Here is a 72,089-nt window from a genome sequence, read left to right as displayed (position 1 = left end):
CAGGTCCACTCACAGGTGCCGAAGCTCGATGTGTCCCAACACACTCGAATGCAACAATAGTAAGAAGAGCCGGCAAAACTGTAATCCTTGAAGTGTCGTTTATTGGTACATCAGAGTGACAATAAAACAATAATGCTGACACATTTCGGCAATAGCCTTAGTCGTAGCTAGATGTTTCAATACGTATGTAATATATTTGGTAAATAGAGAGTGGCTAGACCACCAGATAATTACCATTTTTGCTTTTTCAATGAATTTACTTTAATGTCATATCACATTTTTTGCAATGGTTACTGCAGGAATGACTCATTTGCACTTTTTGCCACAAATGCAGTATTTACTGGTAGTGAATTGACACATATCACATATCACAAAAGATAGGGGCCTGGATTCAGATAGGAGATACGACGGCGTATCTCCTGATACGCTGTCGTATCTCTGAGTGCCGGCCGTCGTATCTATGCGCCTGATTCAGAGAATCAGTTACGTATAGATTTCCCTAAGATCCGACTGGTGTAAGTGTCTTACATCGTCGTATCTTAGGCTGCATATTCACGCTGGCCGCTAGGTGGTGCTTCCGTATAGTTACGCGAGGAATATGCTAATTAGGTATTTACGCCGATTCAGAAACATACGTCCCGCCGGCGCATTTTTTTACGCCGTTTACGTTAGGCTTTTTTCGTTGTATAGTTACCCCTGCTATATGAGGCGTAGCTAATGTTAAGTATGGCCGTCGTTCCCACGCCGAGTTTTGAAAATTTTATGTCGTTTGCGTAAGTCGTTCGTGAATAGGGCTGTACGTCATTTACGTTCACGTCGAATCCAATACGTCCTTGCGGCGTACTTTGGAGCAATGCACACTGGGATATTTTACGGACGGCGCATGCGCCGTTAAAAAAAGAACCCGTCAAAAACGCGGGGTCAAGTGAAATTTAGATTAAACAAGCCCCCAACATCCCCATTTGAATTAGGCGGGCTTACGCCGCCACACATACGTTACGCCGCCGTAACTAAGGGCGCAAGTTCTTTCTGAATACAGAACTTGCGCCCAAAGTTACAGCGGCGTAACGTATCGGAGATACGTTACGCCCGCAGAAAGATGCGATCATCTTTCTGAATCCGGGCCACAGTACTTTCTATAATCCTTTCAAGCCTAATGCCACGTACACACGATCGGAATTTCTGATGGAAAAAGTCTGACTGACTTTTTTCATCGGATATTCGGATCGTGTGTAGCCCCATCAGAGTTTTTTCATCGGAAATTCCAGTGAATTCCATCGGAGTTTAGATATAAAACATGTTCTATTTTTCTCCGATGGAATTCCGTCAGAATTCCAGATGTGATTTGGCCGGGCAAAAGCCTGATCGTGTGTACGTGGCATAAGCCTATTTCTTACAAGTTAAAATCAGTATTTTTTGCTATGCTAGAACATTACTTAGAACCCCCAAACGTTATATATATATATATTTTAGCAGAGAATCTAGAGGCTTTTAGCCACGTAATTTTGTATCCCTGTAGAGCCAACTGCCCGCTCTTAAAAACGGTACCAGGATGATGAATGCAGCTGCATGCATCACCCTGGTATAACCTCTGAAAGCCGAGGCTGCATATGTGAGTATGCGTGGCGGGAAGGATACTGCCTGCAATAGGATTAGCTGCAGCCCTTGGAAGTCTGGAGAAAAAACGGATACACTACTGGATCAGTGTCTGGCTACCGTGGATTCCCTCAAGTGACCCCTGGTTTGCTGAGCCTCTAAGATCTCCGTAATAGAGGTCCATCTGATCTGGTAAGCGGCCCCTCTGTTTAAATGTGTTCCAACGGCTGAAATATTGGATGAAAATATTGGATGAAGTTTTGCCTTTTTCAGCTGCTTTTCGATTTGGACACCAATTTGTTGTTGTTTTTGGCACCAGTTGTATTTATTTATTCATTAATTAGGTCAACCCCCTGCCACACAGCACTGCATCCCAAAATGGACAGCTAGCCATTCACTAAACTGATCCAGTTTAGTGTGAGGGCAAGTGTCTATAGTGCAGGAGTCAGGAGTGCATGACACCAGCCACTTTTCAGAGTACACCCAAAATGACCCCCTCCTCCTACCTGTACAAATACCCCCCCCCCCCCCCAATTCCCTCACAGTACACAAGTCCCCTAACATCCCTAAACCCCCCTCCCAGCCTACCCTTTAGTACAGATTTCCCCAGGACAAACACTTCCGTACAGTCTCCCCTTCCAGCACAGACCTACTTCCCCAACATAGACCCCTCTGTACAGATGGAACCCCCAGCACAAACCCCTCAGTACAGACACCCCCCACCACAGATCTCTATACTCAGACCGACCCTCTCCAGGAAAAAAACCCTGGGACAGATCAATTTCTGCCAACATAGACCCCTCAGCACAGACTTACCTCCCCCCTAGAACAGATAACCCTCCAGCACAGACCTCTCAACACACGCTCCCTCTGGAGAAAAAAAACGCCCCCAGCACAGACCCCTCTCATAAATACACCCTTTCCAGCAGTGCAGACCCCTCAGTACAGAATCCCCACCCCCCCAATACAGACCCCTCAATAAAGACCCCCCCCACCACCAGTTCAGACCCCTCGATACAGACAACCCCCCTCCCGGTATAGATCCCTCATTAATATAACCCCGTTAGCACAGATTTAGTGCAAGTGAACTGTTGTGTCCTCCTCCAGCACAATCTCATGCTATGGCATCCTAAGCCCAGCAGTGCCCACAACCCGGGCAAAGTGTGCACCCAGTTGCAGGTACAATGTGAGTGGGGCAGTGAAATGGGCAGGGTCTGAAAGAATGGGACAGAAGTAGGGGGTGAACTCAGCAGCTTTCAGAGATTGAGCACAGAGTTGGAAGATGGGAGGAGCCTTGTTCTAAACAAAGTGGGGAGGAGTCTGGGCACTGTACCGACAGAGCCCTGATGCCGGGACACAGACATCTCAGGTCTGAATATCAGGACTGTCCCTGCAAATCCGGGACTGTTGGTAAGTATGGAACAGCGATCAGAACAATAGTGGTATCAGCAAATTTCAATTCAGTTCCCCAGAAACTAGCAGTCAGAGGCAACAGTGTCTTAGACATTATAGTAAAGATCTAAGAACAGGAATGCTTATAGGCACACTCATATGTCAGACAGTGCTCTGCTATGTTTCAGGAATTCATGAAGAAGGGTAAAACTTTTGGTGTACTACTTAGGCATAATTACCACTTCTAGATGTTGCCTATAAAACACTAAATAATTCACCGCCTATTCCTTAAACTGCCTCTTGGAGCCACGGGCTCATAGTATAAACCAGTGATGGCGAACCTTGGCACCCCAGATGTTTTGGAACTACATTTCCCATGATGCTCAGCTACTCTGAAGAGTGCATGAGCATCATGGGAAATGTAGTTCAAAAACATCTGGGGTGCCAAGGTTCGCCATCACTGGTATAAACATTTCTGTACCACTGTGTGTCAATATGCAAAATGGAAATGTCGCTTATTATCAGTGGAGCATAGATAAACTTTATTGCTTGGCAACAGAAAACTGTAAGAAAGACAATCCAACATATCTAATCTTTTCAATTTCCTCCATTAAATGGATTGAGTTCTGAGATAAAAATGAAGGCAGCAATTGTTAATCTCCTTCTAAAATACTAGTCGCCTTGTCGTACTGCTAAAATACATCACTGACCTTAAAGGCACATTTATTGTTGTGCTGTGTTGGTGTGCTAAAGGCAAATCCACTTTGCACTACAAGTGCACTTGGAAGTGCAGTCGCTGTAGATCTGAGGGAGACATGCAAGGAAAATAAAAAACAGCATTTTAGCTTGCACATGATTGGATGATAAAATCAGCAGAGCTTCCCCTCATTTCAGCTCTATCCCTCAGATTTACAGCGACTACACCTCCAAGTGCACTTTCAGTGCAATTTTAAGTGCACTTTTCACTTGTAGTGCAAGTGGATTTGCCTTTTGTAAATAACCCCCATTGTGATTTTATCATCCAATCATGTGCAAGCTGAAATGCTGTTTTTTTATTTTCATGGCATGCCCCCCTCAGATCTACAGTGACTGCACTTGAAAGTGCACTTGTAGTGCAAAGTGGATTTGCCTTTCATAAATAACCCCCGATTGCGTCAGCATAACAGTCTAAAGAGAATGCAAGCAATGGAAGTCTCCCTATTTCTCACAGTATGAATGCTCTTTCATAGGTCTTATCCTTTCCCTATCTTAGGCTTTGTAGGCCCCCTTGTGAGAAATCTATTTCTGTAAAAATGCTCAACATAAAAAAGTATTAATGCATACATATATATATACTCTTGTAGTTAAGTGTGGATAAATGAATTTGTACAGGAGCTAACATTCATATATTTCTGTAATATAAATTTTGCCCACTAGGTGGCATCTAAAACTTAAAAATAAATGACATATGCTGACTTTAGCACACATTGGATCAGAATGTAGCCTGGATGATGTATGAAGAAATCAGTTCAATATTTTGTTACGTAGTATGAATTATAGATATGACACATTGCTCATAAATATTATACTGAATAATTATGTAAAGAATGATGATGCATTGCATATGGTTTGACAGAGCTGTGTTTAAATGTTGCTTAGTAAGCACTAAGCTATTCCTGTAAAATACCGCATCTCAGTGATTTGTCCTAACTTTCAGTAATCAGCATGTGGTCTGCTTACCAACAGTGCACTCACCTGCTGAGATATAGGCCTGGTTCACACCTATGCATTTTTTAGTGCATTTTCAGTTTTGCAGAAGAACAGTGAAGTACATTTAACATGGTTGTCTATGGATGTAGTTCACATCTGTGCATTTTATGTAAAGGCAGGGTTTTTTTTCTGTTTTTTTGTTCCATAAACTTCAATGGTTTAAAGATGTGTATTGAAAAATGCAAAATGCACCTGGAATATGCAAACTGCAACCTGCATAGGTGTGAATCCGGCCTTAAGACTTGATTCATACCTTTGTGTTTCTCTATGTATTTTTTACATTATTTCATTTCCATTGAGGCTGGATTCACACCTCTGCATTTTAAGTGCTTTTTGAATTTTGCAGATTAGCAATACAGTCTATTTACAATGGCTTCCTATGGATCATGTTCTGTAGTACAAATCTTCAAAATGCAAAAAGCACTAAAAATGCATAGGTGTGAATCCAGCCCTTTGCACATTTGGAAATGTGTATTTGCTCGCAGGAAAACTGCCGTGTTTATGTTGCCCAGTTAAAAACGTACGCTTAGTACATGGGGCTAAAAAAACATGTAAAACATCATATGTGCGTTTCATTATTTACAATTGACCTCTATAGGCCTCAAAATGCATAACAACTGACTAAAAAACAGACCTCAGCTTTTTTTTTTTTTAAATGCTGCAGCACAGCATACAGAAATGAAGAGCAAGAGGAATATATCAAAACTGAAGCAGGAACAATCTGGAGCAGCTGTGTATTGCAACCAATCAGAATCTATCTTCAGCTTGTTCTGTTTGAAAGTGAAAGCTAGAAGCTGATTGGTTGACATGCATAATTTCCCCAGAATATGTCTGCTCCAGTACTACTAAATTGCCCTTTCTATCTATAACATTGCCTTTGTTTATATGTGCATTTTACTACATTCCCATGCATGCTATACAGCGCAAATGTGTGAACAGGATTTAAAACTTTTCGTGTTTGTAGATCAGTGTGTTAAAAGAACACATTGGTTATACAGACATCTATTACACTATTTGTTTTCTGACTCCAATTGTTGTAATAGTGACTTATCCTTTTTGCCTGACCTAAATATAGCAAAGACAATCATTGTGGACAATTTCCATCAGATAGCGGAACTCACCAAACACTTGGCATCCACAAATATCTTTATTGCATGTAAAAGGGTTGTGGCAAACAATGTCATGCAGTGGTAGATGTTGGAATGGCAATAGTTTAAAGGTCAAAAATAATATTTTATTCAAAGCCTCAATGTGCATTTTGCAGGAACAACACTGGAACTCACAATGGGGATGACAGGAAGTGACATCATCTAAGAGGGCGTATAAAAAGAAAATTAAATGCAATTAAACAATGACCACAGGGTGGCAGCAGAAGCTGTGAGTTTTTTATGCAGTTTAGGTGTCTGTTTAATACGCTAAAATAAGCCGCAATGGTGACTATGGCGGCTTATCTCAACTGTACATTAGTTTAATAAGCCACGACGAAAAGTGAAGATGTTCTCTGCTTTTCATTGTAACTAAGTGAGAATTTGTCAGTAGAGTCAATGCAAACGGCCAGTTTAATAGGGTGTTCCCAGTAAGGGAAGCACCTCATTGGCTGTTTGTGTAATTTACCTCGCTTCCTGCTTCACCACCTCAGCGGTGGTAGGGAGAGAAGAGGGAAATTGCTGTATTGTGATAATGTATACTGTATATACAGGGCCACCCTCAAAAATCATCACGCCCCCCTATGGCCTTTAATAGCTCTTTAACCTCTAAAAAAAAAAAAAAATTCTATGGGGATCCTGTGGTCTAGTACATTCCCACACTATGCCCTCATTACATTCACTTATTATAAAGTTAGAGGGACCATGTGTATTTATCGCTGTACAAGTGTCACAGAGAGGTCTATAAATATATAAAAACACAATTATTTATAAATGGTCCCACTCACATAGGCCTATAATTACCTTTGGACACAGCGGGAGCCAATCAACAGGTCCAGCGGCCGCGATGACTGCCGGGACCTGACGTTTGTTCAGAGGAGAGACAGAACAACATTCTGCCTATGTAAACAAGGCAGACTGCCATTCTATGAGGGAGGAAGATGGAGATCTTGTGTTTCAGAAACATGGATCTCTGTTTTCCTCCAGTGTCAGCATTCCCCCCACAGTTAGAAAGCACTCCCTAGGAGCACACTTAACTTTTGATCGCCCCTGATGTTGACCCCTTCCCTGTCAGTGTCATTTATACAGTGAGTGATATATAGTGATACTTTTTTTAGCACTATGAAAAAGAGGGGTGTACTGCGCTAATTCGATAAATAGTAAAGTGGCAACTAAAATGTTATGCAACACTAATAATAATGGTCAAAGGAAGAGCTGCTAAAATGTGACACTAGTAATGAAATGCTAGATAAATATTAATTAAAATTATGAAACACAGACTGAGTGAAAAGAATTATATCTGTAAATAGGTCTGTGAGACCTCAATAGGATAACAAGAAGGGGTTAATTCCTAAATTAGGTAGAAAGCTGAGAATTATCAAGTGAATAAATAGCAGTCCGTGTGAACAAACCAAAAAAAAAACCTTAGGAATACCATTAACAAAGCTTCAAAGGTAAAAAATGTATATAAAATAAAAATTTATGCAGAGTGTCCATATAAACTTAAATATTCCCAGTGTTCAACAAATCCAATAGTCCAGGAAAAAGTGCTGACAGGATAGTGCCTCCACCAAACAATAACACTGCCGCTTACCAGATGGACGTGATCTCTAATTATAGGAGATCAATATGCGCATATGGTTGATATCCCAGCCTGGGGTCTCTATTGGTAGCATAAATCCCTCAGTATGGTTCAATATTGCATAGAAGATGTCTCAAACAACGTAGCAATCCAGGATGCACCACATAAAAAAGGGAAGAGACTAGCATAGCGTAAAACCCTTAAAAATGTAATAAGTAACATAAAAATGCACACTTACATTGAAGAAGTGAGACAAGGCATATAAAATACAATCAAGCCGGCCGGCTCTTCGATTCAGAAACCCGTATCTTTCGGGTCTGGCGCACAACGCGGTGACGTCAGAACGTCGTTCCTCCCAACGTTTCGTCACTAGAGGGGCGTGGTGACGACATGGATGACATCACGGAGCTGATGGATGTTAGAGACATGACTGAAAAAGGTCTGCTTATTGGCACCTGATCAGCGCTCTCAGCCAACGGCGGGGGGGGGGGGGCAGGTCCCCTGTCAGACTACAATAACTCAGCGGGGGAGATCACTGTACTTTGGATTGTTAGTACAGTGGCTTCTCCTGAACGCTTCCGTTTGTTTTTTTTCTTTCGGCCCGCTGAGCATAGCGTCTTTGAGTGTTTTTACGGCATTGTTTTCATATTTTTATGTGCAATTCTGGCACGTTTTTCTGCACATTTTTTATAGAGTTTTTGTGTTTTGCCGTTTTTTTTATTAGCCAATAGAAAAAATTATCATCTGTTGCATCATTTGTTGCTAGGTATTTCATCTTTTTTAGCTTTTCCATTATCCTTTATTTCTCTTTATATTATTATCGGTATTCATTTATTAATGTGTTTTTTTTTTAGGTAAGAGTAATGCCGCGTACACACCATCACTTTATGTGATGAAAAAAAACGACATTTTTTGTGAAGTAAAAAACGACGTTTTTGAAACTTCAAATTTTCAAAAACGACGTTGCCTACACACCATCGTTTTTTCACAATGCTCTAGCAAAGCGAGGTTACTTTCACCACTCTTTTCCATTGAAGCTCGCTTCATAACTAGCTTCTGGGCATGCGCGGGTTTAAAAACGTTGTTTTAAATGTAGTTTTTTGCTACACACTGTGATTTTTTGTGAAACAAAAAACGACGTTTTGAAAAACGACACAAAAAATTGAAGCATGCTTCAATTTTTTTTTGTCGTTTTTCACAAGACATAAAACGATGTTTTCCCCCACACACGGTCATTTAAATTGACGTTTTTAAAAACTTTGGATTGTTAGTACAGTGGCTTCTCCTGAACGCTTCCGTTTGTTTTTTTTCTTTCGGCCCGCTGAGCATAGCGTCTTTGAGTGTTTTTACGGCATTGTTTTCAGGGGGGGGGGGGGGGGGGCGAGCACGACACTCCACACCAGGGACAAAGCCTTGCATTACTGTGTGGAGTTACAGACAGAAGAACAGGAAGTGAGGATTTCTCAGAAGAAATAAGGACATTTAAAAGCAAAATGGAAGGATGAGGTAAGTGAAGGAAGACTGCACTAAGGTAAAGGAAGCTTTTTAGGAAAAAAAATTGTACCTTTACAACCCCTTTAATTGGCACTTTTGACCAGCCGTGCCATCTGTCAAACTCTGAAAGTTGAGTTTAAATGGTCATGGCCCCAAAGCAAAGCATTGCAACTGTGGCATGTGTACAACTCTTTCAAGCTGCAATGGTAGAATTTAGCTGTGCAGATGGGGTGGCAGTAAAACCGCAGCTCAACCGCCTGTTTTTACTGCCCTCTGGCTGCCCATGTAAAAGAAGTCTTAAGCACAAAATATGTAGGCAAAGGACACATCTCTGCCACATTGTTGGCTATAGCACAGGAGGTGAGGCTGGGTTCACCCTTATGCTAACTGGATGTGGGTTTCCCCACATCAAATTCGAATGACAGGGGTGTGACGAGCTCTCAATGGAGCCAGTTCACACATCATCTGGGTGGCTGCGGAGTGCATAGCAGAAGGGTCCTGTTTCAGGTCCGATTTCATGCAAAAATTCAGACCTAATTCAGACCTGAAACGATGAACCAGGACGAACTGATCCTCCTGCTGTGCCCCGCGCCAAACATAGCGTGAACTCAGCTTGGAGGAAAGTCTCAAAGAGACTCTGTCTCAAGGAGACAGAAGACAAAAAAAACTGACAGGGGTTGTAACCCTCCTTTTGGCTATCCAAAATTAAAAAAGATGTTTCCTTTATTTTTATTTTAAGTTGAAAACTGTTATCTTGAATTTAAAGAATAATTAGAGGTTGAAAACCAATCTTGAATCTCCCAGGGGACCCAGTGCACATAGCACTTGGTGATGTTCAGGTCCATGCAGTGATTTGCAAATTAAAGCACATTTATTTTCTGTTTTTGATGTGCTGTAGCTCCACCCCAGGCTGAAGCCCAATTTATTATTCTACTCTCTGCTTTGTACATGAAGGAAAAACTAGAGAGTAGAGTCCAGACCTTTCCACCAGCCACCATCTATTCTATGGAGAAAGACTAGAGTAGTAGCTGCCAACTTGTGTTCTTGTGAATAACGGCACACTGGAGCCGAGAACCATCACCCATTAAAACACAAGACTACATAAACACAGCTACTACTCTACTAATCAACTGATTTCCCCATCCATGCCAGCAGCAAGAGTGAAGGATTCTCCACTGCCCGCTATGGTATTCAGGCAACCGCAGCACATGCAGCCACTTGAATACAATTGTGCTACCGAGTGGTTGCCTCTCTTTGGACAAAGTCATCATTTAGCCAATAATTTTCATACATCTCAGTCAAGTTTTAAATCAACTTTAGTCGATTGAGTCAGGTGGTGCCTGCAGGGCCACCCACAGCTTAAATTCTTGAAATTAACCGGTTAAGACCCGGATCATTATGCAGGTTAAGGACCTTGCCCCTTTTTGCGATTCGGCACTGCGTTGCTTTAACTGACAATTGCGCGGTCATGCAACGTGGCTCCCAAACAAAATTTACATCCTTTTTTCCCACAAATAGAGCTTTATTTTGGTGGTATTTGATCACCTCTGCGTTTTTATTTTTTGCGCTATAAACAAAAATAGAGCGACAATTTTGAAAAAAATATAATATATAATATATAATAAATATCCCCCCAAAAAATATATAAAAAAAAATGTTTCCTCAGTTTAGGCCAATATGTATTCTTCTACCTATTTTTGGTGGTAAAAAAAAAAAATCGCAATTAGCGTTTATCGATTGGTTTGCGCAAAATTTCTAGCGTTACAAAATAGGGGATAGTTTTATGGCATTTTTATTAATAATTTATTTTTAATACTATTGGCGGTTTTCGTGACTGCGACATTATGGCGGACACTAGGGGAAAGAGACCGCCGCTCCAGATGAGTGCACTTCGGTGGTGAGTCTGAACTCAGAGAGATCCAATGGGTGCAGGAAATGCACAAAGCATAAATGGAAGCAAAAAGGTATGGACAGCCGCACTCCGATAAATGTAAAAAACAATAAAAGCCTTTAATCCAGTAAAAAGACACTGCACAAACAGAGAAACAGCAAAAGGTGGGATAATATAGCTGACGCGTTTCACATTGTTATACAATGCTTAGTCATAGCTAAGTCGTAGCTACGTTATACAATGCTATGACTAAGCATTGTATAACAATGTGAAACGCGTCAGCTATATTATCTCACCGTTTGCTGTTTCTCTGTTTGTGCAGTGGCTTTTTACTGGATTAAAGGCTTTTATTGTTTTTTACATTTATCGGAGTGCGGCTGTCCATACCTTTTTGCTTCCATTTATTATGGCGGACACATCGGACACTTTTGACACATTTTTGGGACTTTTGTCATTTTCACAGCGAAAAGTGCTAAAAAAAATGCACTAATACTGTGAAAATGACAATGGCAGTGAAGGGGTTAACCACTAGGGGACGCTGTAGGGGTTAAGTGTGACCTCATGTGTGTTTTTTACTGTAGGGGAACAGACGATCACTGACACTGCCACAGAGAAGAACGGGGAAGGATGGTTTACACTCACCTCTCCCCGTTCTTCAGCTCCTGTGACCCGATCGCGGGACACCGGCGGCAATCTGGTCCACGGGTCCCGTGGGCGCGGTTCATGAAGCTTCGGACTGGGTCGCGAGCGCCCCCCAGGGGCGCACTCGCGACCCACGGCTGGGCTCTTAAAGAGGACGTATATATACGTCCATGTGCCCAGCTATGCCATTCTGTCAACGTATATAGTCGTGCGGCGGTCCTTATGTGGTAAAAGCAGTTTGTGGGGTCTTTAGAAGTACCCTGTGGAACTGTCTGAGAAACAGTAATCAGGTGTTTAAAGATAAGAGACTTCTAGGCAATGGATGGATTAATGGATTAAGCCCTGCATTCAGGGCTGCTGATAGGGGGGGCCACCAGTGCTCCTGTAGGGGGCCCAGGCACACAGGGGGGACCAAACACCAGAGGGAAGGAAGGGCAATTACAGGATGCCCTGTGCGGCTCTCTGCAGCAGTGGAAAACCCTCCTGCTGACTTTTAGCTGTTGCAGGGAGCAGGGCCGGACTGGGAATAGAATCCAGCCCTGGAAAATAATTCATACCAGCCCCATAGCATTTTTATACCAGCCCAACAGCACAGCGTCATTATTTTCTTGTTCATGAAAGGGAAAACCATAAATTTTAAAGCACATTTGAAGAATGTATTATATATATAGAAGACAGATATGAAAGCACATATATAGATATAAAAGGAAATTTCAGTTAAAAGTGCTAAAAGTGGTCAAGCATCAGGGGGGACCCCAGGAACTCTGGGAACGTGGGGGGGGGGGGACTCTGTTGACCAGAGACCACCTTCCACAGAAAGAATACACATTCGGGTTACTAATATTGGGGGAAACCTTTATATCAGAACCCCCCCTTTTATTGTTGTATCCACTCCCCCCTTACATCAGTGACCCCCCCCCCCAGCCTGGCCTTGCGGCACTGTCACTGACCTCCTCTCAGGTGCACCTTGCAGGGATCAGTCAGTCGGCTCCAGCTTGGTTTGGTGGCTCTGGTTTTATCCTATAGTCTTCTCTCCACTGTCCACACGTCTGACTTCTCCCATGACCCCCATCTCAGCAGCACTCCATTGCTTGACTCCTCTCCAGACTCCCTCAGAGCCTGCAGACATGATATAAGACAAGAGATGGTTAGAGGTTGTGGACATGATACAAAAGATGGTCAGAGACTGCAGACATGGTACAAGAGATGGTCAGAGAACGCAGACATGATACAAGAGATGGTCAGAGAATGCAGTCATGGAACAAGAGATGGTCAGAGACTGCAGACATGGTACAAGAGATTAATACAGCCTCACTGTGCCCATCAATGCAGCCCCACTGTGCCCATCAATGCAGCCTCACTATGCCCATCAATGCAGCCTTACTGAGCATATGAATGCAGCCTTACTGTCCATGAATGCAGCCCAGCCTTACTGTCCATGAGAATGCAGCCCAGCCTTACTGTCCATAAGAATGCAGCCCAGCCTTACTGTCCATGAGAATGCAGCCCAGCCTTACTGTCCATGAAAGCAGCCTTACTGTCCATGAAAGGAGCCCAGCCTTACTGTCCATGAATGCAGCCCAGCCTTACTGTCCATGAAAGCAGCCTTACTGTCCATGAATGCAGCCCAGCTTTAGCCTTGCAGGTTTCTACACAGATGTCAATCTAAATCGCAGGCAGAAATCGCAAAAAGTAGTACAGAAACTACTTTTTGAAATCGGTGCAGTGCCGCAAATGCGGTGTTGCACCAATTAGGACGGTGTCATTGCCGGGAAATCGCAAGTCAAAACGCACCAGTGTGAACCAGGGCGTACTGTCCATGAAAGCAGCCCAGCCTTATGTCCATGAAAGCAGCCCAGCCTTATGTCCATAAATGCAGCCCAGCCTTACTGTCCATAAATGCAGCCCAGCCTTACTGTCCATAAATGCAGCCCAGCCTTACTGTCCATGAACGCAGCCCAGCCTTACTGTCCATGAACGCAGCCCAGCCCAGCCTTACTGTCCATAAATGCAGCCCAGCCTTACTGTCCATAAATGCAGCCCAGCCTTACTGTCCATGAAAGCAGCCCAACCTTACTGTCCATGAATGCAGCCCAATGCAGCCCAGCCTAAGGGCTCTTTCACACGTCCGTTCCGCTCGTCCGTTTTTTGGACGTCCGTTAACGAACCGCAATGCTTTCCTATGGGTTAGCGTCCGTTAGTGGATGAGCATCCGCTAACGTCCGTTAACATCCGTCTCCGTTAAGCTCCGTTTTTTTGAACAGAAGAAAACCCTATATTTCTTCCGTCAAAAAAACGGAACGGACGAAAAACGGACGTTAGCGGACGATCCGTTTTCCAATCCGATCCGCTAACATCCGTTTTTCATCAAAATATGTAAAAAAAATAAATAAAAAAAAAACGGATAAAAAAACGGACGAAAAACGGATCGGAAACGGATGTAAACGGACGGAAAACGGACGAAAAAGGATGAAAAAACGGATCAACTGATGATCTAAAAAACTGAGCGGATGTGTGAAAGAGCCCTTACTGTCCATGCATGCAGCCCAGCCTTACTGTCCATGCATGCAGCCTTACTGAGCCCATCAATACATATTTGCCTGGTTTACATACCGTATTTATCGGCGTATACCGCGCACTTTTTTGCCCTGAAAATCAGGGCAAAATTGTGTGTGCGCGGTATACGCCGATACCCGCTTTCCCGCGCCGAGTTTGAATACTGCGCCGTATACCGAGCGCAGTACACTCGTGTATTGTCGGGCAGTCTCGGGTCCTCTCGCACTGACGTCCTGGACCTACAGGACGTCAGCGCGAGAGTTGCCGAGCCTGCCCGACGATACACGAGTGTACTGCGCTCTGTATATGTCGGCGCAGTATTCATACTCGGCGCAGGAAACGAGCGGGAAGGACGCGAGGACGCCGCAGAAGGACGCCGGACCCGAAGAAGAGGACACCCGAAGCCGCAGACGGACGCCGGACCCGACGAGGCTGCCGATGGACGCCGCGCAAGACACCAAAACTGTAAGTACAAAAAATCTTTTTTCCACAGGAATTCGGGGCAACTTTAGGGGTGCGCGCTATACGCGGGAGCGTGCTATACCCCGATAAATACGGTATACACCGGATATCTCCTGCGCTGTGTGTGAGAGCTGGGTCTGTGTTTGGCTGCCTGTAGGAAGGTCCAATCAGTGTTCCATGATCCATCTACTATCACACAAGCAGGTCTAGAGGGGCGGGACCTTCTTACAGGCAGCACAGCTGAACATCGACCCAGCTCTCACACACAGTGTGTGAGATGCCCGATGTATGACACATAGGAGAGAGAGAGAGGGAGTGCTGCATTCAGCTGCAGCTCAAAGCAGCCCCAGGACAGGCAGCCTACCGGGAATTATCCCGCTATCCCAGTGGGCCAGTCCGGCCCTGGCAGGGAGAGACACAGACACAACTGCCGGCTTCCTTGTCCTGTTAAAAAAAAAGAACACATTTTAACCCTGTATTGTTTTAATCCCTTGTAAAAAAAATAAAATTGTAAAAAAAAATTTTTTTAAAAATTATAAAATAATTTTAAAACATTTCAACTTTTTTAAAAAATTTAATTTTTTGTTTTAAAAATTTTAGAAAATATTTAAAAAAGGACTAATTCACACAGCTTATCTGTCCGCTAAAAATGATTTTAGTATATTTATTGTGAAAATGATTTTTTTATATATATATATATACAGTATTTGAGGGAGGGGGGGTAGGGGCCCTGCAGGTTGGCTGTATGGGGCCCCATGATTTCTAACAGCAGCCCTGCCTGCTATTATCATATACATTAGATTGATATATTACAGACCTCTTCCATTAGAGATTCCTCACTTTGTTACTGCACAATTGAAAACCACAGACTTTAAAAGTAAATTGATGGGATTCTTTTAGAGCTGGTTTGCATCAGAAAAGAATGCACATGCAAGAGAAAATCCATTATTTTTTAAATGGATCTGTTCAGAGCACTGTGTTTCAAAAAATTCCTGAATGCTGAATATTGGGTGGTTTACCTGTATCTTGCCACTCACACATAGGCATTTTAATGCACTTCCAAGCAAGTACAGGGGTTTGCCATTGTTTTTAAATGATGCTAATTTACATGTGTACATGTGTGTGATGTGCTGACCTCTATTGTCCAATATTTCATCCGCGGCTTATTGATTACAGTGGAAAGGCATCACAATTCGTGATTATTTATAACACACATGAGAGGGTGTGATTCCAGCAATAGATGGTTGGATCGCTCTACAGTAACTTAACCCCTTTACTGACCCTGATGTAAGAGTTATGGTAATAACTACCATAGCTACTAAAAAGGTTAGGCCCATCTGCTGGCTTTCTTATAATAGTGATTCGGATAGCTGCTGGAAAAGGGACACTTCATTCTCTACCTTGTGTCTCAGGCTCACCTACCCCTTCTGATGGTTTAGGACCTCTATGGAGGATGTCCGCAGAAAAAAAAAGGGGAAGATAAGTAACCATTCATTTGCTGATCTCCCCTGTATAGTATGAACCCAGAAGGACTCAACTCCAAACACTTCCTGGATTCAGAGCTGGCAGACAGCTATAACAGGGAAAATAGCTGATCAAGCACAGTCTGTGAACATGGAAGAATTGTGTTCAAAATTGCTGTAAAATCGCAGCATGATTTTGCCACAATTTTGCAGCATTTTGCGTTTTCCTGCAGCTAGCGATAAACCTAGTCTGTGTATACATGAAGCTTTATACTTACCTGAGCCCAATCTTTATTTAGCAATGTGTATGAGAGCAGCAGCTCTCTCCCTCCTCACAGGGCAAATTGATAACAGCATTGATAACAGCAAGCCCACACAAGTGCCCCCATAGAAAGCAGCTTCCTATGGGGGCACTTGCTAAAAAGGAGGAGCCAGGAGCGCTGGCAGGGGACCTCAGAAGAAAAGGATCAGGACTGCTCTGTGCAAAACCATTCTTTATTACCGTATTTATTGCGGTATAGCGCGCTCCCGCGTATACTGCGCACCCCTAAAGTTGCCCCCGAAATTCCTGTAAAAAAAAATGTTATATGATTTTATTACTTATAGTTTTGGTGTCTTCCCAGCGTCCATCGTCCGGTCCGGCGTCCGTCTGCGGCCTCGGTGGTGTTCTCCCGGCTTCTCCAGCGCGCGCCTCAAGTCGAGTCCCCGCTTCCCGCGCTCAGTTCGAACGCCTCCGCCGACATATACCGAGTGAAGTACACTCGGGTACATTCAGGAAGGCTCGGCTTCGCTCGCGCTCACGCTCTGACGTTTATGCGTGAGCACGAGCGAAGCCGAGCCTTGCCGAATGTACCCGAGTGTACTGCACTCGGTATATGTCGGCGCAGGAATTCAAACTGAACGCGGGAAGCGGCTATCGGCATATATCGTGCACCCACGATTTTCCCCTTATTTTAAGGGGAAAATAGTGCGCGATATACGCCAATAAATACGGTATTTAAAAAAAAAAGCTTAATATCTAGAATCACTTTAAGCCAACATTTATAGAGGCCGCTTTGGAGTCGCTTTACTTTAAAGCAATTTTAAAGCCACCGACCAGTGCGACTTTATGTGTGGCTTGCCAACATCTGTGCGACTTCATACACAGATGTCAATGCAAGTCGCACATGAAATCGCACAAAAACAGTGCAGGAACCTTTTGCATTGTGACATTTAAATGGTTCCATAGCGGCAAATAGATAGGGTGCGGCTTGTTATGTGACTTTAATCTGTCAAATCATACCCGTGTGTGAACGGGGCTTACTGTTCTATGTGTGGTTCTCATGAGACACTGAATCTGTTACAACTGATACAATATAAACATTCACAGATGATAGCAGGCAAAAGATCGCTTCCCAAGGTACATGCTAATAAAAGAAACTAATGTTACTTTCAATGATACATTTGTATCATTTTATTTATAAAGCCAGCACTGTGTCTGGGAGTTCCACTGATCTGCTGTTCTTAGCAATATAACTACATTTTCATATATAGAATGGGAGAGGTCTTTATAGCTCTCTGTGACCCCCATTATCACCTATTTGTGCTTGTTAATATCACAAAAAGGAAAAGAAAATGTTTTGTGTTGACATCAGACAGGAGTAGGGGGAAATGTATCCTACGGGGACACTAGTTCATGGATTCCCTCTGCTTTGAAGGAATTTCCGTTTACTTCCTGTTGTGACTAAAGGATAGGAAGTGAAGGTAAATTTCCTTAATGGGAAACAAATGACCTCATAGGGTTTTTAACGTTCCCTTAACTCTATCCAAAATTAAAATAAAAACGGTTTTGCCTCTAGTTCTACTTTAACCACTTGCCGGCCGCGCTATAGCTGAATGACTGCTACAGCATGGCCAGCTAGTTCTGAGAGGCCATAATATATACCAGACGTGATTGCGCCCAGAGGACACTGCTGATCACAGATTGAGGTAAAGAGCCAATCAGCGGTTCTTTGCCATGTGATCAGCTGTGTCCAATCACAGCTTATCACGATTGTAAACAGAAGGTGGTTATCTACACTCCTTTCATCATGCTGACAGTGTGGGGAGAGGAAAAGAGACAATGGGCCAGATTCAGATAGATCAGTGGATCTCTAGATCCACATAATCTATCTGATTTAAGATCCGCAGCTGCAAGTTTTATAGGCAAGTGGGTAATTCACAAAACACTTACCTCCAAACTTGCGGCGGCGGCGGATCGTAAATCCCACGGCGGAATTCAAATTCCGCGGCTAGGGGGAATGTAGTATTTAAATCAGGCGCGTCCCCGCTCTGATTTAAATGCGCATGCGCCGTCCACTAATTTTCCCGGCGTGCATTGCTCCCAATGACGTCGCTAGGACATCATTGGTTTCGGCGTGAGCGTAACTTGCGTCCAGCGCTTTTGTGAATCGACGTACGCAAACGACGTAAAAAAAAATATTTGACACAGGAACAACGGCCATACTTAACATTGGCTGCGCCTCATAGAAACAGGGGTAAGTATACGCCGGGAAAACGCTTACGTAAACAACGTAAAGTGACTGCGTCGGGCCCGCGTACGTTTGTGAATTGGCGTATCTCGCTGATTTTCATATTGTCGCCGTAAATCAGCGAGAACACCCCCAGCGGCCATTTTAAAATTGCAGCCTAAGATCCGACGGTGTAACACAGTTACACCTGTCGGATCTTAGGCATATCTATGCGTAACTGATTCTATGAATCAGTCGCATAGATACGACCGGCACAACTCAGAGATACAACGGTGTATCAGGAGATACGCCATCGTATCTCTTTGAGAATCTGGCCCCGTAACTGGATTCTCTAAAAGGGATATGTACACTGATAATCAGGGCACAGTCCCAAAAGTGCCCACCAGTGCTGCCAATCAGTGCTCACCAGTGCTGCCAATAAGAACCCCCCAGTGCTGCCAATCAGTGCTGCTAATCAGTGCCCACCAGTGCTGCCAATCTGTGCCCACCAGTGCTGCCAATCTGTGCCCACCAGTGCTGCCAATAAGTGCCCACCAGTGCTGCCAATCTGTGCTAACCAGTGCTGTGAATCTGTGCTCACCAGTGCTGCCAATCAGTGCTCAGCAGTGCTGCAAATAAGAACCCACCAGTGCTGCAAATAAGAACCCAGCAGTTCTGCCGATAAGTGCCTACCAGTGCCACCTCATCGATGTCACCTGTCAGTGCAACCTCATCAGTGCCCACCAGTGCCACCTCATCAGTGCAGCCTCATCATTGTCACCTGTCAGTGCCCACCAGTGCTGCCTCATCAGTGCACACCAGTGCCACCTAATCAGTGTACATTAGTGCCCACCAGTGCCACCTCATCAGTGCACATCAGTGCCCACCAGTGCCGCCTCATCAGTGAAACAGAAAAATTACCTGTTTGCAAAGTTTAATAACAAACTATGAACACGTTTTTTTTTTATTTTTACGTTTTGATCTTTATTCGTTTATTTAGCAAAAAATAAATAAAAAACCCAGCAGTGACTAAATACCACCAAAAGAAAGCTCAATTTGTGTGGGAAAAAAATAAGTTACAGTGTTGCATGACTGCACAATTCTCATTCAAAGAGCGAGAGAGCGCTAAGTCTCCGTTCACATCTCCGCGAGAAGCAACGCCGCGTACGCGGCGTATTTTGCCGCGGATAGTGTATCTTTTTTTTCTTTTTTCAAATTCTTCCCATTGCTGTCAATGGGTGAACGCCAATGTTGCCTGAAAAAAAGGGTCCGGGACTTTTTTTCAGGCGACAGGCGTACGGCGTCTATGAGATGTGAACCATCTCCATAGACAGCAATGGGAATTTCCCCCTCTAGCGCACAAGCGTCCGGCGTCGGGCGTTTTGTCGCCTAGATGTGAATGGAGACTTAAAGCTGAAAATTGGCCTGGGCAGGAAGGGGGTAAAAGTATTGAAGTGATTAACAGGCTCTTCCTTCTGTGCTGTGGCTGGGGGGGGCACACTGCCCATGGTCTGGGCATTTGGGAACCCAGGAAATTTGAAAGGCTCGCCTGTATACTAACAAAGGAAACCTAAAACTGTTCATTGCAGCTGACAGGATACAGCTGTGACATTGCAAATCTGGAAGGGTTCTACAAATACAAGTAACCCTTCCCTCCCGTTCCCCTCACCGCCAGGGTAAAGTGTTTGTGTTGAATAAAGTTTGTGTGGATTGAAGAGTTGTGGCCACCGCAGGGAGTGCTGGGAGTGGTAGTTCCGGCTCTCTCCTCCCAGCATCACTCATTGCCTGGCTGGGATTCAGCTCATGGACGGAGCAACGGTAGTGAGAGGAGGCGACATCCCGAGCTGAACTCTATACAGGGAGATCCGGGGCTCCGGCTGAGTAGGGAGCAGAGGGCAGCACTACCACCTACTGATCGGTAAGATGGGTCCTGTATTGGGGGGAGAGATAATAGATTGATGTGTGTGATTACTGTGGGATGGAGAGGAGTTGTAGGGATCATTGGTGTGGCTCTGCACAACCCCCCCTCCCATTACTATATACACATCCTAGAAAACAACATGGGAGAGATGATGGGTCTGTGCTGGGATGGATGGATGGATGGGGATAGGAGTATTAGTCATGTTGTCCTGTGATGATGACACACAAGGGTGGATGATATTATCCCAGAGCTGGACACAACTAGCTGAGTACAGGATTTGTCAGATTGCTAATGGGCCATGTGATCAGTGCCTGCTCTTCATATGAATGGACTGGAATGACATCCTACATAGTCCTAATTATAGCTTTGACTTTGTAAACATTGATTGTCACTCACAACACGCAATGATGAGACTAACACCCTGTGTCACTACAGCCTGGCACATCATCAGAATATCATACAAAAAATACCGCTTTCAAATCGATTGTACGAAAATCTGATCGTTTCGTACACCGCTTTTGTCTGAGATTTTCTCGTACGATTCCAGATCGTAAGATTCTCTTTTAATCCGTACAGTTTTTGTCTGAAAATACAATGCGTCACGTCCATGTGTTTTTTGTATGAGGATTTTTCGTTCTTTAGTAACCTATTCGCATTCGATATGGAGACTAGCATGCAAAAAAAAAAAGACGATCATTTTGTCTGATAAGTGTGTGTGTGTGTGTGTGTGTGTGTGTGTGTGTGTGTGTGTGTGTGTGTGTGTGTGTGTACGCTAGGTTTAACTACTCACATCTGAGCAGCCATCCTCCACCAGCGTTCCTCCGGAGCAGGGGTCTCAAACTGGCGGCCCTCCAGCTGTTGCGAAACTACATGTCCAATGAGGCATTTCAAGACTGACAGTTACATGCATGACTCCCACAGGCAGAGGCATGATGGGACTTTTAGTTTCGCAACAGCTGGAGGGCCACCAGTTTGAGTCCAGAGGCTGTTAAGCCTGGTACACACGATGAGATTATTGGAGGAATGATCGTGTTATTTTTTTTTTTGCATGCTAGTCTCCATATAAAAATGCGAATGGGTTACTAAAGTAGAAAAATTCTCATACGACACAATACAAATTCGTCTTCTATTGAAAATGAAGTGGATACTAAAGTAGGAAAATTCTCTTACGACAGAATAAAATTTGCAAGTAATGTATTGTATTTTCGGACTAGAACTGTATACTTATTAAACAAAAATCGCATGATCTGGTATTGCACGAGACATTTTTGTGTTTTTGTCACTTTGGGAAATTTCAGATGACAGCTGTGTACTAATGTTCAGATTATCGTACGATCAATTCAACAGCTGTATTTTATATAAGATATTCTGATCATGTGTATGTGCCTCAAGGGGGCTGTCCTCATAGTTCCAGGGTCAAGGCCGCTTGGCAGAGACACTAACATGACATTATTGATCTTTTTAGCTGTCTGTAATAGGTTTTTCTTTCCACTAGCCACCACTGCAATCTTTTCACTGACCTCCAGTGTAAAGCCTCGTACACACGATCGGATTTTCCGATGGGAATTGTGTGTTGGCAGACTGTTGGCTGAAAATCCGACCGTTTGTACGCTACAGCGGATAATTGTTGTCGGATTTTCCGCAGGCAAATGTTGGCTGGCACTTTAAAATTACGTAGACAATTGTCTGTTGTCAGCTACAGCTGCTTGCAATAATGACTGTGTTCTCCGGGCAGGGACGGCTTCCTGTAATCGATGACCACCAGTGTAGGGGGCACTGATTGGCACTAGTTTGGGACAGATGGCACTGGCAGGTGGCACTGGCAATTGGAACTGGTTGTCACTGATTGGTGGTGACACTGGCTGTTGGCACTGACAGGCGTCACACTACGCCGAGTGTAACTGTGTGAAACTAACAGAGGAGAGAGAGGAGCTGTCAGCTCGATGTCGGCGGGACCCAGCAGCTAAATTACACCAGCCAATGATTGGGCTGCTTTAGAAAGGGGGCAGGGCCACATACACGTAGCGGCCTGCCCAGATACCATCCCGTTGGCTGGTGTAATATATAGCTGCTGGGTCCCACCCACCCCTGACATCAAGCTGACGGCGCTGTCTCTGTGTCTGTCTCTGTGTCTGTCTCTGTGTCTGTCTCTGTGTCTGTCTCTGTGTCTGTCTCTGTGTCTGTCTCTGTGTCTGTCTCTGTGTCTGTCTCTGTGTCTGTCTCTGTGTCTGTCTCTGTGTCTGTCTCTGTGTGTGTGTGTCTGTGTGTGTGTGTGTCTGTGTGTGTGTGTGTCTGTGTGTGTGTGTGTGTCTGTGTGTGTGTGTCTGTGTGTGTGTGTCTGTGTGTGTGTGTCTGTGTGTGTGTGTCTGTCTGTCTGTCTGTCTGTCTGTGTGTGTGTCTGTCTGTGTCTGTCTGTGTGTGTCTGTCTGTGTGTGTGTGTGTGTGTGTGTGTGTCTGTGTGTGTGCGCGTGTCTGTCTCTGTGTGTGTCTGTCTCTGTCTGTGTGTGTGTGTGTGTCTGTCTCTGTGTGTCTGTCTGTGTGTGCGCGTGTGTGTCTGTCTCTGTGTGTGCGCGCGTGTGTGTCTGTCTCTGTGTGTGTGCGCGTGTGTGTCTGTCTCTGTGTGTCTGTCTGTGTGTGCGCGTGTGTGTCTGTCTCTGTGTGTGTGTGTGTGTGTGTGTCTGTCTCTGTGTGTGTGTGTGTCTGTCTCTGTGTGTGTGTGTGTCTGTCTCTGTGTGTGTGTGTGTGTGTGTCTGTCTCTGTGTGTGTGTGTGTGTGTGTCTGTCTCTGTGTGTGTGTGCGCGTGTGTGTCTGTCTCTGTGTGTGTGTGCGCGTGTGTGTCTGTCTCTGTGTGTGTGCGCGTGTGTGTCTGTCTCTGTGTGTCTGTGTGTGCGCGTGTGTGTCTGTCTCTGTGTGTGTGTCTGTCTCTGTGTGTGTGTGTGTGTCTGTCTCTGTGTGTGTGTGTGTCTGTCTCTGTGTGTGTGCGCGTGTGTGTCTGTCTCTGTGTGTGTGCGCGTGTGTGTCTGTCTCTGTGTGTGTGTGTGTCTGTCTCTGTGTGTGTGTGTGTCTGTCTCTGTGTGTGTGTGTGTCTGTCTCTGTGTGTGTGTGTGTCTGTCTCTGTGTGTGTGTGTGTCTGTCTCTGTGTGTGTGTGTGTCTGTCTCTGTGTGTGTGCGCGTGTGTGCGCGTGTGTGTCTGTCTCTGTGTGTCTGTCTCTGTGTGTGTGTGTGTGTGTCTGTCTCTGTGTGTGTGTGTGTCTGTCTCTGTGTGTGTGCGCGTGTGTCTGTCTCTGTGTGTGTGCGTGTCTGTCTGTGTGTGTGTGCGCGTGTCTGTCTGTGTGTGTGTGTGTGCGCGTGTCTGTCTCTGTGTGTGTGTCTCTGTGTGTGTCTCTGTGTGTGTCTCTCTCTCGTCAGTTTCACACTCAGCGCGGAGCTTGATGCTGCCAGAGCCGCTGAGTGTGGAAAAGGGAGGAGGAGGAACGGCGGTCAGTGTAAAATATTGGCCAATGCCGATTTATGAAAAATGTCCAATCATTGGTCTACCTCTACTCCCTTTTTTTTTTTTTTCCTGTTAGGAAAACTGTGATGGAGCATACACACGGCCGGCTTTCCCGGCCAAAAGCTCTCATGGCAGTTTTCCCAACAGGAAAACCAGTCGTGTGTATGAGGCTTCATAGTGCAATACTGTCATACAGGTTTTTTATGAAAAGCACCAATTATGAAAAGCATGAGAAAAAACAAAATGCAGCATGTGTCAGCCAATCAGACTCGTCTCTGGTTTTAATACGGGTTCCCCCAGGAGCTAAAAAAAATAGTTTTCGGGGTTCCTCTATGGTAAAAAGGTCACAAAAGGCTACATTTGAGTTTAGCTTGGCAACATAAGGACTTCTGATCATGTTTGGGAAAACACAAGGGCACACTTCACACTGCCAAGACTTGGGATACAACTTGTAAAACCCCAAGTCACGTGACCTGAAATCCCATGTTGGTCAATGAGGGCTGTTTTCATCGGCACTACTGACTTCAGAAAAGGTTCTGAAGGCGACTTCTATCTGACTTCTATTCTATACTTGTATCAAAGTGTAGTACTCAAGTCACCTGGCACTATTGCGGCAGTGTGAACCGAGCCTAAACCAGAAATGTGACATGGACATAACATGCCCCTGTGGGTGGTGTGCTGATCATTTGTGTTGAACAAAGTCCTTGTTCTAATATTTTATCTCTTCTTTCCCCTCCAGGGTATGAGTACTCCCTCATACAGGTAGGATACTATACATTAATACAATTACTTATTTTTTTTTTTTTCTATTCTAAAGGGGGATTGTTACCTATGCCTGGCAGTAAACTATGAAAAACAATGGTGGTACTGGTTAAAGCGGAGGTTCACCCAAAAATCCACTTTTTTGACATTAGCTGTAGCATACTGTTAACATCTTTTTATTTTTTTACTTGTACTTATCGTTATATGAGCCCTTGTTTCCCGGCTCCGAGCGGGGAATCCTGCGGGGAATGGGCGTTTCTAAGCGAAGAGGAGTTGATTGACGGCTGCTAAGGCGTGTCTTGGCCTCTGTTTAATCTTCAACTGCCATGACTGCCACATGTGATCAGTTATGACACCAGCCATTGGATGGTTTGACAGTTTGGTTGAGAGCACAACCAATGTGACAGTTAGCATTCCCGGCATGCTAGGAATGTAACTGCTTTTTCAAACTGTTAAATTGATGGGTTTACTTCCGCTTTAAGGATGCTGGAAAGTTCATTTTGAGGGTGAACCTCCGCTTTAAAGCATGCACAATAGAAATGAGGAATGTTTAAGGGGGTACATGTACTGACTGCTGAAAGATCTTCTCATAAATGTGTGTGCTCCCGCCACCTGAGCATGCATGTTAATGGCTGTTGAGGAGGGAGAAAGCTGGAAGACTATATATAACTAATATTAATATATATGTGTATGTATATGCATTTGAGGGATAGTATTTGTTGGTCTTGCCACGCTGGCCAGGGATGCGATGGATGTTTGATGGCGCCTATAGACATGCCACCACCCAATCTGGCCAAAATTACATAGAACAATGAGCAGTAAAGTTTTGTTTCTTACTGTAAGTAGCATCAATTCAGCTAACCATGTATCTCACAAAAGTGAGTACACCCCTCACTTTTTTGTAAATATTTTATATCTTTCCATGTGACAACACTGAAGAAATGACACTTTGCTACAATGTAATGTAGTGAGTGTACAGCTTGTATTACAGTGTAAATTTGCTGTCCCCTCAAAATAACTCACACAGCCATTTATGTCTAAACCACTGGCAACAAAAGTGAGTACACCCCTAAGTGAAAATGTCCAAATTGTACCAAATTAGGCATTTTCCCTCCTTGGTGTCATGTGACTCATTAGTGTTACAAGGTCTCAGGTGTGATTGGGGAGCAGTTGTGTTTACATTTTGGTGTTATCGCTCTTACTGGACACTGGAAGTTCAACATGGTACCTCATGGCAAAAAACTGAGGATCTGAAAAAAAATAATTGGTCTACATAAAGATGGCCTAGGCTATAAGATTGCCAAGACCCTGAAACTAAGCTGCAGCACGGTGGCTAAGACCATACAGCGGTTTAACAGGACAGATTCCACTCAGAACAGGCCTCGTAATGGTCGACCAAAGATGTTGAGTGCATGTGCTCAGCATCATATCCAGAGTTTGAGTTTGGGAAATAGACGTATGAGTGCTGCCAGCATTGCTGCAGAGGTTAAAGGGGTGGGGCATCAGCCTGTCAGTGCTCAGACCATATGCTGAACACTGCATCAAATTGGTCTGCATGGCTGTCCCAGAAGAATGCCTCTTCTAAAGATCTAGCACAAGAAAGCCCACAAACAGTTTGAAGACAAGCACATGGATCACTGGAACCATGTCCTGTGGTCTGATGAGACCAATATCAACTTATTTGGTTCAGATGGTGTCAAGCGTGTGTGGCGGCAACCAGGTGAACAGTACAAAGACAAGTGTCTTGCCTACAGTCAAGCAACGGGGTGGGAGTGTCATGGTTTGGGGGCTGCATGAATGCTGCCGGTGACCTGCCGTGCTGGTTCCACCTATGGTATTTGTTCCCCGAGTCGTGCGCAGGCGTACTAGCAGCCGACGGAAACAGCCGAGCTATAACAGCTGTTCGTTAGTTGCAGATGCGCTCGCTCCCGATGACTTCTCATACACGCCGCCGATGCTAGGTAATGCACGCTGCCGCACGCTGTAATGCACGCTGTAATATTTTTTTGATTGATTGGCAGGTGGGCAGGAAGGGGAGCAATGTGACATCGAACGAGATTGAACGTGTAATATTTTTTTTATTGATTGGCCGGTGGGCAGGAAGGGGAGCAATGTGACATTGAACATGTAATATTTTTTTGGTTTGGTTATACATGATTTTATACAGCAGCAAGGGGCATCAAGTAATACATTTGGATGGGTCATGTATTGGCGGGATGGATGGATGGGTCATGTATTGGCGGGATGGATGGATGGGTCATGTATTGGCGGGATGGATGGATGGGTCATGTATTGGCGGGATGGATGGATGGGTCATGTATTGGCGGGATGGATGGATGGGTCATGTATTGGCGGGATGGATGGATGGATGGGTCATGTATTGGCGGGATGGATGGATGGATGGGTCATGTATTGGCGGGATGGATGGATGGATGGGTCATGTATTGGCGGGATGGATGGATGGATGGGTCATGTATTGGCGGGATGGATGGATGGATGGGTCATGTATTGGCGGGATGGATGGATGGATGGGTCATGTATTGGCGGGATGGATGGATGGGTCATGTATTGGCGGGATGGATGGATGGATGGGTCATGTATTGGCGGGATGGATGGATGGATGGGTCATGTATTGGCGGTATGGATGGATGGGTCATGTATTGGCGGTATGGATGGATGGGTCATGTATTGGCGGTATGGATGGATGGGTCATGTATTGGCGGTATGGATGGATGGGTCATGTATTGGCGGTATGGATGGATGGGTCATGTATTGGCGGTATGGATGGGTCATGTATTGGCGGTATGGATGGATGGGTCATGTATTGGCGGTATGGATGGATGGGTCATGTATTGGCGGTATGGATGGATGGGTCATGTATTGGCGGTATGGATGGATGGGTCATGTATTGGCGGTATGGATGGGTCATGTATTGGCGGTATGGATGGATGGATGGGTCATGTATTGGCGGTATGGATGGATGGGTCATGTATTGGCGGTATGGATGGGTCATGTATTGGCGGTATGGATGGATGGATGGGTCATGTATTGGCGGTATGGATGGATGGGTCATGTATTGGCGGTATGGATGGATGGGTCATGTATTGGCGGTATGGATGGATGGGTCATGTATTGGCGGTATGGATGGGTCATGTATTGGCGGTATGGATGGATGGATGGGTCATGTATTGGCGGTATGGATGGATGGATGGGTCATGTATTGGCGCAATGGCGGGAATTGGCATGTACATGCCACCCACCCCTATACACTCCGCACCCCTGTAATCTAAATGCCACCCACCACTGTGTGTGTGTGTTTTTTTTTTTTGCATAAAAATTCATCAAAGTTTATTTTTTTCCTCATTAAATTCTGTGCGACGCCATTTTATTCTCTGGGGTCTCTGTTGAAAAATATCTATCTTTATAATGTTTGGAGGTTCCAATTAAGATTCTAGCAAAAAAAAAAAGTCAGTTTTTTTTACTTGTAAACAGGAAGTGTCGGGTTTCGGTCGGGGCACTGCGGGGGTAAAATTTCCGCCCATCTCTGACCCCCTTTGAAGAGCGATGGAGGACAGATTTAGCGCTCAGCTGCAGCTTTTCATTCTGAGAGATTTGGAGATCAGCTTCTCACACCTGGAGGGGAGCCGCCGCCGCCGGACATAAAGGTCGAATGTTATCAACGGAACATAGATGAAGGTGTTCTATAGTCCTCTCTTGAACTTAGGGGGAGGTGTTCTATAGTTCTACTCTAAGGTGACAACACTCACTCGCCATACTGTATCTATGGAGGGTCCCTGTTGTCACCCTATGACAGGACTACAGAACACCCCCCTCTCCTCTAGTACATAGATGAAGGTGTTCTATAGTCCTCCTGAATTTAGGGTTAGGTGTTGTATAGTTCTACTCTAAGGTGACAACACTCACTCGCCATACTGTATCTAAGGAGGGTCCCTGTTGTCACCCTAGGAGAGGACTACTCCAGAACATAGATGGAGGTGTTCTATAGTCCTCTCTTGAATTTAAGGGGAGGGGTTCTATAGTTCTACGCTAAGGTATACTGTATCTATGGAGGGTCCCTGTTGTCACCCTAGGACAGGACTACAGAACCCCCCCCCTCTCCTTGGCTCTAGTATATAGATGAAGGTGTTCTATAGTCCTCTCCTGAATATAGTCCTATTCTAGAGGGACAATGCTCACTCGCAATACTCCATCTATGGAGAGTCAGTGTTGTCACCCTTGTACATGACTGCTGAACCCCTCTCCAGCACATTGATGGAGGTGTTCTATAGTCCTCTCCTAGGGTGAAAAAGATGCTTCTCCATAGATACAGTTTGACTGTAATGGCGTTGATCTGCGATTTTTGATATTGCGGTGGAATGGCGTTGATCTGCGATTTTCGATATTGCGGTGGAATGGCGTTGATCTGCGATTTTCGATATTGCGGTGGAATGGCGTTGATCTGCGATTTTCGATATTGCGGTGGACATATCGGACACGTTATCGTACATATCGGACACGAGGGAAGGGTTAAATGTGAGTGCCTGTGAGTGCTTCTTAGTGTGGGGGAGGGGGGCTGACTGGTCCAATATTCCCACCAAAATAGTTTTAATAATATTCCCGCCAATACAGTTTTAATAATATTCCCGCCAATATAGTTTTAATAATTTTCCCGCCAACATAGTTTTAATAATATTCCCGCCAAGTTAGCTTGTCCCGCCGAGCGCGCACTCGAATGTGTCCGCGAGTGTCGCCAATAATATTCCCGCCAAGTTGGCTGGTCCGCCGAGCGCGCACTCGCGAGTGTCGCCCAGCGTGTCCGCCGAGCGCATTAACAGCTGACGATCAGCTGTTGCGCCGCCGAGCGCGCACTCGCGAGTGTCTTCCGCGAGTGTCGCCCAGCGTGTCCGCCGAGCGCATTAACAGCTGACGATCAGCTGTTGCGTTCGGCTATTTCCGTAGGCTGCTCATAGCGTAATACTGCGCATGCGCAGTTGGGTGTGGAACTTCCCGGACGGTGGAACAAGCTTGTTAAGTCACCGGCACTGGGGAGCTACAATTCATTGAGGGAACCATGAATGCCAACATGTACTGTGACATACTGAAGAAGAGCATGATCCCCTCCCTTCGGAGACTGGGCAGCAGAGAAGTATTCCAACATACCGACTCCAAACACACCCCCAAGAAGACCACTGCCTTGCTAAAGAAGCTGAGGGTAAAGGCGTTGGACTGGCCAAGCATGTCTCCAGACCTAATCCCTATTGAGTGTCTTTGGGGCATCCTCACAACGGAAGGTGGAGAAGCGCAAGGCCTCTAACATCCACCAGCTCTGTGATGTCGTTGTGGAGGAGTGGTAGCAGACTCCAGTGGCAGCCTGTGAAGCTATGGTGAACTCCATACCCAAGAGGGTTAAGGCAGTGCTGGAAAATAATGTCCACACAAAATATTGCAACTTTGAGCCCAATTTGGACATTTTCACTTAGGGGTGTACTCACTTTTGTTGCCAACGGTTTTGATATTAATGTCTGTTATTTTGAGGGGACAGCAAATTTACACCGTTATACAAGCTGTACACTCACTACTTTACATTGTAGCAAAGTGTCATTTCCTTAGTGTTCAACAAATTCTCCTGCGCTCTGGTGTTTCCTGCTATAGGGCAACGTGATATAATTACAGGGTAAAGTCTTGCAGCCCTCCTCAGAATCATGGGAATTCATGAAGCTAAAAAAGAAAAGAAAAAGGAGCACGCACCGACCTAGTGGAGGGGGACACTGTTAGGGGACAGCTTGGTTGGAAGTTAGAACTTACTAGTTAGAGCTAGTAATCTTTACAGACTGTGTCTATATTAAGGGGCAGATTCACGTACAGCCGCGCAAAATTGTGCGGGCGTAACGTATCTGATTTACGTTACGCCGCTGCAACTTACACGGGCAAGTGCATTATTCTCAAAGCACTTGCTCCGTAAGTTGCGGCGGCGTAGCGTAAATCGGCCGGCGTAAGCCTGCCTAATTCAAATGTGGAAGGGGGGGCGTGTTTTAGGCTAAACTACTGTGACCCGACGTGATTGACGTTTTTGCGGAACAGTGCATGCGCCGTCCGTGGAATTTCCCAGTGTGCATTGCTCCAAAGTACACCGCAAGGACGTAATTGGTTTCAACGTGAACGTAAATGACGTCCAGCCCCATTCACGGACGACTTGCGCAAACGACGTAACTTTTTCAAATTTTGACGCGGGAACGACGGCCATACTTAACATTGACTGCGCCTTATAGACCCAGGGGCAACTTTACACCGGGAAAAGCCTAACGTAAACGTCGTAACTTTACTGCGTTGGCCGCGCGTACGTTTGGGAATTCGCGTTTCTAGCATACTCAACGCGTAATTCGACGGACGCGCCACCTAGCGGTCAAAAAAAAATGCAGTTTAGATCCGACGGCGTAAGACTTACGCCTGTCGGATCGAATGGATATCTATGCATAACTGATTCTAAGAATCAGTCGCAGAGATACGACGGCCCAACACAGAGATACGACGGCGCATCTGGAGATACGCCGTTGTAAATCTGGGCCATAGTGTCTTCCTCTTTTACTATTACATATATACATTCCCCCCCCCCCCCCTTAACGATTTTTTAAGGGAGTTTTCTGGTAAGGTAGGCTCAGTACAAAATATTAGGCCAGTTTACACAGGCTTCAGCTTGTATAAGAGCAGTGTGAACAGCAAGCTTTGACAAAGCATTTACAGAGCTTCCCCAAGCTTTGAAGCTTTTAAAGTACCATTTAGCTCCAGTTTGTAAATGTTGTTGAACACCGATCCTAATAGGAGTGTTAATTTTGCTACTTTAAACAAGCTGCTTACTATACCCCAAAATATAACCTACAATGTCTGATTAAAATATGGTAGAATAGTAAAGCTCAAAGTGACTGCATGCGTTATATTTTAGGAGCTTTATCCCCCTTTCAATGCTACATTTGGATGTACTCGGAGAGAAAAAATAAAATAAAATATGTTTGCGTAAATGATTATTATTAAGATGGATGTAAAGTCACTTTTACTACTAATTGGAATCCCCTCTGTTCTATCAGGTTAAATCGTTCAGTGCCTTTTGTTTTATAAAAATAATGCAGAGCAGTACCTTATTTTGCTGCGCCACTGTCAGGCCGCGTACACACGATCAGTCCATCCGATGAGAACGGTCCGAAGGTCGGTCGATGGTCCGTCGCGCCTACACACCATCGGTTAAAAAAAACGATTGCGTCAGAACGCAGTGACGTAAAACACGATGTGCTGAAAAAAACGAAGTTCAATGCTTCCAAGCAGGCGTCGACTTGATTCTGATAACCGATGCTTTTGCATACGAACGATCAATTTTGACCTATCGGTTAGGCGTCCATCGATTAAATTTTAAAGCAAGTTCTGTGTCCTTGGTCCCTTTCTGTCACAGGTTTACAGCTGCTAAAAATGTCAGTGCTATTACGGTCACTTTTGTGAGCATTTAATGCTTGCGCAGTGAACGCAAAGGACTTTATTGTGAGCTTGGGATTAATTTTTGAAGGACTTTTCTAGTCTCAATGGAGACCAGATCCAGACCCCTCATGCAGCTTTGCAGCAGCAGATCACGTCTAAAACTGGTCTATTGCTTGCTACAATCGGCCAATAGTAGAACAGTGATCAACTGCTGTAGGGAGAGCCTGAACAGCGTTGCCCAAAACTGCATACTGACAGGTGGTGCCGTAATGTCACTACACTCCCAGTGTAAACATAATGAGGAAGCATTGTGTTTATACAGTGCTCTCATTGGAAGCAGTCTGTAGAAGCATTGTTGGCTGTTTTCAGCTGCTGGGCACCTAGCTCTGGACCCCGGGTGATGGTGACCGCTGGTGGTTGCATCGCCAGTGACTTGTCCTTAATGTTCACCTAAAGGGGAAGTTCCTTCAATGACTGCGCAGGCGCAAACTTGTCGACGGAAATCTCCGAACCTCGCCCGGCATCCAGGCTCATTCTTTAACATCCCCGTGGATTTGAGGATGTTAAAAAAAGAGCCAGGAGGCTGAGCGAGCGGAGTGAGGCCGACTGGCCACCTACCTCGAAATCCACGTCGCCCTGGATGCCGGCCGAGGTTCGGAGATTTCCATCAGCAAGTTTGCGCCTGCGCAGTCCTTGAAGGAACTTTCCCGTTAGCCGGAACCATCTCGGCACATCAGATTGCGCCTGCGCTGGAACTTCCACGATAACTGGAACCAGCTCGGCAGATCACCGGCATAAGCCCACAGTAGTCCAGGTGTGGTTTTAAAACCGTGCCTGGTACCCATTAGTTAAGGCATATTTTGTGGCTAGAAGGCCAATGGCATGTGTGCAGTTTTCTGCAACAAACAGGCTTGTGTATGATCTAATCATTCCATTTTAGAACATGACTGTTGTAAAGCAGGATATGGCCACACTCCATTTGTTGCGGTGTGCAAAGCTTTTTTATTCTCCTGCTTGCTTTTCTTTAATATGCCTAAAGGAGCTGCAGTCTGTGCTCTTAGTATACTGTAAATGGTTTCTATATATCGTTGCATCCATTTTCTGACTAAGCGCATCTCATGATCGTGCAGGTAGTCCCTGAGTTACAAATGAGAAGGTTCTGTAGATTTGTTCCCAAGTTGATCTTGTATGCAAGTTGGAACAGATGCACTTTTTTTTTTTTGTGCAACTTCAATTTTTTTACTTTATTTTTTGGGGATGGCATAGGGAAAGGTTAACACCCCTTTCCCATGATAACTCTTACAGGAGACAATTTCCCTTCCCAGGGGTAGATTTTCTCCTCGCTTCCTGTTGTCTCCCTCCGTTTGTAAGTAGGAGTCAGATGTAAGTTGAATATTTAACTTGGGGGGGGGGGGGGGGGGCGCGCCTATATGTCTGCTTTTTAATGTAACACAGGATTCTGGGTCAGGGACTTGGGTCCACTTATACTCTCAGCACAGTTTAAGAAAAATAAAAATTGTCTGGAGCTTCCCCTGCTTACCAAAATGTACAGGGTTTCCTCAGGGCTGATTAAAACCTTCAAGGTTTGACAACCCCCAAACTTTTTGGAACCATAACGTAAGCCTTGTTCTCAGCTGTTCTTTTCTTAATATAACAAAAATGGCCTAAGGTGGTGTGTGTGGTTTTTTTTTTTTTGTTTGTTTTTTATTCCTTCATGCATGAAGCAGTCCCCCTAATACTTGCCTGATCTTCCTGTGATGGGCAGGCGAGCCTCGGCTCTATGAGAGACTGTGGCTAGAGAGCACACCTACTTAGGTGCCCCCAATGCAAGCTACTTGCTCTGGGTGCACTTGACAGGAGGGAGGAGCAAGGGGCACCAGCGGGGGACCAGAGAAAAGGGTTGGGCTGTTCTGTGCAAATCCATTGCACAGAGCAGTTAAAGTGATTGTAAAGTCTTGTTTTTTGCTTAAAAATGACACGTCATATTTACCTGCTCTGTATACTGGTTTTGCACAGAGCAGCCCAGATCCTTCTCTTCTCGTGTCCAAAAAAATAGTACAACACAAAATTTGTAATGCAATGTCGTATGGTGTGTTGCTTTTAAAATCAATGGTAGTGTTGTGGTAATATGTACCGTATTTATCGGCGTATACCGCGCACTATTTTGCCCTGAAAATCAGGGCAAAATCGTGGGTGCGCAGTATACGCCGATACCCGCTTTCCCGCCGTGAGTTTGAATACTGCGCCCGCATATAGCGAGCGCAGTACACTCGTGAATCTTCGGGCAGGCTCGGGCGCCTCTCGCACTGACGTCCTGTACGCTCAGGACGTCAGTGCGAGAGGCGCCCGAGCCTGCCCGAAGATTCACGAGTGTACTGCGCTCGCTATATGCGGGCGCAGTATTCAAAGTCGTGGCGGGAAACGAGCGGGAGGACGCCGCCGAAGATGGACACCGGACCCGCCGAAGATGGACGCCGGACCCGCCGAAGATGGACGCCGGACCCGCCGAAGATGGACGCCGGACCCGCCGAAGATGGACGCCGGACCCGCCGAAGATGGACGCCGGACCCGCCGAAGATGGACGCCGGACCCGCCGAAGATGGACGCCGGACCCGCCGAAGATGGACGCCGGACCCGCCGAAGATGGACGCCGGACCCGCCGAAGATGGATGCCGGACCCGCCGAAGATGGACGCCGGACCCGCCGAAGATGGACGCCGGACCCGCCGAAGATGGACGCCGGACCCGCCGAAGATGGACGCCGGACCCGCCGAAGATGGACGCCGGACCCGCCGAAGATGGACGCCGGACCCGCCGAAGATGGACGCCGGACCCGCCGAAGATGGACGCCGGACCCGCCGAAGAGGACACCCGACGAGGCCGCAGAAGGACGCCGGACCCGACGAGGCCGCAGATGGACGCCGCGCAAGACATCAAAACTGTAAGTACAAAACAACAAAAAATCTTTTTTTCCCACAGGATTGGGGGCTATATGTAATGTGCTGGGATGTGATCTAAGTGCTGGGATGTGATCTATATGTAATGTGCTGGGATGTGATCTATATGTAATGTGCTGGGATGTGATCTATATGTAATGTTCTGGGATGTGATCTATATGTAATGTGCTTTTTTTCCTAAAACTTCCCTCCTAAAATTAGGGTGCGCGTTATACGCCGGTGCGCGTTATACGCCGATAAATACGGTATATCACTGCAGAACAGACATAAGTGGGCCATAAAACTGGCTTTCTAGTTCTTTGCTGTGTGTGTGCTTTTTTTTTTTTAATATGCTTTCAACTTTTTGTCATGTTTTTAGCTGGTGAACTATAAATTGCAACCAGTTTTGATAATTATATTGTCAAAGCTGATAATGTATTGGGTAAAGAGCAAAGTACATGTTTTTTGGAACTTTAATGAACAAGGCTGGGCAAATATCACTTCTTGCTACGCCTAATGAAAACAAAGCATTCAAACTTGCAAAAGCAGTCTGAATTTTAAACGATCCTCAAGGTGTGTGATATATTTAAGAGGTGTGTGTGTGTGTGTATGTGTGTATGTGTGTATGTGTGTATGTGTGTATGTATGTATGTATGTATGTATGTATGTATATATATATATATATATATATATATATATATATATATATATATATATATATATATATATATATATATATATATATATATATATATATTACACACATACACTTCCAAAAAGTACAGGTTTTGATTAAAAGAAGGTATATTAAAATTACTCAATCATTTAATCGGTTTGTTTCTACAGAATTCATTTTTCTGGCTCTAAATATTAATTTTTTATTAAAGCAAAATGGGTGCCTTGCTAAAATAAAATAAAAAAATAATAAAGGCATCCTTATGCAAGGAACTTGGCTTAGCCCACTATTCAGTGTTTGGGGCTTTTTTTCACTGAAATTGGAAGTGTATCTAAATGTTGCAGACTGCTCATAGACCATTTACTGTTAACCTAGGTACTTTTCTTTATCAAAAATGTAACTTATAAAAGTATAGGATGTTGCAGAGCCAGCCCAGACATTCATGTGTGTGTGTGTGTGTGTGTGTGTGTGTGTGTGTGTGTGTGTGTGTGTGTGTGTGTGTGTGTGTGTAATATATATATATATATATATATATATATATATATATATATATTAATCTCATTTTTTTAATGTATATTTCACTATAGACATGAAATTGTTTGCTCTGATTTAAAAAAAAAAAAAAAGAAGTTGGTCCAAGCAGTGATCTATCCTCTACTGCAGTGGTTCCCAACTGCAGTCCTGGTGTACCGCCAACAGTTCATGTTTTTGGGAATCTCCTTTACATTGTAGATAAAATAGCTGTCATAAATGCCAATTCATTGATTTTAAAGCTCCTGTGCAAGGTGACCTGTTGAAGGTAGTTGTGGACTTATGTTTGGAGCCACAGCTTTAGGGCATGTTTCCACATGCATCACTCTGTGGGGAGCAATCCATGGTGGGTTGCTCTTCATGGAGCAGTGCAGATGTGGCTAATTGGCATTCAGGAGACAATACTGCTGCCTGTTTTTTACTTGCCCCATTCGAATGGGCTTTTTGAATGGGATTTATGGCACAGTAAACTTCTGTAAATGAAGCCATGCCACAACAGCAGGCCAAATGCTAGGCTTGGGTTTTGTGGCACTGCTCCATTTACAAAAACATGAGGGATCCGAGTGTTAATTTGTACCACCCTCAACCGCAAATGTAGAGCCTTATAAGCCGAAATGCGTGACCAGTACAGCAGATTTTGGAAATATGAGTGCCGATTCATTGACATATTGTGAGTAACATGCTGTGATATCCTTCTTGGAAGGAAATGATGTTCAATGCAGGGAAGTTGCCTTTGTTTTAACAGTTTTTGCAATTTTTTTTTATTTTTATTTTTTTAGCAGAAACCATTCTTCTATAGAACTTTTCTGGTTATTGCTAAGGAAAAAATAATTTTGCTTTTAAATTTACAGTAATTGCATTCTCACTGTAAATTCATGTTTCATCGTTTCTTAATGTTTAACCCAGGTTTTTCTTTTATTTCAGGCTTTTTGTTCTACAGTTGCTGAATTAGTGGAGCTATGGACAGTGGTAAGTAATACATAATTGGCAAATGTCTTTGTTGCAGCACTTTAGGCCTCATTCACTGTTGGCTTTTCTAAAAGCAGGGGAAGTGATCTGGGAAGTATAACCACTTAAGGACGAGGGAGACCTTCCCTTTTTTTTTTTGTTTTGTTATCTAATAACTGTGTATGTATATATGTGTGTAATATAAATATTAAAAAAAAAATATATATATATATATATATATATATATATATATATATATATATAATTATTCTCACACCTAGCGTTCACCACTTCACGGGGTGGGGGTTGCTTTTGAAAATATATATTTTTATTTATTTTATTACTTTTTTTTTTTTTTCACACTCCCTTGTGATAACAAAGCATGACGGGTCAATAAGACCCCAAATCTCAACTCGCAATGAAAAGCAACAGATCAAAAAAACAGGCCTTGTTTACATTGGCCCATGAACATCGCTTTAGATCTCCTAGGTCCTAGAGATGAGCGGAGGCCATCTTTCCTCTGCTATTCTCTATAGCCAGTCGCCGCAACCGTCGGGCTCAGTTACTGGGTTTCCTGATGGGCCAGGTAAGCCCAAGAACCATCAGAAAGCATAGGGGGGCTCGGTCCTCCCTAGCTGCAGCCATAACCCCGATTATCCTACTGAAAAAGCATGACATATTTTCCCAGTTACGTGGTTCTCAAATTGTATGCCTCCCATTTTCAATTTTCCTGTGTTTAGATGTTTCTGCTTTAAAGTATACCTAGGTAAGTTTAGTCACATTTGGGGTACATTCACACCAAGTGTGGTGAGACTGCATTGGGCAGATATTCCAACGATGTTCCACTACAAGACGAGGCAAAAAGCCTTTGTCTACGGTGTAGTGTGCAGACAAACACTGTGTGCAGCGTAGTCACTGTACACTAGCCAATAGGACTTTATTAAATGGTCCTTTTGTGACATTTCAATTAAGGTTTGTTTGTATGTGTATATGTATATATGAGCAGTGCGATCTACCAAGCTCCGCGAATCAAAACTGCCTGCACCACTAAGCACACCAGGTGCTGCATTTGTAATAAAGCGAATGTGAATAGTTCCAGTCAGATCCAAAATGCATGGAATTCTAATGTATCTAAACGCAGCTAAAACTGAACACGCCTAAATGCAGATAAAGACACTGAATATCACCATTGAACAATCGCTGCTTGATGTTTTGTATGCGTTTTTAGAAATGTTTGTGTATAAATGTATCTTTGAAACTGCCATTGACAAGGAAGCCTTGGACCTCAACACTGGTACTGTAAACCTGCATCTAGAGGACATTTCTAAATGCATGCAATGCTTTTTCAGGGATGCTGTTTACACTAGGTGCTTGAGTGCATTCACTTTATCTGCGTTTTAGAGTAGATGGATTTCTGTGTCTAGAATTCAATTAGAAGATCTAATCTCGGCTAAAGCAGTGCAGACGTGGCTGACAGACATTAAAGCAGGAGCGTCTAAACATGGGGGAAAAAGTGATGTGGGAGACGGAAAAAATAGGTCTCTACTTCACAGATCACTTCTGTGAAAAGATAAACACAGGCGTGCCAGTGTGATTGAAGCCTAAGGCCCCTTTCACACAGGGCGAATCTGCTCGGCGGACTCTGCGAGATCGCTCTGTTGATCCCTGCTGAGCAGGCAGATGACAGGTCTGCCTCTGCTCACTGTGCAGAGATGGACCTGTCAGAGCCCCGCTGTTCTCTATAGCAGTGGTCATCAACCCTGTCCTCAAAGCAGACTAACAGGCCAGGTTTGCAAGATAACTGAAATGCATCACAGGTGATATCCTTTGCTGCTCAGTGATTTCAGTATTCTAGTCTGCATCTCCCCAAGGTAATGCATAAATCCTGGCCTGTTAGTGGGCTCTGAGGATAGGGTTGATGAACATTGAAAACAATTGTTATCTTTGTGCCCTTGCTGATCACGTGCAGAAAAGCTCCCGTCTCTGCACATGGTGTGAACAAACCCCTGCATGAGTAAGCCTTTACATTTTCTGATTCATCAAATAATCATGGGTAAGAAGCCTTAAAATCCACGTTTGGCTTGTAAATAAAGTCCTTGAGATTCTCCACTAATCCTTGCAATGTTTACTTGATGCAAATATGTTCGTGCTAATATCTGTTCTGAGAACAAATATTCATCCACATGATCCAGCTGCTGAATTCTGTGGGTGATTGCAGTGCTTCTCACTCTTGTGATTTACTGCAACAACAAGTGGGCTCAAAAGAAGGCTGCAGTGCGTGTGTATAGGTGGTATTGCCCATATGTGGGCAACGTTTCCAACATTTCAGTATTAAAGGATAATCCAACCAAATGGCCTTTGCCCTGGAGTATAAAAATGTTGTTGTCTGGATTAACAAGATTGAAACCCTGCAGCCTTCTAGCTTTTTGGGGGTCTGTTTCCATCCATCTCTGGTGACCTATAAAAAGACAGCAATGTTCTCCACTGCTGTCACCATAAAAGCGGCTACCACCCTGCATCAATGAATATGGGCTGGAGGGGGGTTTGCTTAATGGGTCAAGCATGTTTTGCCAATGAAACATGATAGGCATGGGAATGTAGGCTATACCAGGACTCAATAACTATTATAAATAAATAACACCAAACCAAGACCATCGAAGATGGTGATAAATAGGCCGCGGCACCTTTATTGGTGTAAATATAATACAAACATTGTAATATAAAATTAAAACTTATCTTTATTAAAATCCATTAATAAATAAATAAATATTTAAAACTTAAATTATTTTCCAAATATTTCAAAATCTCACTCAGTCTTAGGACTCGAGCGAGTATCATAAATAAAATTATTAAACAAAAAGTCCCCCCTTGATACAAGGGTGACAAACCACATAGAAGGTGCTGCGACAGGGTGGGAGGGGTGGGGAGCTCTTCAATTCCTCAGGTAAAGTGCCTGACTGACTTGTGAGGAGGGGGTTTTTATACCCCCCGCTGCACGTGTATGAGTCACACAGTACACGTGACTTTCCCGCCCAGAAACACCTGTCTCTGACGTTCAAAACGTGACCTTCCCGCCTAAACTTCCTCACAATCCCTCAGCCTCCTATTAACCCTTAAAAACCCTTGTATTTAAAAGTGGGATAGCCACAATCCCATGCTGTGGGCACTAAACATGCCCCCTTGCTCATGGGAATGTAGGCTATACCAGGACTCAATAACTATTATAAATAAATAACACCAAACCAAGACCATCGAAGATGGTGATAAATAGGCCGCGGCACCTTTATTGGTGTAAATATAATACAAACATTGTAATATAAAATTAAAACTTATCTTTATTAAAATCCATTAATAAATAAATAAATATTTAAAACTTAAATTATTTTCCAAATATTTCAAAATCTCACTCAGTCTTAGGACTCGAGCGAGTATCATAAATAAAATTATTAAACAAAAAGTCCCCCACCTAGCCTATTTGTTTGAAAAACAAAAAAGGCTACCCCAACACCGCGGCCTTCTCAATCATGGTTTGGATATCAGAGTTAAAAATATCCAGGCCTACATCAGACAAGTGGACCCCGTCTCGTCTATATAAGCCCGGAAATCCCCCTTCTAACTCCGTATGCCGGAAAGAAAAACCACCCAGACTGGGCATAAACTTCTCCATGGAATGATTAATTCTACGTCTTATTTTTTCCAAATTTTTTGTCTGTCCAGCGGACAGCCAGATCAACCTAGGGACTATTTCTGAAAAGATTAATCTTGCCTTAGGAAAATTACGTTGTATTAAATGGAAATCATTCTTAACCTTCAGCAATAATTCTAATGTGGATTGTTTACCCACGTCATTACCACCTCCATGTATAATTATCACATCCGGAGAAGGCCAACTTTCTCCCATTTTGAAAAATTGCAACAAAAAATTGCTCCATTGTAAACCACGTACACCCTTCCACCAAATTTTATAATGTTCCAGAGAAAAGGACAAATTAGCCGTATAACACCTCAAACATGCCCTTTTATGTGCCCAGTGCACAAACGAATGTCCAAATATCCAGATAACCTTTTTGTGACCTGAGAAATCAAACAGATAAGTTAGGGCGAACATACAAATTGAACCTACTGGATTCCCATCTTCCTATATTTTTAATAACAGCAGTGTCCAAGCCCAATCTAGCTGCCTCAGTTGCGGCACCAATTCTAAAAGAATGTGAGGAAAATTTCAAGTGTGAAAGGCCAATGCATGATAAGCATTTGCTCAATACTGCTGAAAATTGAAACTTAGTTAATGGTAAGCCATTTTGGTGAACTAAAAAACTTCCCGCACACTGAGGCCTGGCACTCAGATATTTGGCCAAAATTAGTAAAGGACACACACTAGAATCTCCACAGGCATTTAGCGTGAGCCAATGACCCTTTCCTTGTACGTCAGTCTTAGATTTGCTAATAAAAATACGCACTTTATCCACGTCTATGAAAACCTCACCAAACTTTAGACCCGACGAACCCTGCTTATTTGCAGGGACCAGTTCGGAAATACGCAAAGCCGCGAAGAAAATCAATATAAACGCCGTCTGAAATAACAGTGACTCATAATCCGAGCTACAAATTGAAACAGTTGCTGCGCAAATCTTTTTTAAAATGTCGACCGATATTGGTCTGCGCGAATCCGGCATATAATTCATCCTTCTATAGCCTTTTAAAGCCTGACGTACCGAGAAAAAGCTATTACATGCTGGTAAACCATTCATTTTAAAGAAGAAAGAAATACCCACCATCGTTTTATTGATATGATTAAAGGAAAAACCTCCCTTCATTAATGAACTCAGAAAAGCTAATACTGTGTTCTCTGATGGCGATAAACCTGAACAACCCAAATTATCATTAAACAGTAGCCATTTCTTCCATGCTATGGAATACTCAATCCACGTTTTCGGAAGCACCGACTGTTTTATAGAGTCTATGACTGGCGTTAAATCAATTCCCACAAGTGGCTTGGGCATTTGAAACCTACCGAATCCGCTTCCGGGAATAGCAGTCTGAATCGAGAGATCTGAAAGCGAGATAACGCATCAGCTACCGAATTTTCCTTACCAGGTACATGTTTTACTTTTACCCAAATATTGTGCTTAAGACACAACAGAACAAAATAACGTAATAATTTTATTACCTGTTCAGATTTCGAAGACAAACAATTGATAGCAAATAAAACTCCTTTATTGTCCGAATGTACTAATATTCTTTTGTTGGCGAAACTGCTTCCCCACAATTCAAAAGCCACAACTATAGGGAAGAGCTCCAACAAAACAATATTCTTCGTCGCTTTGCACTGAACCCAAAAAGGAGGCCAAGAACCGCAACACCAATGCGTTTTCCAAATCGCCGCGTAACCCAATGACCCCGCAGCATCCGTAAACAAATGCATGTCTGCCGAAAAAATGAATTCGTCCTGGAACATTGTCCGACCATTATAATCCTCTAAAAATTGGGACCATACTATCAAGTCATCTTTTAATTCAGTCGTAAGGCGTATATGGGAAAAAGGTGATTTTAAACCCGCCGACGCCAACGCCAATCTCCTGGAAAATATTCTGCCCACAGGCATGACCCTAGACGCGAATGCTAAATGACCAAGAAATGATTGAAGCTCCTTTAAAATCACCTTTTTCCTTCGTAGCATACAACATATCGTCTGCTGCATGCGCACAATTTTTTCTAAAGGCAATTGAAACTGAAATAACTCAGTGTCAATGCTTATCCCCAAAAATTCTAACCTAGTTACCGGTGCAAAGGTCTTTTCTTTAGCAATCGGAATTCCAAAGTATTCCGCAAACACTAGGAAAAGATTCAGCACCAATTCACATACCGGAGAATCCGGGGGGCCTACGAACATGAAATCGTCCAGATAGTGAATTATTCCCTCGCTACCCGACTCAAACACAATTACCCACTGTAAGAAAGATGCAAATAGCTCAAAATAATGGCAAGACAGTGAACAACCCATCGGGAGGCACATATCGTAGAAAAATTTATTTTCAAAACAAAAACCAAGGGAACAAAAAGATTCAGGCGCAATTGGCAACAGCCTAAAAGCCGACTGAATATCGGATTTAGCTAACAACGCACCCGTCCCAAATCTTTTTATAATACTCACTGCTTCATCAAAGGTAGCATAAGACACTGAAGCCGATGCTGGATCGATTTCATCGTTTAGCGATTTACCTTTCGGGTACGAGAGATGGTGGATTAATCGAAAGGAGTTAGGCTCCTTTTTGGGAACAAGACCCAAGGGGGATATTCGAAAATCCTTAAACGGTGGAAAAATAAACGGACCAGCGATACGCCCAGCCGATATTTCTTTTAACAATTTTTCTCTCACAACATGCTCGTTTTGTGAAACCGATTTTAAATTGTTCACTGGCTCGCATCCTGTACCTAAAAATTTTGGTAATTCAAACCCTTTAGAAAACCCATTAATTAAAACCTCCGCTCTCTCCCTGTCGGGGTAGAGCAGAAGCCACGGTAGCATTCTTTCCAACCTCACTGGCGTTCGTGCCTTTGGAATTCTCTTTTTGTTGGAAACCTCTTTTAAAACATTTTACAACTGGATGAGGTCCGAAACAAAAAGAACATTCATGCCTGTACCTGCACGACGCCGCCCAGCGGCATTGAGACTCGTTAAAGGCATAACAAATTCCTTTCTTGTACACTGAGGAAGAAACAGTTTGCGTAGGGTTCGGCTGGCTTTTTGCAAAAAATGGCTTTTGAGGCAGTATGAGGTTCAACCACAACCCTACATCCTTCATACCCCATCTGAGATTTTTGTAAACCGCCAATTTTTGTCTAAACGACTCATCATAGTTATACCAGCCGAAGCCTCCGAAATTTCTATATGCTTCCAAAATGTGTTCTAGATGTTGGAAGAGCCCACTACATTTTTCAGGAAATTTCTCACCCAATACTGCAGCAAAAATACAATAAGCTTGAAGCCAATTGTTAAAAGATCTAGGCGCAACACGCCGTCTATCCTCTTCTTCAAGCTTCTTATCACTCTTAGCATTGGGGAGTAATGACATCAAATCGATGAAATCATTATTCCAAATTTTTTCCTTTACATTCATTGCCAGGTGAAATCCTAAAGGTGAAATTTCACAAGGTAAAACTTCTTTAAAACAATTGTCAGGTATAGGGTTCTGAATCTTCTCTCTAACCTCGCAAGTGTTTGTAGTCAAATCACTCCAAACACTTGCAGTTGCATTTGTATGTACTGTAGCAGGCTTTAAGGAATCAGTTAACTTGTCAATTTTCAACAGTAATTTAGCAATTAGGCTGCTTTCTGATAACTCACCAGCAGGGGCTGCGGGAGCACATGAAGCAGCTGCTACTTGACTTGACCTCTCATCCTGTCTGCTGTCAGCCCTCGCCGTACCCAGCTGATCCAGCCTGGAGACACGCGAAGCTGCTGGACCCGCTGCACTTCCTCCTGGGACCTGTGGAGACAAAGGAATATTTCCTCCCCTAGTCGGGGAAACTTGTGCCGAGCTCCTACCACCTCTCCCCCGCCCAGGGGATGGCGAAGCGTTCTTGCGCTTTTTCGATGCCTTCCGGGCACCCCTTCCGATGGCTCCGACGTCACTCCCGACCTCCTCCTCCGAGCGGAATACCGGCATCTCGCGAGACACCTCCGACGTTGACGGCCGCTCCGGCGGACGGGTGCGCTGGGACCTGCGGGATGGAAGAGAGAGCACATCGAGCGGGGGCGGCTCACGAGGTGACGATACCTCACCTTCTTCCCGGCCGTCCGTATCCACGTCCCGGACGCCTACGCCTTGCTCCACCGCATCCGATTCTTCAATGCCCGACAGGCATTTCTTCAGCCACTCTTCCCCGCCTTCGGTCTCCGCTTTCTCCAGTAACTTCTGGACCAACGACCTCATCGCCTCAGACGCCAGCAGACTCATCACGACAGGAGCTCTTCAATTCCTCAGGTAAAGTGCCTGACTGACTTGTGAGGAGGGGGTTTTTATACCCCCCGCTGCACGTGTATGAGTCACACAGTACACGTGACTTTCCCGCCCAGAAACACCTGTCTCTGACGTTCAAAACGTGACCTTCCCGCCTAAACTTCCTCACAATCCCTCAGCCTCCTATTAACCCTTAAAAACCCTTGTATTTAAAAGTGGGATAGCCACAATCCCATGCTGTGGGCACTAAACATGCCCCCTTGCTCATTATAACCCTACCTTACTCTGTCCAAAAAAAAAAACATATTTTGCCTTTAGTTCTACTTTAACTACTTGCCGCCCATATGACATCAATGGATGTCTTTGGGTAAAAGCAGTTATACCGGGATGATATGCCATAAAAGCAGCCGATCAGACCGTTCTGTGTCTGATCGGCTGTATTGGAGGCCAGAGTAGAGATCTGGGGTCTAAAAGAGGACCTCTCACGGCCCATGCTGTCACAAGGCATGTTGTTTATCCATTGTGATGGCAATAAAGTTGGTCCAAAAAAACTTTTTTTTTTTTGTATAAAACCTACTTTTTTTAAAACTATTATTATTATTTTTTTAAAGCACCCCCATCCCCTCGTGCTTGAGTGTAGATGCAAACACATACGTTACTCTAGCATGTAAACAGCGATTGCACCACAAGTGAGGTATCGCCACGAATGTCAGAGCAAGAGCAATAATTCTAGCACCAGAACTCCTGTGTAACTCTAAACTGCTAACCTATAAAGGCGTTTAAAGTGACACCTATAGAGAATTTTAAGCACCGTAGTTTGCTGCTATTCCTTGGGCAGATGCAATTTTAAAGTGTGACATGTTGGGCATCTACTTGGTGCAACATCTTTTACACTATACAATAATATTGGGGCAAATATTGTGTGTGGGGTGTGGTTGTGTTTGTTTTTAGTCATTAAAGTGTAATTTTTTCCAAAAACTTGCGTTTGAAAAACTGCTGCACAATTACCACGAGACATAAAAAAATGTAAACACCCATTTTGTTCTTTAGGGCTTTGTGTATGTTTTGGGGGTTCTAAGTAATCTTCTAGCAAAAAAAAGTAGTGTCTAGTACCGTAGGAGCATAGGGGTTGATTTACTAAAGGGAAATGCACTCTGCACTGCAAGTGCACTTGGAAGTGCAGTCGCTGTAGATCTGAGGGGAAGCTCTGAAATTAGGGGAAGCTCTGCTGATTTTATCATCCAATCATGTACAAGCAAAAATACAGTTTTTTAAATTTTCCTTGCATGTCCCCTTCAGATCTACAGCGACTGCACTTCCAAGTGCACTTGTAGTGCAAAGTGGATTTGCCTTTCGTAAATAACCCCCATAGTGTCAGAGTTAGCCCAGTTACGAAGTGGTTAATACTTGATTGCCTCCCTGTCTATTCAGGGGGATCTATGTATTCTGTGGTTTAAAGATTTTTGTCCTCTCCTAGAGAGGACTGTGCGAATTCCTTGATGACCTTGCAAAGGAAATGGATCAATTTCTTGGGTCAAAATATTTTCATGGCAACTTTTAGTACTAAATATGATGCCATTAGTTATTTTTATGGATTTTGTCTTTGTTATATCATTAGGTAGGGCATTCTGCATAACGAATCCCTTCATGTAATGATGGTAAAGTCACTATTCAATCAGACACAATTAATGCAGTCTTTGGTGTACAAAAAAACACTTATTCTATTGATTTTTTGTGGGTACAAACAACAAGGAAACGCATATTTTTAAACCATTTGCAAGGCCTGAGTGGCAGCACAAATTTCTTCTACGATTACTTACCAGAGTTCATTTACTAATGTGTGTGTGTGGGGTCTTTTTTTATAAAAATAAATAAATAAAATAAAAAAAATTGTGTGTAAAAAATTGAGAACTTTTGAAACAACCCTGTCAGTGGATACTTTCATTTGAAAAGTCCTTTCAAGTGTTTCTGGTGTTTTGGAGTGCCGTTTCCTTCAACACACTATAGTTGCGTATTATGCACAATGAATACATTTTAAGCTAATTAATTGCCACAGGTAAAGCTACATCGTAAGATCACACAGTTGCTACTTTGACTGATGTGGTATTAACTAGTAGTGTCATGTGCAAAATGAGGCTCTTTCAGGGATCAAGAAAATAATTGTCCTTCTACTGTTAGTGGGCTTAATGCAGAGAAAAGCCTTTTCTTGCTGGGTGAGCTGTGTCTTTGCTGTAGGCTACTTCAAAACGCATCAGAGTCTATGCTGGAAATCCGTCTGTTCTGCTGATATGGGAAGCATAGGAAAGCTGTGTGGGTTTTTTTAAGTTCTTCCTTTTTTTTTTTTCTTCATACTGTATCTATGTATTCCATATTAAAGGGGTTGTAAAGGTAAAACATTTTTTTTCCTAAATAGCTTCCTTTACCTTAGTGCAGTCCTCCTTTACTTACCTCATGCTTCGATTTTGCTTTTAAATGTCCTTATTTCTTCTGAGAAATCCTCACTTCCTGTTCTTCTGTCTGTAACTCCATACAGTAATGTGAGGCTTTCTCCCTGGTGTGGAGTGTCGTGCTCGCCCCCTCCTTTCTCTATCTGCAACGTAGAGAGCATCCTGACTGTCCTGTAGTGCAAGTGAGGGGGCGAGCATGACACTCCACACCAGGGAGAAAGCCTTGCATTACTGTGTGGAGTTACAGACAGAAGAACAGGAAGTGAGGATTTCTCAGAAGAAATGACATTTAAAAGCAAAATGGAAGGATGAGGTAAGTGAAGGAGGACTGCACTAACGTAAAGGAAGCTATTTAGGAAAAAAAATTGTACCTTTTACAACCCTTTTAAAAGGACACAGTTCATTTATACATTTTCCTGTGCTGTGTGGGAGGTGAAGATTAATTTGAAGCTCATTCTGCACTTTGTGTCATGTGTGCTTGACTGAGCTGCTGAATGTAAAGTTTTGACCTTTTTAAGCTGGTTATACTTTAACGACATATTGATTTTTACGTTTTACAAAAAAGCTCAGGTTTGAAAATGTTTCCAAACCAGTGTTTGTGTGTTTGTGTGTGTGTGTGTGTGTGTGTGTGTGTTTTTTTTTTTTTTATTAATATAATTTTGGGATTTTATTTGTATGATTGCCAGGTGTCCCTCTGTCTGCAATAAAGGTCTCCTTGTCTAACCACTTGTCCTGTGGCATGTCCCACCAATTTTCTCTACTCCGGGAAAGCATAAAAAGCTAGTGCCAAGTTGTAGGGATCGACCGATTATCGTTTTTTTCAGTGCCGATACGATACCGATATTTCGGCCACCTCTCGGGCTGATTATTCTGAACCAAATTTTTTTTTTCACGGTTATTGCTGTCTCAAGGACTATAAACCATCCCTTGGCTGTAATAGGCAGTGACCGGTAATCTTTATGGAGGGATTGGGGGTCTAGAAGACCCCAAACCTCTTCTCTGAACTTGAAAGTATTCAAAACGTCAAGATGGGCGTTCTTGAATACTTTTTTTTTTTTTTTTTTTTTTTTTTTTTAAAGCCGATGCCTTTTTAACAGCTTGCTGACTGCCTCACGCACTTGTATGTCGGCAGAATGGCACAGGCAGGCAAAGCAACGTGTGTGTGTGTGTGTGTGTGTGTGTGTGTATATTTACGTTGCTTAGAATCTGCCACCTAGCGGGCACGCCCCCGCGGGACCCGTGGACTCTGTCTGCTGGTTTTCAGAGAGCGGGTCACGGAACGGGAGGATGCCTTTGTAAACAAGGCATCTCCCTGTACTGCCTAGTGACACAACACTGATCGTCTGCTCACTCATCAGGAGCAGCGATTTAGTGTTGTCACAGTAAGTCCTGCCTCCTTAAGTTAGAATCACTCCCTAGGACACACTTAACCCCTTCCTTGTGAATATCGGCTGATCGGTCAATCCCTACTAAGTTGCCTGTGTGTCGTGTAGACCTAAATGTACCCATACTGCAGGAGCAAAGCATAATTGAAGTCTAAGCAACGTTGGTGTACAGATGCATGCAGTCCTGGACTTGCTTTTTACCTTTCAAAGGTGGCATATAAGCACCTAAGGTAATGATGCTTCAGCTTGGAGTAGTTTCAGCAACTTGTTCATTGCTGCCCTCCTATTCTCATGGACTTCAGCTTTGAGATATGTGGACCAGGAAACTTCTCATCTTTTTTAGCAACAGTTGCAAAGGAATATGTAGTTGGCCTTGCACCAATGGATTTATTTTGTTTATCCTGCAGGCTGACAAAATCGAATAGATTCCTGCCTGTTTGCTATACAGTGTAGATCAGGGATAAGCAATTAGCGGACCTCCAGAACTACAAGTCTCTGACAGCAACAAGCATGACACCCAAAGGCAGAGGCATGATGGGATTTGTAGTTTTGGAACAGCTGGAGGTCCGCTAATTGCATATCCCTGCTGTAGATGAATGAGTCCTGCTGCGGTCGTATTTTTTATATCCAAACGCTGTCTGCATTTGATTGGATACAGGAGCAGTTTGGCCGACCTATTTATTTTTCATTCAAAGAATGCTGGGTAAAATGCGAAGAGGGCCACCCACATAGCGCTGAACAAATCCTAGTAACCTGGTAGCAGGTTGTACCTAGAAACATAGCTGGTGCTGAGTTTGGCTGCCTGGCTTCTGCATTTGGCAGAGCATTGTCTACTTTTGCTATGAAGATCCCACCAGGTAGAGGCTGACGCCAATTCGCTTGGCTACACATATCACTTTTCATTCATGGCAGGGCTGTTCTCATGGCTTAACAGGGTTCCCATGTGTGACCTTACCCTTTTAACATGCCTTAGTGTAATGTTAATGGTATTGTCCAAAACAGCAAGAGGGGGACCTCCTGACTGAGTAAAAATTGAATGGATTGTTTCGGTAGGCCCCTACACTACAGTTATTCGTAAATCTTAAATAGGGGCTGATTGCGTCATTTACAACTAACGTGGATCAGCTTGGTTGAGCGGCACCTTGTATCTTTCATGAATCTTAAAAGGAACTTTGTTTTTTAAAAAAAATCTCCTTTTTAGATTTACCAGCAAAAAATCTGTAGAATATTCTATAATTTGATTTTTTTTTTTTTTTTTTTTTGTGTGTAACCTTAAAGTGTTACCCACAACAGTAAAATCAGTATGTCCAGTAAAGCATGCTTGTTATACTGACTGTGGAACTTCTCCTATATTGTGTAAAAAGGCTGTTTAATGTCTTCTCTGATCCTCCCCTTTTATTCCACTGTCCCAAACCATCTGCTGATGGAACCTAGCATTGGGGGCTTGCAGCCTCATAAAACAGGCGAGGAATGAGAGCTTCTTCTACAAGCTTTAACCAGACACTGATGGTCACAAGACTGCTATATACTGCTGATGAGAAATGGTATTGAGCAGTTTATATTTACTAAAACTATTGCATGTCCATGTTCTGTGTACTGTGGGAGACCAGATACATGTGAAACTCAAAAAATTTGAATATCGTGCAAAAGTTCATTTATTTCACTAATGCAACTTAAAAGGTAAAACGAATATATGAGACTCATTACATGCAAAGCAAGATAGTTCAAGCCGTAATTTGTCAGAATTGTGATGATTATGGCTTACAGCTCATGGAAACCCCAAATCCACAATCTCAGAAAATTAGAATATTGTGAAAAGGTGCAATATTCTAGGCTCAACGTGTCCCACTCTAATCAGCTAATTAAGCCATAACACCTGCAAAGGGTTCCTGAGCCTCTGAATGGTCTCTCAGTCTTGTTCAGTAGGAATCACAATCATGGGAAAGACTGCTGACCTGACAGTTGTGCAGAAAACCATCATTGACACCCTCCATAATGAGGGAAAGCCTCAAAAGGTCATTGCAAAAGAAGTTGGATGTTCCCAAAGTGCTGTATCAAAGCACATTAATAGAAAGTTATGTGGAAGGGAAAAGTGTGGAAGAAAAAGGTGCACAAGCAGCAGGGATGACCGCAGCCTGGAGAGGATTGTCAGGGGAAGGCCATTCAAAAGTGTTGGGGACTTTCACAAGGAATGGACTGAGGCTGGAGTCAGTGCATCAAGAGCCACACACAGACGGATCCTGGACATGGGCTTCAAATGTCGTATTCCTCTTGTCAAGCCACTCCTAAACAAACCACGTCAGAAGGGCTTTACCTGGGCTAAAGAAAAACAGACCTGGTCTTGCTCAGTGGTCCAAAGTCCTCTTTTCTGATGAGAGAAAAGGACCCAGAGTATATGTATGAGTATGATGGAAGAATGGAGAGGCACACACACTGCAAGATGCTTGAAGTCCAGTGTGAAGTTCCCACAGTCTGTGTTGATTTGGGGAGCCATGTCATCTGCTGGTGTTGGTCCACTGTGCTTCATTAAGTCCGTCTGCCAGGAGGTATTGGAGCATTTCATGCTTCCTTCTGCAGACAAGCTCTTGGCACCTGTCCACATTGCCAAAAGCACCAAAACCTGGTTCAATGACCGTGGGATTACTGTGCTTGATTGGACAGCAAACTCTCCTGACCTAAACCCCATAGAGAATCTATGGGGAATTGCCAAGAGAAAGATGAGACCAGACAATGCAAAAGAGCTGAAGGCCGCTATTGAAGCATCCTGGTCTTCCATAACACCTCAGCAGTGCCACAGGCTGATGGCTTCCATGCCACGCCTCATGGAGGCAGTAATTGCTGCAAAAGGGGCCCAAACCAAGTACTGAGTACATATGCATGCTTCTACTTTTCAGAGGTCCATGCACAGAGTTTGCATGTTCTCACTGTGCTTGCGTGGGTTTCCTCTGGGTACTCTAGTTTCCTTCCACACTCCAAAGACATGCTGGTAGGTTTATTGGCTCCTGTCTAAATTGGCCCTAGTATGTATGTGAGTTGGTGTCTTTTTGAGGGCAGGGACTGATGTAAAGCGCTGTGTAATTTGATGGCGCTATAGAAGTACCTGTAATAAAGAACAATGATCCTCTTATTTGCAACCTTTTGGTCTATTGCATATGCCATTGAAGCATTTTGTTATACCTGTTTGATAGGTATATAAAATAAAATCTTTGGAACCTGAGAAATTTATGCTATCCCTATGCCGTTATCTCTGTGGACTACAATACACCTTCCACTATGATATAAACAATAGTAGTTCTAGGGTTACAACACTACTCCTCTATAAATATAGTGCAGTGAGTGAACATTGCCACCCTAGGACAAGAGGTATTTTGCTGTCTTATCAAGTGACTCTGAGGCAGAGGAAAAAAAAGTAATGCAGCCACCATATCCAAAGACTGGTAAGCTGCAATAAAATAAAATGTTTTAAACTTGGGTTTAGATACACTTTTAAAAACAGACGTGGCATGAATACAAATGCAGGCACAGCTCACTTGATAAGTTTAAAATAATATGCGTTTTTTTTTTTTTTTTTTTTTATTATGTATTTATGTATTTTTTTTTTTTTTTTTTATCTGAAATAAGTAAGCATTTGTCCTCTGCTCTAGAAAATGTAGCAGATAAACGATTTCACCGGACAATGGCAGCCTGTAAATAGAATTGTGTGCTGGCTTTGTATGCTGGCACACAAACTGCTGTATCACCCTCTGCTGATGTGATGTGATAAGCCCTGGGGATCTGCCTCCCAGAGCAAATGTCATTCATGAGCTAAAGGACTTGTGAAAAACACGTGCCTGGACTCAATGGCGGCCTTGTAGTGACCACCTCTGGGACACTTGTGGAGTGCACTGTACTAATCCCTCTTTTTCAGACTTTGCTATAGTGTTTTCTCCTTTTTTTTTTTTTTTTTTTTTTTTTTATTGAGCCTTGAGTGTAACAAACTACTAGTAGATAAGCAGAAAGCATGGTTGCAAGTTGTGTGTAATGTACATAGTATAAAAAAGGGAATGCATTGTGTTTTTTTTTTTTTAGTTTTTTTTATTTATTATCCACAAAAATAAAAAAATTTTTTAGCGGTATACACTAGCATCTCAAGAACTGTATAATCTGGAGCTAAATAAGCATATTTTAAATGCACAAAGTAGCATGCTAAGCTTGGAACCTAAAGTGCAAGTAACCCCAAAATCCAGTTTTCAGTATTTTTAGTGTCAGGTCTTGCTGTATACAGTTTTCTTAAGCAATTTTTATTTATTTTTTCCTTTTTGACTATCTGTTGTAAAATGTCTTGCTTTGAGATCCTGCCAGTAAACAGTACTTTTGTTGCAGGCTGACAACTTTATAAGGAATTGTAAACAATCGCCTTGGGAAAACTGCCCATTCAGTTTAAAAGTGAAATTAAACGCAAAAACGTGTATTAAGTTATTATTTTTGTTTATTTTTAAGTGTCAGGACAAGTCTAAATCATTGGAGGCAAGCAGGCTGAGTTCCCAGCACTAACCATAGTGTAGTCTACTCTTGCTTAGTGTGGTCAGTTTCTAAAAGGAAAACAGACTAGCAGGAACACCAGGGATTTCTCACAAAGAGAACAGGATACTTTTTCTATACCAAGTACATGGTATAGCAGGCACATATTGGGAATATGAAATGCTGAGGTAACAAACATTGAGCCACTGTTTTGTAATTAGAAGCCACGTTGTCGGTCAGCCATGTGCGTTTTAGGCTGTCTATTAGTGGTGTCAGTTAATCCAATGGTCAACCGAAGAAGCACACTAGCAGGTTCACAATGTTGATGCTAATAACGAGGCTGTGGCTTCGCATTATCGGCCTGCAACAGGAAGAGCTGTTACTGGCAGGATCTTGATGTAAGAAACTTTGCAACAGATTCCTAAAACATTATTTGCTTACAGTGGAGCTTCATCAATCAGCATTAACTATTTTTAATCCCTATGCTGTAAATATATAAAGTATTTATATATTTGCTTGCCTTAGTCTTTTTTTTTTTTTTTTTACCGTTTTAAGGGCAGTGTCACGCTGATATACGTCGACAGAATGGCACAGCTGGGCAGATTAGTGTGTGTGTGTGTGTATATGTGTGTGTGTATATGTATATGTGTGTGTGTGTGTGTGTGTGTGTGTGTGTGTATATTTATTAGGGCTGCAACTAACGATTATTTTCATAATCGATTAGTTGGCCGATTATTATTTCGATTAATCGGATGATAGCCTTAAAAAAAAATAGCATTTAAAAAAAAAAAAATTTGGCCCAATTTGTTAGGCTGATTACAAAACCCAAATTGCCGCAAAAAAAACACATTCCATGCTTTTCTGCAGCTTCTCCATTGAAGTATATTTAACCAAAAAAAATAAATGGCACTGTTTTGCGTTAAGTCCTTGCCCTTTCCAAATACGCAGCAGCTGAAAAAAAAATCATGGATGTCAACGTGTCCCATAGGAAAACATGCAAATCTGTAGTGTGTTTCTGCAAAAAGCACCAAAAAGAGGTGTGACCCCAGGCCTGAGATGTTAGTAACATAATGGGGTTAAAAAAACAAAAAGTACAAAAAGAGAAAATAATCTCTACTGTAAGGGGTTCATTTTTTTTACCGTGGGACAGTGAAATATTTACAGTAGCAATTAGCTTTTTTTTGTACTATAAAGGGCTAATTTTAGTTTTTTTAACCCCATTATGTTACTGGCCGATCGATTATGAAAATTGTAATCGATTCATTTCATAATCGATTAGTTGTTTCGGCCCTAATTTTATATATATATATATATATATATATATATATATATAGTGTATGTTTGCCCCTTTAAGAGCGGCATTGCGCGCCGCGGGTGACGGGCACACACTGTGTGAGCTCCGTGAGTCCGACCGCGGATTCGATGTTCGTGGGGATACCCTTGATCGTCTCGTGGTGAGGAAGAACGGGGAAATGCTGATGTAAACAAACCTTTCCCCATTCTTCCTAGTGACGGGACACTAATCACCGCTCCCTGTAATCAGGAGCGGTGATCAGTGTTGTGTCATAGCCCATCCACCCTACAGTTAGAAGCACTCCCTAGGACACACTTAACCCCATTCAGCGCCCCCTACTGGTTAACTCCTTCACTGCCAGTGTAATTTTTACAGTAATCTGTGCATTTTTATAGCACTGATCGCTGTATCAATGACAATGGTGTCAGTTGTGTCCGACATAATGTCGCAGTCATGATAAACGCTGATCGCCTCCATTAATAGTAAAAAAAAAAAAATAATAAAAAATGCCATAAAACTATTCCATATTTTGTAGATGCTATAACTTTTGCGTAAACCAATCAAACGCTTGTTGCAATTTTTTTTGGGGGGGGGGGGGGGAATTGAGAAAAAAAAAAAATATATATATATATATATATATATATATATATATATATATATATATATATATATATATATATATATATATATATATAATTTTGTTTGGGAGCCACGTCGCACGATCGTGCAGTTGTCAGTTAAAGCGACAGTGCCGAATCACAAAAAGGGGCCTGGTCCTTTAGCTGCATAATGGTCCGGGCTTAAGTGGTTAACACATTCCTTCAGTTGCTTCCTAGTTTCTGACCTAGGCTAAAATGATGTCATACACCCCAGGAGTTTTCATTAGCATTTTATTTTTTTTCATCTGTAGAGGAGGGACATTTTCATGCATGCATACATACCACACTTTTATTTTTTAGGAGCTTGTAAAGCATTGCACGCTTGTTCGTAGGTGCAAGCTTAGGATCCTGCAGACTGTCGGTGTATATGTCTTATCCTACCTGCTATGGGCCGGCAGTTGCACAATAACAGGAAGAATCCATAAACTACTTAGAGCACACACTAGCGCCCTTGTGGTAGTTCATAGAGAACTACAAGCAATCAACCACAAAGGTTGTAGGTACTTGTAGTTTGTTCATTCACAGATCTCTGTGAATGATGTGGCTGTGTGGGCGGAGCCACATACTTTTCAAATTGTGCGTGTGGGAGAAGATCCCTGGCCGGCTGTTGCAGTAATGGTGGCTCATCGAGAGGCTGCTTGAGTGGGACATGTTAAGTTTTCCACCCTAAAAATGGGAGGAACATGTAACCCGTTCCCAAAGGTGAACTTTTAGCCTTTAATAGTTTCTAAGGCAATGACCTGAAAGAAGTATGCAGATTAGAAGTTAATAATTCTGAGTTGCGAAATTGCATGTTTGTTCCTGGTCTGTGACTACAAAGTGTTTTTTATTCTGAGAAAGCCACACAACTGTGGAGGATTCTATGGATGATCTGTGGGTATTCCAGTAGAAAAACTTTTTTTAAACCGTTTTCGAATTCTTAGCCCTGGTAGTTACTCATTGACCCAAATCTGTAGACTTGAGCTGGAACATACTTAGATCCCCCATCCAGAGACCAGTGTGCACTTCATTTTAGGGAACCATGCATAAGTTTGCTTAGAAATGATTTCTAAGCTTATTTCACACAGGAGGATGCCCATCCAGACTTGTCCTTTGAATGTGCCCTTAAGATTTCCTGATTTAGCAGACAAGTAATGTGATGCTTTCTGAAATAGCCTGTCTCGAGAAATTGGAGTGTAATACTTTTTACAAAGCTATCAAGGGCATTTGCATTCAATGATTCACATGCAAAGCAGTTATATATAGATTAGCTCCTTTTATAATTGAGGTTTACAAGATACTTTTGTGTGTGATGCAAGCTAAAATGCTATAAAGGCTAGGAGTTGAAGTATCGTTGGTGTTACTAAACCCAGGACCCTGCATTCACTACATCTGGTCTCCCACAGTACACAGAGCATGGAAATGCAATTATTTTATTAAATAAATATAAACTAATGTATACCTTTTCTCATCAGCGGTATATAGCAGTCTTGTGACTTCTATCAGTGTCTGGTTAAAGCTTGTAGGAGTTTTCATTTATACACTGCAGGATCCCTGACACGCTCTCTGGACAGTGCTGATTGGCCCTTTGCTGATCACATGCACCCTCCCAAAGAAAAAAAGGAAAACTCTGGCAATACACACCACACTGAGCATGTTAAGAGTGCCCCCAAGGCTCTGTTTCCATCAGATGGATTGGGGACTGTGAAAGAAGGGGAGGATCAAATAAGACAGGATCAAACAACCTTTTCACACAATTCGGCGTTAACCCCCTTAGGTTCCACCCTGAGTATAATGCCTGCATACAGACTGATTCTTCAAACTGGACCTTTTGTAGACCTGTGTTTAATCCACGGGTGGCCGGATATCAGCAGACATGTGTTTTACAACAGGCTACCTCCAGTCTTTTACGCTTAGACCCCATAACACACTATTAGATTTTCTGCAGATTCTTGTCTTCAGATTTACCAAAAGCATGTATGAGGTCAAACCTGAAGAGTTTCAATTTGTATGCAATCAGGCAGGCCTTTGCACTACATGGGTTTTGGTAAATCTGAAGAGAAAAAATCTGTAGAAAATCTAATAGTGTGTATGGGGCCTTAAGCAATATAAGAGCAGTGTGAACCGCAAGCTTTTATAAAACATTCAGCAGGCTTCAAACGGCTTTCCCTAAGCCTTTAAAGCACCCTTCAGCGCCTGATCGGAAATGTTGTACACAAATGTTAATGAGAGTGCTGATTGTCACTTTAACTACTTGCTTACTGTGCACATATACCCCGTTCCTGCCCAGGCGAAATTTCAGCTTCCGGCACTGCATCGCTTTAACTGACAATTGCGCGATGTGGCTCCCAAACAAAATTTACGTTTTTTTGTTTTTTTTGTTTGTTTTTTCACAAATGGAGCTTTCTTTTGGTGGTATTTGATCGCCTGTGCGGTTTTTATTTTTTGTGCTATAAACAAAAAAAGAGCGTCCATTTTGAAAAAAAAAAACTATTTTTAACTTTTTGCTATAATATCCCATTTAAATAAAAAAAAAAGTTCTCAGTTTAGGCCGATATGTATTCTTCATATTTTTGGTAAACAAAAATTATATATATATAACCATTCACATATATACAGTGAAACAGTGCTATAAATATGCACTGATTATAGTACAAATGTGACCGGCAGGGAAGGGGTTAACACTAGGGGTCATAGGTGATTCTAACTGTAGGGGGAGGGGACTGACTGGGGGAGGTGACCGATCTGTGTCCCTATGTACAAGGAACACAGCATCGGTCTCCTCTCCCTGACAGTACGTGAATCTCTGTGTTTACACACAGATCCACGGTCCTGCTCGGATACTGGGCAATCGCGGGTGCCTGGCGGCTGCCGCGGGGCACGTGCAGCATGTTCCCACTATCGGCTTTAAAATCGGCACACGCGCCCACTATCGGCTTTAAAAGACGAGGACGTCATATGACGTCCTGTCAGAACAATTGAGCTACTGTGCGGCCGTCAATTGACTGTGTCCGGTAGTTAAGTGGTTAAACAAACAGCAGGATTTCAACAAATTTCAAGTAGTGTTGAAGCCTGCTAGCAACTTGTTTTTAAAGTGGCAGTCATAACTCCCATTCGGATCTGTGTTCAACATTTACAAACTGAAGCTGAATGTTAACAAAGCTGGGGGAAGCTCTGCAAATGCTTTGTAAAAGCATGCTCTTCAGCAGGGATCCCCAACTACAGCCCTCCAGCTGTTGTGGAACTACATGTCCCATAAGGCATTGTGAAACTGACATTCCCGGTGTATTGTCAGTTTGCTGCCTATCCTAGAATGCTCCGGAAGTCACGTGGCGGCCAACTGCGCATGCGCGATGCATTCCAATGGATTAACGACAGCGCACACCAGTGAAACCTCGGTCGGCATCCAGGCTCTTTCTTTAACATTCCCGTGGATTGGAGGATGTTAAAAAAAGAGCCAGGAGGCCGAGCGAGCCGTCCGAGCGAAGTGAGGCCGACTGGCCACTTTCCTCTAAATCCACGTCGCCCTGAATGCCGGGTTCGCTGGTGTGTACTGTCGAAAATCCATTGGAACGCATCGCACTTGCGTTTGGAATGCATCGCGCAGTTGGCCGCCACGTGACTTCCGCAGCATTCTAGGATAGGCAGCAAACTGTGACACTACACTGGCCATGATGTAGTTCCTAAACAACCGAAGGCCCATAGTCTGGAGACACCTGTACTAGAGGAATAAAAATATTTTTTCCCATAAACGATAGAAAACCGATCTGATTGGCTAATAACCACTGTCTCTTTATTACCAAAATATAGTAAACTGATAAATACTGGTATAGTACGATAATACAAACGGCTGCTTTGTAAGTCTTTGTTCCATACAAAGAGCAGGTTTCTACAGATAGTGTCCTCCTCCTCCCTGTACTTTACCTCCTGCCAAGAAATATCACAAAAAAGAGTGCAGTGCCGTTATTTTTAGCTGTGGAATTTCCTCTTGTGAGCTCAGTGTGCCGCTGGTAATAAACTTCTTCTGCAGTAGAATGCACAATCTGACTGTAGCACTGGGAACGGAGGGCCACTGTCCATAGGAATTAGTATCGGCTTTGGGAACTGAACTTTTCATATGCCCTGTCTACGCTCCTTTTGTGTGGGTTTGTTCTTTAGTTATTTTGCTTACGTGCCAGTCTGTCATGTTTTATTCAGAAAGGTCTTTAAATAATTTAATAGAAACAAAGATATATATATATATATATATATATATATATATATATATATATATATATATATATATATATATATATATATATATATATATATATATATATATATATATATATATATATATATATATATATAAAAATATTTTTTAAAGCTTTCATGCTAGTATACTGATTGTTTTGCAAATTGCTCTTTTTTTTTTTATATCAGTTTTTTAAAACTCCTGGTGGAATAGTGGTCAATTTCAGAAGCATAGATGTTGGTATTGCTCTCTTGTCGTCCTGAAATTCTAGTCTCCTGACTGTCGTCTTGATCACCTTGCATTGATACTTTTTTAGTTACTAACATGGAGCAAGTATGCACATAATGACGTCTGACTTTACGCTGACTCATTTTACATATTGGATCTGGATTAGTGACTCGAAGTACTGAATCTAGGCCATGAGTATGAAAGCTAGGCAAATAGTCCTTCAATTTACATTTCTACTAGCCTCCTATACCACTCCTGAGTATCAGTATTCAGGCTTGGCGAGATCACACTGTTATGAATTTAAAACATTAAAGTTTTAAATACAATTTAACACATTAAAACATTACATTTTCTGATGAGCTCCAACAGCTAAAGGTCAGCTCATGCTTTTTTCCACTAAAGCCCTATGCACACAGGCCGAGTGTCGAATGGCATCAGGTAGTCTAATAGAAACTGTCCGACATTAGGTTCGTTTACTGCAGCAGGTCCGCCAGAAGCTCACTATTTGGCTTCTGTCCATGGGGCATGACCGAAAAAAGGTTGGCCGGCTCATGATCAGCACCCTTGGCCAATTGCCCTTGGGGTTGCAGTGTCCAGTCTGACTCGCTCCCCTCCCCTGGGGCTTCTTTATACCCCTTTTGGGCTGCCCCATCCTCATGTTTACATCTGTTGGCGTTTGCAGCTGCCTGGATCCTGGACATCGTTTTTTTGGGCCAGAGCATTGTCCAAGGGCTACAAACTAGAGTTCTGGTCTCTGCCTCTCTTAATGCTGACTAATCTGCCAGCTTCCTTGCAAAGATGGGCAAACCTTCATGCTGCCCTTGAGATAGAGCTGCACGATTAATCGCGGAGAGAATCGCAATCTCGATTCTCCCTGTGGGATGACCCGCAATTCTTCTGTGTCACCGCCGTTTCCACGTAACCAGCGTGGAACGCAAATGGCGCTGATATCGGAACCGACGTCAGCAGCCTGCGCCGCTGGATGGATGCCTGGGCTTCTCTCACAGTTCTGTACAACTGTTAGTGTGTATCCATGCGCCACCCAGTGGTTGCCGGCGGTACTGCTTCTGATGTATAAAAGAGACCAGTGATATGTCTATAATGTTAAAGACCATATAACTCCTATGAAAAAGCAGAATCAAAGTTTGACTCTGCTTTTTTCATAGGAGTTATATGGTCTTTAACATTCTAGACATATCACTGGTCTGTTTTTTATATATTCATATTTTCAGATAAATCACAGGTTTATTTATTTGGGGGAGGTTTCTGGCATTCAGTTTTTGAGAATCGTGAGAGAATTGTGATCTTTAGTCTAAGCAAAAGAATCGGCATTCTCATTTTGACCAGAATCGTGCAGCTCCAACTAAAGCAAAGGGGGCATTCATCCTATACTGGATTTTCCTGTTTCGACAACCTCAACAAAGTTCAAAAATTTGGTATGGAATCGACGCAGTTTGTATTTGCCTCCTTTCACCTGGGAGACTTTCTGGCATATGTGAGAATAAAAGATGCTTAATTAAACATTCCCTTCCTGATGTTGCAACAATGCTATCTGTATTTTGCTGTGGGCACCAATTATTTGCTCTTCCCTTTGGTCTGTTCACTGTACCTTGGGTCTTCACCAAGGCGCTAGCTTCTGTTCTCTCTATCCCACTTTCAAGGCATTCCCACTGTGGATTACAACCACCTGTTGCAGAATAGTTGGCTCGGGTTCTGCCAATGTTGAGTGGATGATACAGACGCTTTGGAAATTGGAATAATTCCAGAACCACAGAAGTCGATTCTATGCCAACACTTCACCTGAATTATTTGAGCCTAACTTTGCATATAGCCATGTCTAGGGTCTTTTGTCCGTCTGGCTGATTCCAGTCTTATTTTTTGTTATTCTCAGGCCCTATAGTCCAAAAGCTGCCCAACCAATCGCTTTTGCATAACCATTTTGGGCTTGATTGTTGCAATTCTGGCAAACATCGGACCAGCAGGTACAGTCTTCATATCACCTTGTGTGCCTGTCCAGCAAGACCAGACTAACCCTGACACAGTGAATCTCCAGTCCAGTGATGGAATCAGGGACTCTTGCCTGATGGACTATAAAGTGATCAGAGTATTCCAACCTGTCAGGCTTGTGTGGAGACCTGGACACACTCAGTAAAAGGGGACTTGGGTTGTCGGAAGCTCAGCTCAGTATTCGGGAACACAGGGCAATTCAATTGGCTCTTCATTGCTAGACATCTGAGCTGTGAGGTCACCCAACCAGGATTCTGTTGAACAACATCACAGCCATGGCTTACATTAACCATCAGGGGGGGCAGCTCAGTGTTTCTAAATCAAACCTGGGCAAAATTTCCATGTTCCTGCTCTGACCACTGATCACATCCAGTTGTGGTGATTGGACTATGAAGATTACATGTTAAGACACTGATGACTGAGGAAGAATGCTCCCTCCACCTGGTGGTTTTTAGAGCTCTCTGTTGCAGGAGGGAGGCATCAGACATGGACCTCTGGACCTCCCAAGTTCACAATAAACTGGATCAGTTTGTTGCAAGAAACAGGGATCCTAATGCCGCGTACACACATCACTTTATGTGATGGAAAAAAAAACGACTTTTTGTGAAGTAAAAAAAACGTTTTTGAAACTTCATTTTCAAAAACGACGTTGCCTACACACCATCGTTTTTTCAAAATGCTCTAGCAAAGCGCGGTTACGTTCAGCACTTTTTTCCATTGAAGCTCGCTTCATAATTAGCTTCTGAGCATGCGCGGGTTTAAAAACGTCGCTTTAAACATCGTTTTAGCTACACAGTGATTTTGTTGTTTTTCACAAGACATAAAACAATGTTTTCCCCCACACACGGTCATTTTAATTGACGTTTTTAAAAACGTTTTTTTTTTCATCACATAAAGTGATGGTGTGTACGCGGCATAAGGCCTTCAGTCAAAGCTTTGGGCACTCCTTGGGAACCGTTCTATGCCATTCTCCTGCTGAAGCTTCTCCCTTGCTTCGTCTTGTGGAATTGAGATGTAGGGCATTCCAGTGATTCTCATTTTGCACATTGGATCAGGAGGTTGTGATACTCGGCCTGCTGGCAAACTCTCCAAGGGCCCTCCCAGACTATCCAGACTTTTTTTTCCAAGGGCCTGTTTACCATCCTTCTCCATTGCTGGCTTTAGCGGCTTGGCCAAACCTACTACTTCTGGTGCAAAGCCAAGTACTTCCATCCAGGAAAATAATTTTTAGGATGAATTCTCCTTCCTCCAATCAGGCCTTGATCATCAGCTAGACTTAAGTACCCTCCCAAAGGTCAAGATTTAGCCTTAAGTCCTTTTAAAGTGTATTTTTCCCAAAAATGCGTTTTTTGAAGGACTGCTGCGCAAATGCAGTGTGACATAAGATATTGCATCAACCGCTTTATTCTCTAGGGTCTCTTAAAAAAAAAAAAAAAAAAAAGTTTGGGGGTTCTGAATTTTCTAGCAAAAAAAAAAATACAGATTTTTAATTTGTAAGCCGCAAGTGTCAGATAAAGGCTTGGTCTTTTTTAAGTGGTTCAACTGACCTAATTTAAAGACCGAACTTCATCCCTTTGATCTAAAAACTGTTACAATGTTCTTCTTTCTTCTTCTTCTTTTTTTTTTTTTTTTTTTTTTTTGACAGCACTGAATCGAGGAAATGCTGTATTGAGATTGTGAGAGGGGGTTGAATCTTGATTCTTTAACTATTAATCGTGCAGCTCTACTACCACTCTATGATCTCTAGTGGCTCTGTGGGATTTCAGCATGGTTCTGTTGGCTTTACAAAAAACACAAAATAACCCCTTGTTTTACCTCATATTTTTATTTTTTTAAACCTTTCTCAAGGATTAGCCCCTCCACCTTAACCAGGACACTGTGCTTCCCTCTTTGCCCTGTCCATAAATAACCTAGGGAAATTGTTCTCCAGTGTCTCCACATGGCTTGTGCTGTTCAAGTCTGTGTCTCTCCATCTACATGTTAATTTGGACAGTCTGACTCAGTTATTGTCATTTCTGGAGCTTTGTGGTCACGTGACTGCATAGAAAAACCTGGAGGAAGAAACTGTATTATAACTTATGCAGGGCAATGTGGAGGCAATATTTTAAAGTATGTGTATTTGTTTAGCCTTCACTTCTACTGAAGTGTTAAAGTCCAAAATGAGTTTAGTTTATTTCAGTATGAAGATAAGGCAGCGACTTTATAAAAGGCCAGTGTGTTTTTTATAAGTGCTCAACAGTGCCACCTTTCATTAGGGCTAAAGCGTGAATGGGAAATAGTTGATGGACTGAAATACTGTATATGGTACACTACAGCAGCATTCCCCAGCCTTTTTGGCTCCAGGGACTGGTTTTAGGGCAGGATTGGGGGGGGGGGGGGGGGGGTTACCCAGATATTCAGTCTGTCCTCTGGCCCCCTTCATACCACAACCTTCCTGTATATCGGTCCTTCTCGGTTTCCCCTTCACGTCACAGCTCCCCTTTATATTGGTGCCCCTTATATTGGTGCCCCTTTATATTGGTGCCCCTTTGCATTACAGTCCCCTTGCCCCTGTGCATTACAGTCCCTTTACAGTAATATAATGGGGACTGAACTGTAAAGGGGCACTGTAATGACAATTGCAGTGCCCCTAGCAATCACGGCCTTCTCCATTGGTGCCCCTGCCTTGCTGATACAATGACATTATTGGTGGGACGAGAGACCCGAGCGGACACACAGGCTAAATGGCACTGCTGCACCGCAAGAATTTAGTGGCGGCCATGGTTGCAGTTCACCCCTGTACGGACTGGTTATCAACAGGGCCACAGACTGGCACCGGCAGGGGGGTTGGCGACTACAACCACTCCTGTGTGGTAAAAGGGTATCCTTAAAATGGTCATCGGCACCATCTTCTTTCCTTGTTCAGCTACTTTTTGTTTTTTGTACCCTTTTTGCAAATTTCTTTAATATATTTTGATTACTGGATTCTACTTGTATCGATCTGTGTACTTTTGCCATCTAAAAAAAAAAAAAATGTGGGGTTTCTTGGTTGTTTAGGAAATATTGCTGTATAGTTCATCATACATTGGGTTATTGGGTTTATATTGCATACAATTTTGGACTTTGTAAAGTGACATGAATATGGACGTTCAATTGTAGTCCTCATCATAAATCTGCAAAGTGCCCCTGGCCGTTATGATGCCTATTTTTCCTTTTATGTCCCCCTTCTTTACAATGCTTGCTTCTGTTCATCCTTAAACTACCTTTGGTCTTTGTTTCCCAGTTTTCCTATCTGAAGAGAGAGCCAATTCTGTTCTAAAAGCGCTTCCCCAGAGGCTAATGGGTTCCTCGAAGAGATCAAGCAAGGCAACATTGAGCGGGAGTGCAATGAAGAATTGTGCAGCTATGAAGAGGCGAGGGAAGCCTTTGAGAATGACGAGAAGACTGTAAGTATCCTTCTGAGACTTGCAAGGCTCCTAACCAGAGCAGTCAGAGTAGCTAACTAAAAGCACATTTTTGGAAACCATTATATAAAATGGCTCTGCTTTCATTTACTGTTGCTTTCTGACATTATTACCAAATTGATATTTCAGAAAAAAGTGTGCGTCAGTGGGTTGAAACCCCTAACAGCCTTGTGTATCTCTTATGTATCTCTTGGAGAATGACAAAATCTTCCCCTACATGACTCTATTCACAAAGATTTTCAAGAAGGATAGGTATTTTTCTTTTCAGTTGAGTGAGTGTAATTTTCAAATTTCATTGGACTTGGCTGAATATAATGCTCCCTTTTAAAAAAAAAAAAAAATAAAAAAAAAATGGATTCTCAACCTAGTGTGCTAGATGTGTGAAGTGAGTCTGTAGCCTTCTCATATTGACCTAATGAAGTCACCTGCCTACTGTGAAATATCTGTGGCACGAGGAATTCTGTGGATACCTTGCCAGTTCCAAAAAACATATACAGGTGCATCTCAAAATTTTTTGAATATCAAAAAGTTAAGTAATATAGATCAATTAAAAATTAAAACTTGTATATTCTATAGATTGGCGTGTCATATCTTTCAAGCATTTCTTATTTACTGAAAACCAGGAATTCAGTATCTCAGAATTAGATATTCTGAATGTTCAATATTGTAGACTCATGGTGTTGCCACTCTAAGCGACTAACTCAAAACAATGAATCAAAAATAAACTGTGCTAAAATTAAATTGTTCGTTTATGAAAGTCTATATGCATAAAAAGCAGGCAAGTCATATAGTGATGTGATATCCAAAGGATCCCTTAATCGTGGATAATTTCACCAAGAAATCATGACCGTTCAGAGAAAACGCCTCCACTCCACTTTTGGGAGGTCCTAGACAGTTGTGACTATATACCCAGCCTGGGCCTTTGATCATCCAGGAGCCAGCTAAAAGTTAGGGGCCAGGTTTTTTTCATGTTAGGGGGCACAAAAATGCAATAAATTACCCAATTTTTTGGTAAAATATTAAATCCAAGGTTGCATCGAGTAAATAGATACCCAACATGTCAAACCTGAAATGGCGATAGACTTCAGACTTCAGTACCTTTATAGTTTCCATAGGCAACGCTTTAAAAGCCTGCTATAGGTCATCAGTTTGGCATACGAAGGGGGGTCTGGTGCGAGAATTATTGGTCTTTCAATGTGTGCGGCGATATGTAAAGTGTATCGCAATCCAACTTTTTTTTTTTTTCTTCTTCTCCCCCATCACTTTTTATCCCCTATGTGATGATTTTTTTGGGTGACCGATTCTCTTTAATGAGAAATCCAGGGTTTGCCTTCTCTGTGCTCCATCGAATGTTGTACAATGCACATCGCACTGTATTACGTTTTCCCGGCCGGGGAAACTTAATGGGGGCCCGGAAGTGATGTCGCCCTTCCCTTTTTGTTGCTGACCCGGAAGTGGAGGAGAGTGTGTCTGCTTTCCTCCCTCCCCTCTACCCAGTAGTACCTGCTATGCTGGGCCAGCAGATAAACAAGCGGAGCCCGGAAAAACAAGGGCACGGGTTGTGTGGAGCATTAGGGCAGCAGCCCAGGTGCTAGGACTCAAACTTGGCACCTGGGGTTTGTCGAGCCCTGTCTCGGCATGATCAATTTTATTATGTCTGCAAACAGTTTTTTAGGGGTTTTCTTCTTTTTTACGCAAACAACCCAAGAACATTAAAGGGTGGTATGTGATCCGTTGCGCCGCCTTCTCCTCCACTTTTTTTTTTTTCTTGTAGGTATGTTGTATTGAGGAAACAAGGTATTTGGAACATTTTAAAGTAGAATGTTTCCTTTTAGTTTGGGGGAAATTTCTACTCACTCCTTGATATGATCTATGGCAATAGAAACATTCCCTCACTCTTTTCAAATCTAATACAAAAATTGTAAAGCTGGAGTTTTATTTGTAATTTTTTCAAGGGATGTTAAATATTTTGTTCACTGGAATGCAGCAGTTTGTTAGCTTATGGTAAACTAATGGACGTGTTTTGCAATATTACTGTTGTCGGTTGTTGTATGAGGACTTCCCGGAATCTGAATGTAAGGTGATGGTTTAGTGTAAATAAATCCCTGGGTAAACCTAATCCAAGTTATTTGAGTATTTAAACACAGTGTATAGAAGAATGGAAGGCAGTCACATCAGCCAGAGCATACAATGTTCTTCTGGAACATACAGTACATATGACGGGGGGGGGGGGGGGGTTTACTATAGATCACACATTCATGTGGACTTTCCTGTTGGCCTCAGTCTGAATACAAAGCTTATTTTATTAGGAACTCCTTTTTCTCTAACTTAGATTGGCATTGTGTAAAATGTTCCATTGTGCAGGAAAATAAACCATTCCAACAAGTTATCTTACTTTTCCCTAGAGCACCACCTTGTGGTTGTCATATGGCTTGTAAAAGACGTCAACACATTTTTGTTTTCTAACCTATGCAAGTTTATTGCCATTTTGGTTTATTAATCCTTTACAAACAATTTTAAGTGGTATTAAATGCATGAAGAGACAAAAACATGGGAAAATTTACACACATAGAACTGAGTAAGAATTGTTTTATTTTGCCCTGACACGCACTTTAAGCTGTTCAGCCAGTGATCACCATGTACCTATTTTGTCTTGGACAGATCTGTATATTGTATCTCCTGAAATGTTAAACCCCTTTAGCATATGGCCTGAAAGCTGAACTCCAGGAATTCAACTAAATCTACACATGCAGTAGGGTCCCCCTGCACTGCACCTTATTCCTGGCTCTGGCAGGCCCACTCATTCAACACTGCCGCCTCTCTAAGCTGCTCTCCACCACGGTTGCAAGATCACCTCTTCCACAGGATTAAGATCCCTGCACTGTATTGTGGCTGAGGGACATCCTACAGCTCAGAGCTTTGAACAGAAAAAAAAGCCTCCAGAACCAAGGGATGGCGGTAAATAATTAAACTTAGGCAGCCCATAGACTAAGCGACCACTACGGGTTGCAGGAAATAAACTTGCTAGATTCCCCCATCAACACAATTGGTGTTGACGGGAGAATCCCTCCCGCAGAACTATTGTATTCCCACCGGGGCAACACATAGATTATAGCTAACGGGCAGTGCTTTAACTGGGCCGGATGCGGCGGTACTCAGTACCGTCACTTCCAAAAATGGCCCTGGAGAGTACCAGCACCTCTCCGTGCGCCCAGTACTTGGGTTTCCAGTACCGGAACGCAGCCCCAGGCCAGGAATGATGATCAGTGGCGGAACTACCGCCATAGCGACCCACGCGGGCGCTATGGGGCCCACAGCCGAGTGGGGCCCGCTGATGGGGAGGCAGATCGGTGCGCTTTGACAGTTACAGAACCGATGCTGTGCATCTCTCCCTCCTGTCTGCATCATTTCTGTAACTGTCACAGCGCACCGATCTGCCTCCCTGTTCTAGCCACATGTGATCCTCCTATAGGTGCCTGGTCTCCCCCCCCGCGCTGCCTGCTTTCCTCTCCTTAAAAGCTGGGGGACACTGTGAGAGCGGGGGAGGGCTTTCCTGTCTTAATGCACAGGGCACTTCTGTGAACTGCCCCAGGGGTCCTAGGTGCATGGGGGGCCTTTGAAGTTTCCTCCCTGCAGGTTCGGGCAGCAGTGCTAACAGGTCTCCTCACGTTGGCTTTACAGGTCAGTTCTGGCTGGTGTCTGCAATGCTCTCTCTCTCTCCCTGGCATCTTCCTCCCCTTCCTCAGCACTATCTGGCCGGCCGTCCTGCTCCTGTCGTCCTCACACAGATCCATTCATCTTTGCCTGTCACACTGCTCCTCTCAGATGGTTGTTATCTCTCCCCCTCCCTTCCCTGACTTTTCCCTGCAGACACTTTACCTTCACACGTGTGTGTGTGTGTGTCCCAGGATCTACAAACATTACAAATGTCTGGAACAGTGGCGGCTGGTGCTCAAAACAGCAACTGTGCCATCAATTGTCACCACTGTGCCATGCCATCAAACGCAGCCACTGTGCCATCAAACGCAGCCACTGTGCCATCAATTGTCACCACTGTGCCATGCCATCAAACGCAGTCACTGTGCCATGCCATCAAACGCAGCCACTGTTCCATCAATTGTCACCACTGTGCCATGCCATCAAATGCAGCCACTGTGCCCCTCAATTGTTGCCACTGTGCCCATTGTCACCACTGTGCCCCATGATGCCACTGTGCCCATTGTCACCACTGTGCCCCATGATGCCACTGTGCCCATTGTCGCTCCCTTTCCCTGTAAAAAGCACTTACCTGAATTTAGCATTTATGTTCAGTAGCTCTTTCTACAGTAGCTCTTTTTCAGGGTACTTTCTAAGGGTATTTTCATGTTCAGTATTGGGGGGGGGGGGGGGCAGCACCGGCGCCTAATAGAGTACCGGCATCTCTTTTGGCCCACTTAAAGCACTGCTAACGGCTATACCAGCCACTACCAATAATGGCATGTCATTTATGCAGGCTGGTTGTATCCAAGTTGATCGATCGATCGATCAACTTGAGTACAATCAGCCTGCCCATACATGGTTGGAATCTCGGCTGGTTCAGCAGGATTTGAACAGTCTATGGCTAGTCTTATTCCTGTACCCCTAGGCTAAATGAACATTTAACAGTGGAATTCCGGGCTTAATCCTAACTACTCTCTGTCCCTGTACCTCCGTCTAACACCTATGTTTACCAACTTGGGTAAGAAAGATATGTGTACTTGCCTATTTTCAGCCTGCTCCGGTCATGTGATCACCCTGTCTACCAGTGGTGCTACTGGGGAACGGAGATGGTGCTCCAACACTTAATGGTAAAGCCTAAAGCGGTGACCACACTCATAGGCTTCAATGGCCCATCTGTTGCTGCTCCCCCCCCCCCCCCCCCAACACCCATGCTGGCTAAATCAGTTGAGCCAGGTGCATATACAGATCTATCCTACACAGGTTGGTTAGGTGGGGGTAGGGGACAGTTTATTAAGAGTAGTTTGGGTTAAGCCTGGAATCCCACACTTTTTTTTTTTTTTTTTTTTTTTTTTTTTTTTTAACCCTTGCAGTGCATGTGGGTCTTACTACAAAGGTAGATTTGGTCTCATTTCTGGAGTTGTTTTAGGTCACCTCTGCGGTTCTCTTTTATATGATGGAGCCCATAACCCTTAGATTTCTCTATCCTACCAAGACAGCCCAAGTTTTTGTGCTAGTTTTAGAAGCATAATTGAGATTCTTTTGTGGCAGATTAGTCTGAGGACATCAACCGATGGTGAGCTGTATAATTCCAATCATCTGCCTGCATTATGAATGATTTAACTGTTAAATCCACGACTTTAAGAAATAAAGTTTATAGTTTAATGTTTTTATCATTCAAATTCATTTTAACACCACTCCCCTACATGTCTGCAAATACTGTTCAATAAATATGACTGCAGTAAACCTTTTTTTCTTTTTGTGAACAGAGGTAGTCGATTTAGTTCTTTTTCTGAAAATTTATTTTTTGCTTTATAAGATTATTGTACATTCGAACACTTACACTTTTTTTTATTTGTTTTTTCCTCAGAAAGAGTTTTGGAAAGAGTACACCAGAGGACATGGGGACTCAAGCTCGGACAGCAATTGGTATCCATTTTACCTGGCCTTCCCTTTAATCACAGTCTTCTTTGTTGTTGCTCTGGTTCTCTTGCTATTGTGGAAGTGTGTATTCAGAAACAAAGCATGCCGGAGAACTGCATATGCCAACAGAGGTGCGAGAGAAAATACAGCTGAGACTTTAGATAACGAAGGAGTTTCCAGTCACGCTCAGCATGCTAATGTGTTGTGTGCAATGGAGGATGCTTTTGAAAGGGCTGGGAACCCCAGTGGATTGACTGATTATGATGTGCGGTCAGATACGCTTTCAGCTGGATTTTCTTCGAATTGCGATGCACCACCTTCTTATGAAGAAGCCACCGGAACAAGGGGTGTGAGATTAAGCGAGCCACAGCACAGTCCCAATGAGCCACCACCACAGTATGAAGAAATAGCTATTTGTGCCTCTGTAATCACAATACCTCAGGAGGGAACAACCAATCCTAAGTAGCGTAGGAACAGATTTTCTTTTATATATTTTTTTTGTTTTGTTTTTTATTGCATATGAATTTTTTTTTTATTTTTTTTTTTTTAGTACAATAGCATTTAGCTCTTGACACATTTTGACATTTTATGATTTATATATTTTTTTCTTTTTCTTCGAGTATAGTAATGAACACTATTTCCTGTGAGAACCGCTTAGATGAAGGGTACATATTGCTTTTAGATGAACACTGTACTGTTATATTACACAAAAATGACAAAGTGCCGTATATTTGAAACAGTACTTTCTATTTTCAGTCTTGCTGCAATGAATTTGCCCATGGGGATTATACTGATATTGCAATATAACCACTATTGACCTAACTACATTTTATATGAGCTTGAATAAAATGCCTTTTTATTTTCACACGTGCCTCTTTTCCTTGTTAATGAATTCTTTGAAAGTGACATATACAAAGATGACCTCAACATATTTTATTTTACTTTTTAAGCGTTTATTAGTAGGAGTTTGTACATATTAAACTCGTGTGTATAATGAAACCACCAATTTCTACTATTTTCCAGTTTTCAGTAATAGCACAACAACCTACACACACAACTTAATTCAGTTCTACAGTAAACATACAGTAGGTGCTTTTTTTTTTTTTTGGTATAAGTTGTGATAAGTTTTTATATAAATA

At 43.2% G+C, this 72,089-nt stretch overlaps 1 protein-coding gene across 1 annotated transcript; it reads left to right on the top strand.

The window, feature by feature from the left end:
- The first annotated feature begins 20,114 nt into the window (after window positions 1-20,114).
- PRRG1 (proline rich and Gla domain 1) lies at window positions 20,115-71,815 on the top strand. The gene is given in 6 exon segments (XM_040336486.1): window positions 20,115-20,379; window positions 24,615-24,637; window positions 37,168-37,212; window positions 65,151-65,200; window positions 65,203-65,313; window positions 70,898-71,815. Coding segments are annotated over 4 exon segments (690 nt in total). The 5' UTR covers window positions 20,115-20,379; window positions 24,615-24,637; window positions 37,168-37,202; the 3' UTR covers window positions 71,417-71,815.
- The last annotated feature ends 274 nt before the right edge of the window (window positions 71,816-72,089 follow it).

The sequence above is a fragment of the Rana temporaria genome, chromosome 2, assembly GCF_905171775.1.
Source record: "Rana temporaria chromosome 2, aRanTem1.1, whole genome shotgun sequence".
NCBI classification, from domain to species: domain Eukaryota; kingdom Metazoa; phylum Chordata; class Amphibia; order Anura; family Ranidae; genus Rana; species Rana temporaria.
Note: the sequence above shows the minus strand (reverse complement) of the source record. Positions and strands in the feature narration are given on the sequence as shown.